The sequence below is a fragment of the Betta splendens genome, chromosome 15, assembly GCF_900634795.4.
Source record: "Betta splendens chromosome 15, fBetSpl5.4, whole genome shotgun sequence".
NCBI classification, from domain to species: Eukaryota; Metazoa; Chordata; class Actinopteri; order Anabantiformes; family Osphronemidae; genus Betta; species Betta splendens.
Window position 1 is genome coordinate 1,472,440 of NC_040895.2, and position 60,948 is coordinate 1,533,387.

At 41.2% G+C, this 60,948-nt stretch overlaps 2 protein-coding genes and 1 long non-coding RNA gene across 8 annotated transcripts; 2 read left to right on the plus strand and 1 right to left on the minus strand.

Annotated features, from left to right (window-relative positions):
* Positions 1-24,894: 24,894 nt before the first annotated feature.
* Positions 24,895-30,987, minus strand: LOC129603081 (uncharacterized). Its single transcript, XR_008692661.1, has 3 exons — positions 29,870-30,987; positions 25,775-25,876; positions 24,895-25,534 (listed from the first exon to the last, which is right to left on the minus strand). It is a non-coding gene; the product is annotated as an uncharacterized LOC129603081 (long non-coding RNA).
* A 440-nt stretch (positions 30,988-31,427) lies between these two features.
* On the plus strand, positions 31,428-37,425 carry wbp1la (WW domain binding protein 1-like a). Its single transcript, XM_029127231.3, has 4 exons — positions 31,428-31,636; positions 33,955-34,054; positions 35,162-35,323; positions 36,087-37,425. The coding sequence occupies exons 1-4, from the start codon at positions 31,574-31,576 to the stop codon at positions 36,464-36,466; spliced, it is 705 nt and encodes a 234-aa protein (XP_028983064.1). The 5' UTR covers positions 31,428-31,573; the 3' UTR covers positions 36,467-37,425.
* A 963-nt stretch (positions 37,426-38,388) lies between these two features.
* Positions 38,389-60,310, plus strand: nt5c2a (5'-nucleotidase, cytosolic IIa). Of its 6 annotated transcripts, none has more exons than XM_029127203.3 (20): positions 38,389-39,024; positions 40,217-40,249; positions 40,323-40,471; positions 42,255-42,293; positions 51,986-52,059; positions 53,895-54,012; positions 54,102-54,197; positions 55,128-55,219; positions 55,863-55,920; positions 56,005-56,098; positions 56,170-56,223; positions 56,419-56,502; positions 56,590-56,631; positions 56,724-56,831; positions 56,910-56,976; positions 57,195-57,365; positions 57,720-57,771; positions 58,244-58,304; positions 58,589-58,765; positions 58,840-60,310. In XM_029127203.3, exons 3-20 carry the CDS (start codon positions 40,371-40,373, stop codon positions 59,068-59,070), a joined length of 1,719 nt encoding a protein of 572 aa, XP_028983036.1. In that variant the 5' UTR covers positions 38,389-39,024; positions 40,217-40,249; positions 40,323-40,370; the 3' UTR covers positions 59,071-60,310. The 6 variants fall into 6 exon arrangements, with proteins under 6 accessions (XP_028983036.1, XP_028983038.1, XP_028983034.1 ...); XM_029127201.3 differs by having other exon boundaries at positions 38,390-39,024; positions 40,338-40,471; XM_029127205.3 differs by lacking the exon at positions 40,217-40,249 and having other exon boundaries at positions 40,338-40,471.
* Positions 60,311-60,948: the final 638 nt, after the last annotated feature.

Genomic DNA, 60,948 nt, shown 5'->3' on the forward strand with positions numbered 1-60,948 from the left:
AACATTTTGATATTCCAACGGTTTCTGTAGCCCAAAGCGTGTAGGCGGAGTTAGGTGCTGATGATTGTAGAAAGGATGTAAAAAGGAGATATCAATGCTAACACTAGATAAAGCATTTCCATAAGAAAATGCACAGTGAATGCTTCCAAGCTGAAAATATTCCTAAAGAGTTGCTGAAAGTAGCTGAAACATTTAAAACAGATGAAAATAGCTCAAGCATGTAAAGCATAGTTAAATGTATCTAAGGAGAAAAAGGAATTGATTAAACAGTGCTGAATATTTGCAGAAGAAGCTGAAGTAGTTGAATTTCATATGGAGGAAACACGACAAAGATTTGGTGAAATTAACAAATTGCTGAAAATCAAGGAAGTGTGTAAAGGTTTGCTTAATTTGTTGAAATATAGCCAAATGTATCAAAATGGCTAAATATTGTAATTAAATAGTTTTGATTTTAAGAGCTGAATGAGTAGCTAAACGTTTTGGAAATATTTAATACAGCCTAAATTTGCTTCAGAACAAGTATTTGAATTTAAATGGAGAAAAGCTGAAGCTTTGAAGGAAGTGTGTGAAGATAATTGCTGAACAGTAAAATAGTTTCATTAACTAGTTTTAACTACTGAAAGTAATTCAAGGAAGTGTGTATCCTAAATTGCTAAACTGGAAAAAGCGCTGATTAAGTAGTCCTAAATAACAAAAAAGCAGTCAAAAGCAGAAATCAAAAAGGTTTAGAGCTTAGTTAGTCGCACTTAAAGTTTAGTACTCTTATTTTGAAATGATTTACAGAAGGCTTGTGTGAGTAACTGTTAAATTGTTTCATTAACTAGTAATATAAACCAGTAATTACTTATAGACTCATTGCCGATTCACAATTGATCATTCAAAAGCAAAAATTATTCTATTAAAGCTAAAAAATTTGGTTTAATGCTTTTATTTTAAAATGATTTAGAGATGTGTGTTTATAGTTAAACTTTAAAATAGTCTCTGTCACACGCTCTAGGTAGCGGACCCACATGCACAGCGGAGACAAAGCTCAGTGAATAACAAGGGTTTATTTGTACTCGTGGTCAGGCAGGCAAGGGTCGGTACACAAAGGCGGCGGTTACAGTACAGACAGGGATAAGACAGTCGGTGGTCAGAAGGCAGGCTTAGGTCGGACTTACGGCAAGGCGGTATCACAGGTGAGGCGGATGGCAAGGTCAGGAAAAACAGGATCGGTAACAAAACAAGACATGAGGTAACGCTGGATTGCTGGCAATGACACACAAAGACAATCTGGCAAGGTGCTGGGGTGAGGGGTGGTGCTTAAGTACTGAGTGATGATGACTAAATGACATACAGGTGGGGATAACTAGGACAGGAAGTAAGGCTGGCTGAAACTAACAATGACTGAGACAGGAAGTGGTGACAAAATAAAACCGGAAATGACTGAGTGCAGTGGCTAAATGACATGAGCTGTGACAGAACCCCCCCTTCTAGGGCGAGACGGCACATCTTGTGCCCGAGGGCAAGGCTGAAGTCCTAGGAGGCCGGCGTCGGAACAAGACGCCTCCAGTGGCCAAACACATGCGCCGGTGCTCTCCAGACCGGGGGTGCTCTAGGGGGCTGAGAAGACGCGGCGGTCGGCAATGGCAGAGGCCGTGCCATCGTCGGGGCAGGAGCTGGACCGACAGAGCTGGGAGGTCAGGGAGGTCGACAGGGAATGGAGCGACCTCGGCAGGGAGGTCGACAGGAACTGGAGCGACCTCGGCAGGGAGGTCGACAGGAACTGGAACGACCTCGGCAGGGAGGTCGTCAGGAACTGGAACGACCTCGGCAGGGAGGTCAACAGGAACTGAGGCCTGGTTAGGCTGGCCAGGGGTGTCCACTAGCTGGCGTAAAGCTGGAGCCTGAGCTTGGCGTGGCTGAGCTGAGGCTAAGGCGGGAGTTGCTGCAGCCAGAAACGCAGGAGTTGCTGCAGCCAGAGACGCAGGAGTTGCTGCAGCCAGAGATGCAGGAGTTGCTGCAGCCAGAGACGCAGGAGTTGCTGCAGCCAGAGATGCAGGAGTTGCTGCAGCCAGAGACGCAGGAGTTGCTGCAGCCAGAGACGCTGGGGCCAGTGATGCAGGCTTAGACGCTGGGGCCAGTGATGCAGGCTTAGACGCTGGGACGGGTGCAGGTTCTGACGGTGGTTCAGTGAAACCCAGGGCCTCGCGCAGTGCAGGCTTTCGAGCGATGAGCGTGGCGGCTTCACGGAAGCGATGCTCCTTGGTAACCGGGTCGGTAGCTGCCTCAGCGGAGTTCAGATAATGTGCAAACAGGAACAGGACTGGAGGGGCGCATTGAGCACGGATCCGCTGGAAGATGCTGTCCGGGATGCCTGCGATGGAGGTGGGCGTGTCGTCTGATGGAGCGAGGGTGCCCTCTGCTGGCGGAGAGGACCACTTGATTTCAGTGGCAGAGTCCTCTGGAGCCTGGACAGGGGGAACCGGTCTTCGTCGACGCCGTCTGGGCCGCTGACGACCCGATGTGGATTTCATCTCCTCAACCGCCGTGACTGACGCAGAGGATGGGGCTAAGGCATGAACGGGGTCTAACTGGACAGCGTCTGGAACGAGAGCGTAACCCGACTGAGCAGCAACAGGCACTTCCGCATGAACTGCCGGAGCGGCGACAGGAACGTGAACAGAATCTGACACGGCGGCAACAGGATCAGGACCAGACTGAGCGGCAACAGGAACGTGAGCTTGATCTGGCAAAGCAGCGACAGGAATGTTTTCCGGCGAAGCGGGAGCGGCTGACCCCGTTCATGCCTTAGCCCTATCCTCTGCGTCAGTCACGGCGGTTGAGGAGATGGAATCCACATCTGGTCGTCGGCGGCCCAGACGGCGTCGACAAAGACCTTGCGGGTGCCACACGCAGAGCGCGCGCCAATTCCCTCCGCACTGCCTGGAGCCTCTCAAAGAGCGTCTGTACTCCCGGGTAGTCTAGCCACCAGAATTCCTCCTCCAGGATAGCAATAGCCTGCTTTATGACGCGGAGCCGGACCTTCAGACTGGGGGCTTCCGCATAATTCTTCGCAAGCTCCTCGAAGCACCAGCTGAGGTCCTCCGGCAGACTCGAGCAGGTAAAAACCATCGCGACTGTGCGTTGTCCAAACACAAAAAAAAACGAAATCCCCTACTGACCTTAAACAGATGCAGGACGCCGGCTGGGTCCGAGTCTGGCCAGATTGTATTGTCACGGCGCTCTAGGTAGCGGACCCACATGCACAGGGGAGACAAAGCTCAGTGAATAACAAGGGTTTATTTGTACTCGTGGTCAGGCAGGCAAGGGTCGGTACACAAAGGCGGCAGTTACAGTACAGACAGGGATAAGACAGTTGGTGGTCAGAAGGCAGGCTTAGGTCGGACTTACGGCAAGGCGGTATCACAGGTGAGGCGGATGGCAAGGTCAGGAAAAACAGGATCGGTAACAAAACAAGACATGAGGTAACGCTGGATTGCTGGCAATGACACACAAAGACAATCTGGCAAGGTGCTGGGGTAAGGGGTGGTGCTTGAGTACTGAGTGATGATGACTAAATGACATACAGGTGGAGATAACTAGGACAGGAAGTAAGGCTGACTGAAACTAACAATGACTGAGACAGGAAGTGGTGACAAAATAAAACCGGAAATGACTGAGTGCAGTGGCTAAATGACATGAGCTGTGACAGTCTCATTACTTGTCACATTTAACGATTCAAAAACAGAATTTATGCTATTAAAGCTAAAAATTTGGATTGGTACTTTTATTTTGAAAGGATATTGATACCTACTGTGCAGGTAATTTCTAAACATCAAGATTGTCTTATCATCTAGTCACAATACACCAGCTGAACGCAGAAATATTGCCACTTTTAGCTAAAGATCTGGAATGGGGCTTTTATTTTGAAAAGATGTGGAGAAGCTGTGTGTGCTTAATAGCTAAACTGTAAAACAGTCACATTAACCAGTCTTAATTACCCATTCAAAAGCATAAATAGTCCTGTTAAAGCTAAAAATTTGGATGGGTGCTTTTATTTTGAAAGAATATGGAAAAGGCCTGTGCAGGTATTTGCTAAACAGTATATTAGTCTAAATAACTAGTCATAATAAACCTGTTAAAAGCAGAACTATTACTATCTTTAGCTAAAGATCAGGATTGGGGCTTTTATTTTGAAAGGAGGTAAAGGGGCTGTGTGTGCTTAATAGCTAAACTGTAAAACAGTCACACTAACCAGTCATGATTACCCATTCAAAAGCACAAATAGTGCTATTAAAACTAAAAATCTGAATTGGTGCTTTTATTTTGAAAGGATATGGAAAATGCCTGTGCAGGTATTTGTTAAACAGTATATTTAACACTCTAGCTCACGTAATGGAAAAGCTGAGAAACAAACCAATTGAAAGCAGAAATATTGCTATATTATATCTAAAAAACTACTTGTAATTAATCAGTTGAAACATTACTTAAACGAGCTAATGAGTTGAATGTATAGCTGATTGGATCTGCAAAACAAAAGGTGCAAGCCAAGGACTGAAGCCATTGAACCACAGTATATACTGTAGTTGAAAGAGGACTCACTGTAGCTGAAGAGCTGTCTCCACATGGAGAGAGACGTGTCTCCACATGGAGTCAGTGTGTGTGTGTGTGTGTGTGTGTGTGTGTGTGTGTGTGTGTGTGTGTGTGTGTGTGTGTGTGTGTGTGTGTAACACATTTATTGGTTCAGTAAACGACTTGAGAGTTGCAACAGTCCCAAAACGGTGGACCTAAAGCAAATGAGAATATTTTATTACAAACTCATGCATCAATCATTGCAATTTCAAGTTTGCCATATTGTAGTGGCTCACAGCTGTAAGTCCCGCCCTCAATCATTTCAATTTTAACATATTGTACTGGCTCACAGCAGTTAGTCCCGCCCTGAGCCGCTAAGGCTTATGGGTAAAACAACCATTTTTTGTGTATAAAGTCTTATAGTTAAAGTTAGGATTCAAACATTTTTATAACTTTGGTCAAATTAAATTAGCATTTTGTTAATTTATGGTTGTAATGTGTTCTTTTTGTTTTTGTTTGTTTTTGTCTGGTACACCGCGTGTCAGGGGATTGTGTGTGGGAGTCTAATCCGAGCACCTGAGACATGAACATTTCCCCCTGTAGAATAAGTGTAGGAATTAACTGTACAGCCAGTTAATTGGTCATGCTTCTTGTATGAAAAGAGGGACTCATACATTAATTTGTTAAGTATTGCTGTAGTCTGGAAAGTGTAAACAAAGTGTATTGTGCATAGTTTATTACAATACGACGCATCAGTGATTTTTCTGCTGTATGAGCAAAAGGTCAAAGCCGAAGAGCATTGTGTGACTAAAAACCAGGTTAATTATAATTTTTATAATATTGAAATGCCTAAAATATTGTAATTAAACATAAAAATTGGTCTTTTGCATCAATATGAAGAGTCTAATGCAACAAGTGTTTATTAATCATTGCAATGGCCACTCTTAGTACCATCTGTTCCTGTCATGGTGCATTACCCACCATGCATTGTGCTATGAATTAGCATATATTGATAAATCCTGTAATTTTGAAATAATTCCTTAAAAACACCTCCTCAACTATATGAAAGACCAGGTAGTTTAAAAAAGCTTAATGTCTACAACTGCTCTTATGGGGAATCAACAGTGCAATGAACTCATCAGTTCACTGAGCATAGAGAGTGTGACTTGTAAGTCAAAGTGCTAATGAGCTCAATCCCTTATCTGCTGCAGCTGCGCCGTTGCCATGGAACAGGCAGGAACATCCACTGATCAGCACAAAGAGCTGGAGTGAGGCTGATTTCCACCCCAGCTTAACAGGCTTGTTACACCAAAACCATAAAGATTATCACAAAAATAACTTCACTTTATGAATCCCAAGGCTTCAATGAGCACCTGCTGTGCGTTTTATGCTTGAGGATTGAAAATTGTGGCCACAGTCACGATTTAAAAATGCCTGTCCCTCTGTGATTTTACCCAGAAGTAAGAAAGTTTTTTCCATTGGAGTGAATGGGAGGATTTCTGGAACTCTCTGTGCTTTGAGGCAGATACAGACTAAAGTGTAGTTTTGATGGCTTAGCCAGGCACATCGATGGAAAGAAGACAAGTATGACTACAAACGAGTGAAGAAAATACGTTGATAGAGTGAAAACTGTGGCTGTAGTGACGAGTTAAAGAGAAAATTTCTGGCTTAAGAAAGCGTCTCTCTACACTCTAGCTGTGAAATCTCCCACTCAATTAGACGCAATACACACTAATGGAAAAGCCGAGAATTCCTAAAAAAACACCCTATGCTTAAACTGCTATAACTCAGAATCTGTTAAAGATATCAAAATGCTAAACAAGACATTAATAGTTGTATAGTTGAAAATTGTTTTGTAGTTTAAATGGTGTCTGTAGCTTAAAGTGTGATGAAGTAGTTAAAGCTGAAAGCAGACAAAGCTGAAGAGGATTTGAAATTCTTCTTCCATTCATTTCAATGGGGAAAAAAAGTTGAAAAAAGCTTAATAACTTGAAAAATATGAAACTTATGAATGAGAAAACTAATAGCACACTTCTCCTTAAAAAGCTGAACATTTTGATATTGGAATGGTTTCTGTAGCTCAAAAGATGCGGGAGTAGTTAGATGCGGTAAAACGTACGGAAGAACAAATATAATAATAACTAGAAAAAGCATTTCCATAAGAAAATGCACAGTGAATTCTTCCAAGCTGAAAATATTCCTGAAGAGTTGCTGAAAGTAACTGAAACGGATGAAATAGCTCAATCATGTAAAGCATAGTTGAATGTATTTAAGGAGAAATATGAATTGATTAAACAGTGCTGAATATTTGCAGAAGAAGCTGAAGTAGTTGAATTTCATATGGAGGAAACACGAAAAAGATTTGCTGAAATTAACAAACTGCTGAAAATCAATTAATCAATTTGTTGAATTATAGCCAAATGTATCAAAACGGCTAAATATTGTAATTAAATAGTTTTGATTTTAAGAGCTTAATGAGTAGCTAAACGTTTTGGAAATATTTAATACGGCTTAAATTTGCTTCAGAACAAGTATTTGGATTTAAATTGATAAAAGTTGAAGCTTTGAAGGAAGTGTGTGGAGATAATTGCTGAACAGTAGAATAGTTTCATTAACTGGTTATAATTAACTAGTCAAATTCACAAAAGCGATATTTAGGCTATATAATTAGATTGGTGCTTTTATTTTGAAAGTAATTTGAGGAAGTGTGTGTCCTAAATTGGTAAACTGGAAAAAGCGCTCATTAAGTTGTCCTAAATAACATAAAAGCAGTCAAAAGCATAAATTAAAAAGGTTTAGAGCTTAGTTAGTTGCACTAAAAGTTTAGTATATTTGTTTTGAAATGACTTACAGGAAGCTTGTGTGAGTAATTGTTAAATTGTTTCATTAACTAGTAATAATAAACCAGTAATAACTGGTATAGACTTATTGCTGATTTACAATTGACCATTCAAAAGCAGAATTTATTCTATTAAAGCAAAAAAATTGGTTTAATGCTTTTATTTTAAAATGATTTAGAGATGTGTGTGTTTATAGCTAAACTTTAAAATAGTCTCATTACTTGTCACAATTACCCATTCAAAAACAGAGTTTATGCTATTAAAACTAAAAATTTGGATTGGTACTTTTATTTTGAGAGGATATTGAGGACACCTGTGCAGGCAATTTCTAAACATTAAGATTGTCTTATCATCTAGTAACAATACACCAGCTGAACGCAGAAATATTGCCCTTTTTAGCTAAAGATCTGGAATGGGGCTTTTATTTTGAAAGGATTTGGAGAAACTGTGTGTGCAGTATTTTAGTCTAAATAAATAGTCATAATAAACCTGTTGAAAGCAGAAATATTGCTATCTTTAGCTAAAAATCAGGATTTGGGCTTTTTTTTGAAATGATGTGGAGAAGCTGTGTGTGCTTAATAGCTAAACTGTAAAACAGTCACAATAACCAGTCACGATTACCCATTAAAAAGTATAAATAGTCCTATTAAAGCTAAAAATTTGGATTGGTGCTTTTCTTTTGAAAGAATATGGAAAATGCCTGTGCAGGTATTTGCTAAACAGTATATTAGTCTAAATAACTAGTCATAATACACCTGTTGAAAGCAGAACTATTTTTATCTTTAGCTAAAGAGCAGGATTGGGGCTTTTATTTTGAAAGGATGTAGAGGGGCTGTGTGTGCTTAATAGCTAAACTGTAAAACAGTCACACTAACCAGTTATGATTACCCATTCAAAAGCACAAATAGAGCTATTAAAGCTAAAAATCTGGATTGCTGCTTTTATTTTGAAAGGATTTAGAGGTCGTGTGTGAGTAATTACTAAACTATAAAATAGTCATTAGACAGTCATAATATGTCATTCAATAGCAAGAATTGCCCTATTAAAGGAAAAAATTTAGGTTAAGCCCTTTCAGAATAAAATCACCCTAATAAGTGTGAGTGGTTATTTGCTGAACTCTAAAGTGTCTCATTAACGATTGGTAAGTATTCAGAACCAGAAATGTTCTAATCAATCTTGACATTAAAGGTAATAAATTGTAATTGGTGCTTTTATTTTGAAAGAATTTAGAGGAAACGTGTGGGGGTAATAGCATAACTGTCAATTAGTCTTTAAGTAATCATAATTAACCATTCAAAGGCAAAAACGGTGCAGTTAAAGCTAGAAAATTTGCATTGGTGCTTTTATTTTGAAAGGACGTAGAGGTAGCATGTGTGGATAATTACTAAACTGTTAATCTATCTTTAAATAATCATAATTACCCATCTAAAAGCAGAAATATTGCTTTTAAAGCTAATTATTTCGCTTGGTGCTTTTATTTTGAAAGGATTAAGAGGAAGTGTGTGCTTAATTACTACACAATCCAATAGTGTAGTTGAGTAATCAGTAATAAGCATGGAACTGCTGTCTACACTGAGCATCAGCAGTTTGACCTGTCAGTGAAATCTGCAGCTGCGCCGTCGCCATGGAGACGAAAGGCGGGAAAATCAGGCTCACTCTGCTCTGTAAAAGCAGAGTTTCACCCTGTATAAACAGGATTGTTCTAGCTAAACCATAATAGTTATCACAAAAATTATTTCATTTTACGAGTCCCAAGTTTTCAATGAGCAAATGGTGTGATTTTTATGTTTGAGGACAAATGTTTGTAGCTGCAGTGGCAATTTCAAAATACTTCTCCTCTTGTTTTTCTCCCCAGACGTCTGCCGAAAATTATATGATTATACAATACACACTAATGGAAAAGATGAAAATTGACCAAAAACCACCCAATATTTAAACTGCTATAAATCAGAAACTATTAAAGACATTTTAACATTTCTGGAAGATTAATAGTTGAATAGTTGAAGATTATTTTGTAGTTTAAATGGTGTCTGTAGCTTAAAGTATGCGGAAGTAGTTAAAGCTGAAAGTAGACAAAGCTGAAGAGAATTTTAAAAGTTGTTCCCATTCATTTCAATGGGAAAAAAAGTTAAAAAAAAAAGCTTAATAACTTGAAAAATATGAAACATATGAATGAGAAAAATAATAGCACACTTCTCCTTAAAAAGCTGAACATTTTGATATTGGAATCATTTCTGTAGCTGAAAGTATGCGGGACTAGTTAGATGCAGAAAAACGGGGGGAAGAAAAATAATAATAATAATGATAATAAAGCTTAGAAAAACAATACAGTGAATGCTTTGCAGCATTCACTGTGATAATAAAGATTACAACAACATAACAGTGAAGGCTGGAAGCATTCAAAGTTTGATGACGCATGTGCAGGGAATTGCTAAAATTTATAACTCAATATATCTGAAAGAAATCAATATAGTTATATTAAGAAGTGAACACGTAAACAAGCCTAATTATACTGTAAAATATTCTGATTACCTCTTTGTAATTAATCAGTTGAAATATTACTGAAACTAGCCGATGAGTCGAATGTATAGCTGATCAGATTTGCTAAGACGTTGCAGAGCTGAATGTGAATAAATAAAATAAAAGGAGTTTGATTTCACTATAAAGTGTTTTACAAATGACAACAGTGTTGTAAATCATTTTTCTGAAGAAGCTTAAAGACTTGCTCCAGCGGGGTTTTGAACCATGAATTCCTGGATTAGGGTCCTGCTGTCTTGCCACTGGGCCAAAACAACTGATCATATTACTGCTTATAGTGGCTGTATAGATCTAAAAACTGAACTTTTTAAAAATTCTTCATTTATGATATAGATTACTAACATAGTGATACATTATGGATATAACTCACGTTATCTGGGAAATAGACATCTTTATACAATAAAGTGATTGCATATACATGCCTCAGACAGAACAAAACATAATTAAAAGCAGTAAAAATACATAAGGTCAATATATAATTTGATCCAATGCTTTTTGTTCCCAGGTAGGTCATGCGGTGATTGCTAAAAATATTAATGCACATTTTTTAAATAAAATTATGTCAGAGCAGCAGCACAAGTAAGACAAAAACAGTGAAATGTGTAAATGTAAAATGTATTTATATTATTTCAGCTATGCTCTCAAACTTATTTATTTGTATAATGTAAGCTAAAGTAGTGTTTTCTATAAACGAGAGTTTTCCAGGTAAGTCGTGTTGTGAATATTCAAGCTGCACAGGCCATTTAGCATACGCATTAGCTACCGCTAGTCGCTTTGCAAATAACATAAATCAAATAAATTGAAGTAAATGCGACATTCCCAATGACACACATCTTGCATCAGCTAAAATGTGGTGACTTCAACAGCCTCCTCTTCAGCTTCAGGGTCAGATTCGGGATCGTAGACGTATGGTTCTACTACGCTACAAACCAGCTGGCTAATGTAGTGCAGTCCTGTAGTGGGTCTTCTTCTTCTGTGGAGGATTGCGGTGGATTGCATTCTCAATGTCGCACTACTGCCACCTATTGTATCCTAACCGTGCGGTGGCTCGTATCCATGGAGCCAATTTAAAAAAAAAAAACAACAAAAAAGGTATGCGCTTCCGCACAGAGGTGTGGTGAGCAGCTTCGCTTGCGACACACCCAGAAAACACAGCGTTTGCTGATGGGAAGTGAGAACCACATATTGACAGGGGCAGTGTGGACGATCTAAAGGGTGTTATGGAATGAAAATTTACAGAGACTTTACAGAGACATTGAAGTCCAATATTTTTTAGAGTGAAAAGCTCAAAGTTGTTTAAGTTCAACTACCATTTTGTAAAAGCTGGGTGCCAACATGGACCAGAACTCCTTATAAAATTCAGTTTGGAATCCATCTGGCCCTGGACCTTTTTTATTGGGCATCTCCGGCAGAACTTCATGTAGTTCTGCCAAAGATAACAATGAGTCTAGCAATTTTTGAAGGTATCATTTATTTAATGGGGATCATGAGTAATGTTCCCTTTCTTATTAGTTATTGAATGGATTATTTGTTTCTCTTTATTATCTTTTAATTGGTTAGCTAAAAATTTACCACATTTGTTAGGTGGCTTTTTACGCAAAATACAGTGCAGTACAGTACAGTATATTTTAAAGTCAAAGACGCGAAAAAATAAAAGTCCTTCAGAAAAAACACAAATAACAGACATCTAACTTAATTTATACACGTATATATGGAAAACCAAACACATTATTTTCAAGCATGGATGGATTTCAGGTAAACATACATGTTTATAACACACCTGTTACAAGTGCATGGATTCACATTGTAGCATCTGAGGATGTTGGTTTATTGTGTTGCCACAGGAAACGGTTTTGTACATGCAAATTATGGAGTTGTTGCAGGGTCAGTGAATGTGCCACAAAGGTAACTGTTTTCAACGGTCTTTGAACGCACCACAAGTACGAGGTGCGCTCGAAGGCGAAAAAGGTGGACACGGCGTAGAACGGAAAATAGTACACGGGGAGAGACGTTAAGGAAGGAAGAGGCAAATTACGGCGACAGTATTTCTTGTTTTGGTTTGTTTAGCTCTGGTCAAAGTGGCAACGAGGTGAAGTTTATCATTTAAATTAAGTTTAATAAGATTTTGTGTCTGCTAAGCTAGCTTATGGTTGTCGTGTTTCATTTTTTGTATTGTGTTTTTGCCTAGCTCATACGGGGTGACCTCCACAACAAAGAAAGGCTTCAGACCACCAGTAAAGCTTGATTTTTTTTTTGACTGGACGCTACAGTAAGAGCTCGAACCTTCTGCTGCGCTGTAAAGAAAGTAGGATCTCGGAACTTCTGCAGTGCCGTCGTCAATGGCGGAGACCACGTGTAGAAGCTATCCAGTGAACAGCAGGCAACAGAAGTTGGTCTGATACCTCAAGCAACTAAGAATAAGGGACAGTGACCTGAAAATGGAGGATGCACCATGCTCATCTGCAGGTAATAAGGATTCTAACGAACAAATGGCGAAGTTGCAAGGAAAGAGTCAGGAAAGTGAGGACTTAGCTGAAAGATTGAACGATGATGAAACTATAGAGAGTAATGAAAAGTTGCTAACTGCAATGATTGTGCAGCATCGAAACAAAGCCACCAAGGAAACTCTCTATAACAACACCTCGGCGCACAGAGCGTGCTAGAGTCCCAACAGAAAAGATGGCTGCTTATCAAAGAGAACAAATGAACAATAAGGAAAAGAAGCTAATCAGCCTATATGAACACTGGAAGATTGAAACACGTAAGGCAAGAGAGGATCTAGAAATACCCAAACCACACATGGCATCAATGGCAGACAGTTTAGAAAAAGGAAAGGATGATGTTATGAAACTCTACATAGAAATCAGAGACCACGTGACTCTAACAACTGATTTGAGAAGAAAGGTTGTGCATGTGAAGCAGTGACCAGGGATATAATTAAAATTATATATAAAAAAGACTATCAGGCATAGGTGGTCGAATTTAAGCAGAAAGGGAAGGATGTCGACTGCGTGAACTATTGAATCACGACTACGCCTGTTCGATCTACTGTTCTACTAACCATGATTGGAGAGAATACTTTAGTAGGTAGTGAGAGAGTGTCTGGACTCCGTGTGAGGGGTTACAGCTCAGCAACATACATCCACCTTCCTCCTGCTTACACAAAGGATTCCATACCTGCAAGTCGTGACTATATACCTACCTGTGAAACAGCCAAGATCTGGAAACATCTATTAAGGATCATTGATGAAATCCCACCTCTGCTTAGTTGTGAAGTAGGTCTTCTTATAGGATATACCTGCTCCAGAGCCCTAGCACCCAGACAGGTAATAATAGGAAAAGGAGATGAACCGTATGCTATTCAAACAGACCAAGGTTGGAGCATCGTTGGAAGTACAACACCCTACCACAACACTAAAATGGGAAACAGTCTCTGCCATTGTATCTCAGTAAGAGAGGCAAGAGAGGCCCCCCCACTAACGCCTATGGATGCAATCCGTGCCCTAAAGAATGATTTCAATGATGTTGGCGGAAAGGACAAAATGGTCTCCCGTGAAGATCTCATCTTCCTTAGCAAATTTAGAAGGAAGCATAAGAAATAACAGAGAAGGGTATAATGAAATGCCTCTCCCATTCAAGTAAAGACCAAAAATAACTGACAACAAGGTGGTTGCACAGCAAAGACTGAACCACCTCAGGAGGAAACTATGTAAAGATGAGCAATACAGAGAAGACTACAGAAGGTTTGTGGCCAACATTATTGAAAGCGGCGATGCAGAAGAAGCATTGGATGAAGGACCACCTGGAGATAAATGGTATGTACCTCATCATGGCATTTATCATCCTAAACGGCCAGGAAAACTCAGAGTTGTCTTTGATTGTTCTGCTAGGCATAGAGGCACCAGCATCAATGAGCATCTAATGCCCAGACCAAACATGATAAACAATTTAACAGGAATCCTCATACGGTTTTTAAACATCCCATTGCTGTGACATGTGATATAGAAAAAATGTTCCACTAGTTCCGAGTTGAGGAAAAAGACCCCAATTACCTCAGTTTCTTATGGTGGGAAAAAGGGGATTCAAATGCACAACCAAAGGACTACAGGATGAAGGTTCACCTTTTTTGCACATCCTGGGGAGGATCCCAGGATGCGCAAACTATGGGTTAAAGCACCTATGTGGTGGAAATTTTCCATAAAGAAGTAGATGAGAGAGAGTTGTCCTTTTGTGCGATTTATTGAAATAATAAAGAAAATAAAAAAAATAATGGGGAAAGCAAATAAAAAGCATGGATGTTGATCGTGCACATCAACAAACCAAAAACCAGCTGGGGAGATCAGTGCACACACCACGAAGGTGTGATGCAAAGAGCCCACGATCCTCCAGTTGCTTCTGCCTTTTAGCTTCTCTGTCCGACTAGGGTGGAATGTCTTTCCAACCCAATCAAATTACATGCACCATCTCCTCCCTGTCGCAGTGTGTGTGAAGATTTTTACTTTCTCACACCTGCATCGCTGACGTCCAACTATCTGTGAGAAAGGAGCACCTAGTCTCAACAGACAGAGACACAACTCCCCGACCTTGGGTTTGGGAGCTAGAGTTGAGAGTCTTTCTGGCAGAGACAACCATTGAACAATCTAGGTGAAATGTCAAATGCATACAGTAAGACAAAACACAAGATATTAATTGCAGAACATAAGTCATAACTCGTATAATAACTGCATAGAAATAAGGAAGAGACATAGAAATAAGGAAGAGACAATTTTTGCCATAACAACCTACCAAAGGAAAACCATCTCTTATTCCCATCAGGAGCCCAGTTCATTGCAAGAGACTTTTATGTAGATGATGGAGTCACAAGTGTAGAATCCGTTGAATGTGCCATAAAGCTGGCAAGAGAAGCATGTGAAATATGTGCAAAGGGTGGCCCACGTCTGCACAAGTTTATGTCCAATAACACTGCTGTTATGCAAAGTATACCTGCATCAGAACATGTAATCGAAACGAAGACAAAGGACCTTGCCTTCAGTGGCATCCAAACAGAGAGAACGCTAGGGATGCACTGGAATATTGAAACAGACTGCTTCACATTCATCAGCAGTGTCAAAAACCAGCCTCCCACACATCGTGGCATAAGATCCAATGTTGCCTCCATATATGACCCTCTTGGATTCATAGCCCCTTACCTACTCAGCATGAAAAGAATACTTCAAGAAATGTGCCGCCAAGGTACTGGATGGGATGACCCACTACCAGAGCACCTTAAAGAAAATACAAATAGCTCGCTGCTATGTCCCTGCCAACTTTGGAAGGGTGGTAAAACGAGAATTACATCACTTCTCAGATGCAAGCACAACTGGATATGGGCAGTGCTCCTACCTAAGGCTTAAGAATGAGCATGGAAATGTTCACTGTGTTCTTGTTATGGGGAAATCACGTCTAGAGCTAACGGCAGCAGTAGTCTCAGTCACAGTAAGTGATATGCTCAGAGAGGAACTAGCCTACACCGATGTGGAAGAATTCTTTTGGACAGACTCTAAAGTTGTTTTGGGCTACAGGCACAGAATTCCTGTGGAATAGTAAACTTCAGCCCATAATGAAGGAAAAAGTGGAGCTATCTATTGGAGACCCAGAGGTGAGAAAGGCACAAACTTTGCAAACTAAGGCTACCGAACATTTGAGTCTCACAGACAGGCTTGCAAGGTTCTCGTCATGGTCCAAAGCCATCAGTGCTGTTGCCTGCCTTAAACCTAGAGTTTCAAAGGATAAATCAGATGGACATTCAACAGTGTTAGAACGACAAGAAGAAGAGCTTGTCATTATTAAAGACCTACAGAAACAGGTTGATTCGGAAGAGATAAAAATACTGAGCAAGGGAAAGCAGTTGCCAAGCAACAACAAGTTGTCTCTAGTTGATGCCTTTCTTGACAGTGATGGTGTACTCCAGGTGGGAGGGAGATTAAGTCGTTCAACCCTTCCAAACTCATTCAAGCACCCAACAGTTATTCCTAAGGGACATCATATAGCAAAACTTATCATCATGCACTATCATGAGAAAGTTGCTCATCAGGGAAAAGGCTTCACTATCAACAAAATAAGATCAAATGGTTATTGGATCCAGACCATGAGCAGAGCTGTCATGTCATGCATCCATCAGTGTGTGGTTTGCCGAAGATTAAGAAGAAGTCCTGAAGGACAGAGGATGCTTGATCTCCCCATGGAACGGATAGAGCATTCTGCACCATTCACATACTGTGGCATGGACTGTTGTTTTGGACCGTTCATTACAAAGAAAGGTAGGAAGGAACACAAATGATATGGCCTGCTGTTTACCTGTTTCTGCTCTCGAGCCATTCACATAGAGATGCTAGTGGATGCATCAAGTGATGCATTCATCAATGGCCTCTATGGACGCAAAAGATGGCAACAGGTGCAATATCTCAAAGTTTTGGAGCCGCTGGAGAAAAGAGTATCTCCACAGCATTGCTTTCAGACAGAGGTGGCACAAGCCTGAAAGAAACATTGAGGTTGGTGACATAGTTATGGACACAGATGAAACTTCACCAAGAAATGAATGGCGACTTGGACGAGTCACAGAGACTGTAATAGATAAGGATGGACTAGTAAAAAGAGTTAAGATTGTTCTAGGGAACAAAATCTGAACAAAGAAGGTGCACAGACAGGCAAAATGTCTGTGGTTGAATGCCCAGTTCACAAGTTAGTTTTGTTATTAGAGTCTGAACTGAATAAGGTAAAGTAAATAGTAAAATGCAGTGTAGGTTAAAGCACTTTATGTTCAGATGAAGTTAATGCTGAAGTTAATTTGTATTCTGAAATCATTTGTATTTTAATACTTGTGTTATTGAGTAAAACACACATGATTTGGTGGTAGTGTAGCATCTGAGGATGTTGATTTATTGTGTTGCCACAGGAAACAGTTTTGTACATGCAAATTACGGAGTTGTTGCAGGGTCAGTGAATGTGCCACAAAGGTAACTGTTTTCAACGGTCTTTGAATGCACCACCAGAACGAGATGCGCTCGAAAGCGAAAAAGGTGGACACGGCGGCGGAGAACGGAAAATAGTACACGGGGAGAGACGTTAAGGAAGGAAGAGGCAAATTACGGTGACTGTATTTTTGTTTTGGTTTGTTTAGCTCCGGTCAAAGTGGCAACGAAGTTTATTATTTAAATTATAAGTTTAAAAAGATTTTGTGTCTGCTAAGCTAGCTTAATGGTTGTCGTGTTGCATTTATTGTATTGTGTTTTTGCCTAGCTCTTAGGTCCGTGCATGAAGTGCAGTTCATTATTCATGTGTAAAATGAAAATTGAATAACGTTTTTTTATGCTGTGTTTCGTTTTCGTAAATCGATAAAACACATTTGCGATTTCCTGATTTACTCATTCTCCTTTTCTCCACTTTCAAAATGAAATAAGAAAAAGGGAAACCGGGGGGCGGGGCCAGTCGTCGAACTTTCACAATAAAACACCCAAGAGCATTTGAAGCGCAACATCTGCAAATATTTGTAACTCTTGAAGGATTGCGGTTGTGTTTTGACACACAATGAGACCCACGTTGTTAACATTAATTGATCATTGAACTTTGCGTCTCAGAGCCTGCTTTACCTGCGGGAGAATAACAGACACTCAACCTGCCTCACAATAACTGAACTCATTGTGAGCCATTACTGCCCTAATGTGCATCGCATCATCTTTGTGAGGCAGATTCTGTGTTAAAGTGTGTGTGATCAGATGATCCGTCACACAACATCAAGGTGTTACTGTATGTACAGAGCAGATGAGTACCTGCAGAGGATCTTTTTATTTTCCACCACCTACCTTCGGTATTGGTTTAGTAGTCATCATACCTTGCATTGAACATCTTACGTGCAGATGATAGATGAATCAGAAACAACAGTGTATCCTGGAACACTGTGGGTTCACTGTTCACTGTTGTTTCTGATTCATCTGTCATCCTGATCTGAGGAAAACAGTCCGAAGCTCTTTTAGCAACTTGTTTTCATATAATTAAGCCATTGTTTTATATGTTTCTATGCTGATAGATAATATTACATTTTACATGTCTATAAAGTTCAGCCATGAAGATGTTGAAGATTTTGTGAGTTGGCAGATAATAAAATAACTACCTTATTTTACGGAAAATAATCAACCACCCTACCATTCTGGATAACACCGAAGAAAGTTTTGAGTACATCGACGAGTGCTTCAAGCGTCTGGTAATGGGAAAAAGGAGACGGCTCCAAACAAGCGTTCCCGTCCGTCTGACTCACCTGAGTCACCTGGAGCTAGCTCGGCGGATAAAAACATCACGGACATCCTGGAGTCAATCGAGAAAAAAATATCAAGTTTCGACGCACGTCTGGCGCTAGTGGAACTCCTCCACAAAGAGTTTATGGCCCTCCGTGACTCCCTGGAATTCAGCCAGCAGCAGGTGATTTCTCTCGCCACCGAGAACGAGGCCCTGAAAGGAACGGTGCAGTCCCTGACGGAGGATGTGGCTCAGCTAGCGGCCGAAAATAAAAACATAAAAGAAGGCATTATCGATCTGCAGGCCCGCAGCATGAGGGACAACCTGGTGTTCTCGGGGATTCCAGAACAGGTGGAGGAAAACACGGAAACCACAATAAAAAACTTCCTTAAACAACAGATGAAGATTCCAGCGGACGCAGTGGACAAGATGGCGTTCCACCGTTCGCATAGACTTGGAGGAAGACGACCGGATGGCCGGATATTTAATCATTTGAAAGCCCTACAAGCAGACATTGTTTTACTACAGGAAACTCATATTCCCAAAATTATAAATTACACTCTGGCATCAGCAGAGTTCCCACATGCTTACTTAGCCAGTTACAGTTCTAAACAAAGAGGGGTCGCCATCCTGATAAATAAAAAAATTAACTTTACTCATAACGATACCATTGTGGATCCAGAAAGGAGATATATAATCATTAATATCTTGATAGGAAACATTGAATATTGCATAGCTAATGTGTATGGCCCTAATGTTGACGACCCCTCTTTCTTTCACAGCTTCTTCACATCACGTCTTCTCACTCTGGTTCCAAATTTATAGTAGGAGGGGACTTTAATTTAGTATTTAACCCAGAGTTGGACAGGCTAAGCAAAGCTGTGAGCAACAGGAACTGGCAATCAGTACAGACCTTAAAACAGTACATGGATGACTTCGGTCTCTGTGACACATTGCGTTCTCTTCATCCTACATCCAGGGAATATACCTTTTTCTCGCCAGTCCACCACTCTCACTCCCGTATAGATTATATTTTAGTAAATACCTCAGTCTTACAAGATGTCTCTGACACCAATATTCACTCTATCACAATCAGTGATCATGCACCAATGTCCATTTCGTCGATTAAGACAGCCACACCATCAACCAGGATTTGGAGGTTTAATACATCATTACTCAATGATCAAGACTTCATCAGTTATGTCAGGAGAGAATGGAAAACCTTTATAGAAATCAACGATACACCGGAAATCTCACCCTGTGTTCTTTGGGAGACTGGGAAGGCAGTTATGCGCGGTAGAATTATTTCTTATTCATCGCACAAGAAAAAAAAGGACATGCTACTTGAATTAGAATTAGAGCAAAAAATAAAATCTCTAGAGATTAAATATGCTGCCTCTCAAACCAATGATAGAATCCTAGAAGACCTAAAAAATCTAAGTCCGCTGTCAGAACAAACAACCAGATCTCACCAAGGTTTAATCTGCACAGATGGACAAGACAGGGCTGCCCACTTTCCCCATCACTATTTGCAATATTTATTGAACCTCTAGCCGCAGCTATAAGACAGCATGAAGGAATTACTGGAATATCGACCAAATCAGTAAATCATAAAACAAGTTTATATGCTGACGATGTGTTACTGTTTCTCCTGGAGCCACAGACGTCTCTTCCTACAACTATCAGCCTCATAGATGAATTCTCAGGACTTTCAGAGTACTCTATTAACTGGACCAAATCTATAGTGCTACCACTTAACCTTAAGGTGACTAACATCTCCTCTACCACACTCCATTCAGGGAACATTAAATACTTGGGCATTGAATTGTCGTCTAGGCTATCAGAGCTTATTGATCTAAACTACAATCCATTATTAAAACAAAAAGAAGCCAACCTCAAAAGATGGCAGTCCTTACCCATTTCACTTATGGGAAGAATTGCCACCATAAAAATGATGATCCTGCCAAAAATTAATTACATATTCTCAATGATTCCAACTCAGCCAGCCCAGGCGTGGTTTAAGACATTAGACTCCTACATATCACAGTTTTTGTGGAAAACCAAGCCACCACGAATTAGTTTAAAAACTCTTTAAAGATCCAGACGCTGCGGCGGCCTAGAACTACCTAACTTCCACCACTATTTTCTTGCCAATAGACTGAACCATGTCCACAAATGGATAAAACCCATGCCAGCAGACTCCTGCTGGATAGACATTGAACAAACATTTTGTGGAAATATTAAAGTTGCAGATCTGCCCTTTATCAGCACCAAAATCAAACATCAGAGTTGTTACCAGAGCATTAGCATAAAAGCATCTCTGACAGCCTAGCGAGATTTTCTTAAAATGAATGGGTCTTCACTTACTCTTTGCCAAAACACACCTCTCTGGAACAACCCAGACATCATACAAAACAAAAAGGCAATACACTTTCCAACTTGGCATATCAAAGGGATAACACATCTGAAACATGTTTTCACAAGAGACAAGTTTACCTCTTTTGAAGAACTAGTGTCCCACTATAAAATCACTAGTGCCAATTTCTTAGAATACCAACAACTAAAGTCAATACTTAATGCAAAAAGTAAGAATACTTCCATCCACATGCAACCACCACCAGTAATAGAGCTATTTATTGATATATCAGGGAAAAGGACAGTATCCAAAATCTATATCTTAATTTCCAATGTAGATCAGACAGTGAGCCTTCCGATCTCTAAATGGGAAGCTGATCTCAACATCACCACTAATTACACGTTCTGGAAAAATATATGTTCTAATTTATTTAGAATGACAATAAATACAAATTTACAACTAATACAATACAAAATTCTTCATAGAACTCACTATACAGGACAAAGGATGTTCCAAATGGGTCTCACAAACTCAAATATTTGCCCTCACTGTACAGAGAACACAGCAGATAGATTCCTACATGCATTTTGGTCATGTTCACCTGTGCAGCATTTTTGGCAAAGAGTATGTGAACACCTGTCAACCCAGTTAAGCTGTCCAATCCCAGCGGCCCCTGCACTTTGTCTTCTAGGAGATCTAAGTGGGCTTGATCTAGAGACAAACTCATTACACACACTTCTTTCTGCCCTCTGTGTCGCAAAGAAAATCATCCTTATGAACTGGAAAACTAAAAAAAAAATTAAGCATTACTCAGTACCTGAACAGCTTGTTAGATTATACCACCTTAGACACATTGTCTGCTTCATCAAATCAATGACCAAAACTATACTCCTGAATGATTCCATTTCCAGGTAAGGATGCGTGGGGCTCGGGTGCTGCGTCATGTCTGGCACAGTGGTGGGGGGGTGACTGGTGGTTGGGGGTGCCTGCCTGCCTAAGGAACCAGGACAACGGGACTGGTGGATTCTGGGCTGGCCGCATGGGTCCCCTGCGGCGGGGGTGTGGTGGCTGCTGAGACCAGCGGTCCTGTGCCGGAGTAGGGCCTTTCTGAGGGTTGGCGTGTGCCTGTCCCCTGCTCGGGTGGGGTGCTGCCTGCCCCAGGGGTCCGAAGCCTTCTGGTAACTGCTCGGGCCTGTTGCAGGGGGGGTTGGCGGACTACTCAGGCTACAACCTTCATTGGGCCCTGGGCGGAGGTTTGTCCTCAATGCACAACCGCAGAGTATGTGTGTGGGTTTAAGTGTAGCACTACACGGGGCGAGCATGGGCATACTTGAGCGAGAGAATGGGTAAGTGTGAAAGAAGGGTGAGGATGGCTTTGGCTGTGCTGCATGTGGCGCCTGGGCAGTGGTACTGCAGTCCCTGAGTCTCAGCTGTCTCTTCCTGGCTGGGGATTGTGGGGGGCGGTGGGATGGGTAGCAGAGCCAGTCGGGAACCTGGCTCTGCGGACCCTGGTGCTCTGCTACCCAACTACATTTCTCCACATTCATCCACTTAGGTCTGCAAGGGGCGTCCTGCTGATGGAGGGACCGGTGCTACCGGGAAGTGGTTCCGTCCCTCCCAAGTGGGATGCTCTGCAGTTTTAATTGCGTTAGCCATACACACTCGTCCAGGAATTTGGGGGCTCCTTCCGGGGGGGCCAGCAGACGGAGCCTTTCCATTGATAGCTCTGCCTGCTGGACCCCTTGGAGAATTGGCTATCTCCCAAAGTTCCTCATACTTAGCCACATACACATACATTTAGGGCCGGGGGTGGGCTCTTTCACTGGGGCCTGGGGCTGAGGACAGTTGTGGCCTCGCCCACTGGCCCTGGTGGAGAGATCACCACCCAGTTTTAACTGCAAAAAGACATTTAGAGTGAGGGGGTGGACTGTCCGGGGGACACACCGTTAGCCAGCGGTCGTGCTCCTGGAGGTGTCACCCACCTTCAGTGCACTTTAGTTCCACACACTCACGTCCAAGCTGGGTTGCAGGGTTCTGGGGTGCCTTTTCCGCTGCCCTCTGCCTCCCCCCGGTTGGGGGAGTTGGGCGGGGCTCGGTAGGAGCTGCGGTCCCTGCCTGGGGCCACGTGGACGGCAGGCCTGAGACCTACCCTCCCCACGAATGTGATCGAGCGAATGGTGTGGGAGCGAGAATGTATCTGAGAGTGCATTGGTTCACGTATGATTGACTAGTTTGTTGTGAGAGAGTTTATGGTGTGTGTGTGTGTTGATGTGATGATGTGTGTTGTACGTGTGGGTGGGTGAATGCGTCTGTGTTTGTGTGAGTTTGTAGGCGTGTGGTGCGGTTGAAGTGTGGGGGGTCCGGTTTTTCCGCCCGGGGTACGATGATCGTCTGCCTGGGGGGGTCTCTTTTCTGCTGACCCCCACCAATTGCTGGCCTTGTGCTGCAGGCCGGTGTGGTGCCAGGGGATGAGGTCGGGCCGATGGGGTCGGCCCCGCTCCGCTCGTGTGGGGGTGGTGGACTGGGGGCGGGCCCCACTCTGGGCGCGGGGGCATCTTCTGGCGGGCTCCCTACGGACCGTGGGTCCTCGGGCTCTACTCTTTCAGGCCGACCCTCCCACCGGGGGGAGTGTTTGCCCCTGGTTCTCATGGGGCGGACAGCGTTGACCCCCGGTGGCCCACTCTGACCTTGGGTGCTGTCTCTGTGGCTGCTGCAGCTCTGCCTGGGGGGCTCTGTGTGGGCGGCTTGGGTCGCAACACCTGCCCTCCTGGAACTGAACTTGTTGGATGGGCATAGCGGCCGAGCTCCTCACATCACCCTGGCTTCCACAAGTGGCATTGTTCACGCACCAACGTCTGCCTCACCCTTTGAGTGAACAATGTTAAGCTACAGCTTTACTAACCTTGTAGTGGGACACTCAATACCTGAGCCGATAAACAGGCTTCCTAAACCCAACTGTAAGAATTACTGATACTTATCCCTACCAATATCAATAAGATGTGATTATGGTAGTTGTGATGTTGTATGTCACGGCTATTATTAAGTATTATATGATTATGTATAATAATGCATATTCATATGTGTATGTATCTGTGTATGTTTATGTACATACTTTTAACACTATTATTACTATTAATATTATTTTACAGTTAACCACGGTACAGCAGGTATTTGGTTATGAATGTGTCTGCCAAAGGTACATCCTTATTTATTTAATTTGTGCCTTTTGTTTTGCTTCATTGATTTGTTTGGTTTCAGCAGGTGCCCCCCCCCCCAACAAAGCAGAGCTTAGTGTATTTAAAATAGGGCAGAATTGAGCTTCTGATCAAACGCTTTTGGCTTTAAAGGAGACCAATCATACTTTTCATTCTAAAGAATATTGGACTTCAATGTCTCATTAAGGTCTCTGTAAATTTTCATTCCATAACACCCTTTAGATCGTCCACACTGCCCCTGTCAGTATGTGGTTCTCACTCTCCATCAGCAAACACTGTGTTTTCTGGGCGTGTCGCAAGCGAAGCTGCTCACCACACCTCTGTGCGGAAGCGCATACCTTTTTTGTTGTTGTTTTTGTTTTTTAAATACGAGCCACCGCACAGTTAGGATACAATAGGTTGCATTAGTGCGACATTGAGAATGCAATCCACCGCAATCCTCCACAGAAGACCCACTACAGGACTGCACGACAAGATACCGAATCTGACCCTGAAGCTGAAGAGGAGGTGTTGAAGTCACCACATTTCGGCTGATGCAAGATGTGTCTCATTGGTAATGTCGCATTTACTTTTACATTTACATTTAATTTAATTGATTTATGTAATTTGCAAAGCAACAAGCGGTTGCTAATGCGTATGCTAAATGGCGTGTGCAGCTTGAATATTCACAACACGACTTACCTGGAAAACTCTCGTTAATAGAAAACACTACTTTAGCTTACATTATACAAATAAATAAGTTTGAGAGCATAGCTGAAATAATATAAATACATTTTACATTTACACATTTCAATGTTTTTGTCTTACTTGTGCTGCTGCTCTGACATAATTTTATTTAAAGAAATTAGCATTAATATTTAGAACAATCACTGCATGACCTACCTGAGAACAAAAAGCATTGGTTCAAATTATGTATTGACCTGATGTATTTTTACTGCTTTTAATTGTGTTTTTTGATCAATCTTGATAAATCTGAAGTTCTTACAGGTATCTAGTCTACAGAGGCTAGTGAGTTGGTGCTGGGGATTCCTGGGGTGAAGAATCTGAGTTGCCATCACTTCATGCTTGGGTTGTAGATGAAGGCAGTTTCCTGATGGATAAAACACTAAAACACTCATTGTATGATGGATGTAGACCACCTGTGGAATAACTCCTTTAACATTTGAGTAGAAATGTGTTTGTGTGTGCAATACTCATTAACAATCTTTTTAAACAATTGAATTTTTAATTTATATTTACACATGCTTTTTATTTATGGCTGGTTCACCTTTATTGCTTACCATATTAGAAAGAGAAAACATGTAATTTCAATACTATGATTTCCTGAATAAAAGTGTTTTCCCCTCAGAAAAACAGGGTTCAGTGAAATACATAATACTTAAAGCCAACTTTTTGTCAACCAAAAAATGCACCACTACTCGAAAGCTAGGACAAACTGTTATCTTCATACTCCAATGTGCAATGTATAGGTTACTGAGTTAATTAAGAAGTCTGGGGGTTTGAGGACAGAAGCTTTTGCAGGGCCTTGCAGATGAAATGCTTGATGGAAGTAGGGTAAACAGTCCATGTCCTGGGTAGGGGGTACACTTGGTTATGTTGGAGATTTGTTTCTGCAGCAGGACAGGTATAGTTGTAGACAGATAACCAGGGAGATGTGGTGATCCTTGTTCTCATCACTATTTGGAAGACTGAGCGGAAGCAGTCCTCTACCAGATGGAAGCTGTGGCTGTCCTCACCATCACCTCATCAAAACAAAGGTACTGCAATCAGAATTGTAGATTAGTGAAATGTTCAGTATTATGTAAGTCAAAACCTTCTCTAATATAAGAATACACAATACCAGACAAAAATTAAACCAAACAAGAGGACAGGCCTGCTTGTGCTAAAACAACAGATACACAGTTGTTACAATTCAAATATAAAATCTAAACAGTATATACCAATTAAAATTAAAATATTCTATTGCCTATCTTACTGTTGGTACATACAAACTTACACACCTTCACTCCTGAGCTGGGCAGCAGATGTCTGTGTACCAACAGTCTGCAGTGATTTCTCTGTTTGACAGCCTCCTTGCATGTGGGTAACTGGGATGTGTCCCCCTACAGTATTGAAAAGACAATGTTAAATTTACTGTAAATTGTATTGGTCCTACAAATATAATGGCTATGGTACAAGCTATAGGTAACTGACCAGATAAGCAGCAGTTATTGTAGAGATGTGACTAATTAGCAACTAAGCTTGCAACATAGTAATCATTCCAACTAATCATGTTAGATATTTGATAGAAGAATGACATAACCCCAAATCACAAGTTGATTTAGGCTGTGAAACAGGACGAGGTAATAACAAACATAACCGCGTTCATCTGCAGTTTATTATTGTAGCGATAGACCAGCTGTAGCTCTAAAGTGCAAAGGCCTAAAGGCATGCTAACGGCTAACGCAACACACAAACAAGAGCGGCAGCACGTCAACAGGACAAAAGCTCGATCCACCACTCACTACCTGTCGCCGATCGAAGGCCCATCGCTATTAGCTGTTCTCCCTACATTAGCTGTGTGATTGCGCCACTCGCTGTAGCCGTTAGCAAAGCTGATTAGCTTGTCTCACATGTGGGTTACCACATTTTAAAAAGACAAACTAACATATTGTAGCGGCCCAGGGTTTTCCCGACCTGAGCCGCTAAGGATTGTGGGTAAAGCAGCGTTTTTGTGTTTATTGTGAAAAAGTTAACATTAGCAGTTAGGTAATGTAAAGGTAAAGTTTGATTAATGTGGTTTGGCCTTTTGTTCATGTGGTTGCGGGGTGTTCCTTGTCGTGGTATAGTGTTGCACCCTGGGCGAGAAGAGTGTGCGTGTGGGTGACCCTCAGGGTGCAGCGGTGCATTGGGTGTGAAAAAATAAATGGGGTTGGCACTCTGCCAAGAGAGCACTCACAAAGAAGACATTGGCTTCCTGTCTCTTTGCGTGCACAGAAATATCTGGGGTCGTGCTGTGTATGGGACACAGATACTCCCCCTTATAGCTTGGCACTAGGATTGACAGTTAGCAGTTAGCCACCTTGGCTCATCTTAGTTCTCGCTCCTTAGCCAGGTGCAATACGATTAGCAGGGCCGTTACAATAATTAGACATCACAAGTAACAGGAGCCCACATAAGCACATTTGAAGGGGACAAAGGCTCGGTCGACTGGCTGTAGCCATTAGCATAGCTAGCTACTAACTTGCCTCACACATAGGTTACTACATTTTAAACGGACAAACTAACATTTTAACACTAGAACTACTGGGTTTTCTAAATATACCCATTCCCACTAGAAGGTGGTCAAATGATCTGCTCGGCTAGCTGAGACCCTGAATCATCTGTGAACAGCTGCCTTTGTTAGGTAAAGAGGGCCATCACTGACGCACTCTAGGTGGTGGGTTGCGTGGGCTTGCTGACCCTGCTCCTGTCTGCAAGGCTGCACAGTTCCTATGAGTCTATGAGTGACATCCACTGTTACAATGTTCAACCGCTATGTGCTTGGATTTACAACGTGAAAGGACGAGTGTCATTGTTGCGGTCTCACTGAAGGAAGCAATAAGATATCATCATCAATAATACAATAAGACAGTTTTAGATCCTTCTCAAATGTGGCGAAGCTTTGTTTTTTTACAAAACTAGTTCAAATATTGTTTGCACTGTAACTTCATCAAAAATTACAGAAAAGATGACAGTACACTCATCAAGTTTTAACAAATGTGGAATAAAAAATATAAACAGAAAACGCTTGAAAACGTTTTTTATATTCCGTTTATTTCGTTATTACTGCTTTCACCTGTAACACATAAAGTCATTGTAGAGCTACAACCATGTTCCTACAAAGTTAACCAGCTTTATTTCGTTATTCCCTCTTTCATGTCCGTCTGTTGAATGAAAGTGGGCGTGGCCATCCACGTCCCAGAGCGGTGACACTGGGGGAAGGGGAAACGCTCATCAACACGCAGGACAAAGATCTGCGTTTCTCTGCTGCTACAGCCTCGGCTGCGTTGGGTTGTTAGTGTCCCTTTCACCTCTACCACATGAAATGTGTTCCTGCTAAGTTGATCTTGAGCTGCTATCAGAATCGTCTTTATTCCCCAGGTTTGAACAGGGCAAACATTATTTTTATTTACAAAAAAATTAAAACGTTCACATGTGATTTGCCCGCTTTGATGTAGACAAAATTCTTGAAAGCGTTTTACATTACATCCCGTTTATTTCGTTATCCCCACTTTCATATCTGTCTGATAAATAAAAGTGGGCGGGGTTATCAGTCCCGTAGCAAAGGTAAGCGCTGACTGTGGGGGCTGGGCGCATCGACATACAGGACAAAGACCTGTGTTCCTCTGCCACAGCCTCCTCTTTCAGCCTGTTGCTTTGGGCCGTTATTCCCCCACTTACTGGAGCCACATGTTGACAAAGTTGACCAGCCGCTTTTATGTAGACACCAAACTCTATAAAGCATTTTACTTTACATTCCGTTTATTTCGTTATTAATATACATGTAATTGCAAATGCTGCTCTGAGCTCTTTTACTTTGATGAGTTTTGTGTCTACATGAAAGCGGGCAGAACAACGTCCATGCGTGTGTCACGCTGAAAGCGGCTGGTGAACCTCTTGGGAACATGGCTGTAGCTCTGCAATGACTTTATGTGGTACAGGTGAAAGGGAAAATAACGAAATAAACGGAAATATAAAATAGAAACGCTTTCAAGCGTTTTCTGTTTAAATTTTTTATTGCACATTTGTTAAAACTAGATGGGTGTACTGTCTTTTTTCCTAATTCTTAGTGACGTTACAGTGCAAAGCGTATGGGATTTTTTTGTAAATAAAAATAATTAAATAAACGGAAACGTTTCAAGCGTTTTCTGTTTATATTTTGTAAATAAAAATAAACCCGGTGAATAAAAACGATTCTGAAAGCAGCTGATCAACTTCGTAGGAACACATTTCATATGGTACAGGTGAAAGGGACACTAACAACCCAACGCAGCCGAGGCTGTAGCAGCAGAGAAACGCAGATCTTTGTCCTGCGTGTTGATGCGCGTTCCCCTTCCCCCAGTGTCACCGCTCTGGGACGTGGATGGCCACGCCCACTTTCATTCACCAGACGGACATGAAAGAGGAAATAACGAAATAAACAGCTGGTTAACTTTGTAGGAACACGGCTGTAGCTCTGCAATGACTTTATGTGGTACAGGTGAAAGGAGTAATAACCAAATAAACAGAATATAAAGCGGAAACGCTTTCAAGCGTTTTCTGTTCACCCAAACTAGATGGGTGTACTGTCATCTTTTCAGTAATTTTTAGCATTTGCATGTTGTTGTAAATGAATAACGAAATTAACAAAATCTACGTTTAAAAAAACTGTGAAGAGTTCTGTGTCTACATGAAAGCGGGCAGAACAACGTCCGTCTATGACTCACTGCCGAAAGCGGCTGGTGAAACATGGCTGTAGCTCTGCAATGACTTATTATGTGGTACTGGTGAAAGGGGAAATAACGAAATAAATGGAATATAAAACCGAAACGCTTTCAAGCGTTTTTTGGTTTATATTATATTTTTAATTGCACATTTGTTAAAACTAGATGGGTGAGCGGTGTACTGTCGTCTTTTCTGCAATTTTTAGTAACGTTACAGTGAAATAATGTGTGAACTTTATTTAGTTTTTTTGTAAATAAGCAAAGAAGCAAAACTGTCTTATTGTATTGTTGATGTTTTTCATTGCTTCCTTCGGTGAGACCGCAACAATGACACTCGTCCTTTCACGTTGTAAATCCAAGCACATAGCGGTGGAACATTGTAACAGTGGATGTCACTCATAGACTCATAGGAACCTGAGTAGGAACCCTGCTCTGCCTTGCAGGCAGCAGCAGGGTCAGCGAGCCCATGCGTCCAACCCCACAGAGTGCGTCGGTGATGGCCCTCTTTACGTAACAAAAGCGGCTCTTGGCAGGGTGCCAGCTGGAGCGTGGCGGACAAGTGATCACCCAGCCGTAGTTAGGGGTATATGTAAAGGTGTACGTCCCTTAGTAGTTCTAGTGTTAAAACATAAATATCAAGCATGTACTTACTTCAGTGAGTGAATGACGGACTATAGGAATAGATCCTTTTTTTCCAACAGGAGCCGTAAAACAAATCCAGCATTGTACGCACCCTTGTTTGAAATGCACATACGTATAAACGCTGAGGCAGTGTTTCTGGCACCGGTCCGTTAAAAATAAAAGTGACCCACAAAGTCCTCACTTGTTGATCCCTTGGTAAAGTGAATAGACTTTGGTGTTGGTTAGAACACCCAAGAACCGAACTATTTCTATGGGAGGACTTGGGCGCTGCCGTGCTCGTCTGTTCACGGTGAGTGAGAGGGGGGGAAATGGCGGAAGTCCAGTTTTGGTTCGGTGTCATTGTGGGGGTGGTGGTTCAGGATTTGCAGGGAGGACTTCCTACATCTGTGACGACAAGGGGGTCAAGGTTTCAGAGTAGGAAGAGGTCTGTCTCCATTGGATAATGTCTCAAAATGTGAAAAAAGGAGGAAATGCATTTCTACCGTGCTCAGTGTGTGTAAATGTGACCCATAGTCATAGGAACGCTCTAGAATGTCTAAAAAGTGGATGCATTGCATGTGACCCCTTTAATAATCACGCTTTGGCAGCATGAAAGTATCTTACTGGTTTAACTGATCTCATACGGATATTAAAAGTGGTAAAATAACTCGGTGGTCACGTGTGCAGTTTCAATCACAAAATGTGAAAAAAGACACAAAATGTGGAAGAACAAACATGTTGCTGTTATAATTAGTCGTAGATCTGAGTCCTAGCGTCATGTCATACTTAAACAGCCACCATCGACCATCGTTGTATAGAAAAATACGATCGTTATTACGGTCGTTTACACAAAATCTAAAATACGTGGCGCCACTACGGCCACTAGAAAATGTGTAGCGGATCATATTTAGTTAAGTTATGGCAGATTAAGACCTAAATGAGTAGCTGTTGTCCTACACAAACCGAGACAAACGCGTTAACGTGGCAGTGCGCGCAATGGATTTGTGGCAGTCACTTTGTGGTGCGATACCTGTCCTGGGTGGCGGTAATGCACCATTTAGTTGGTTTCCCCTCGGCATTTAAAAGACAAGAAGAAGAAGAAACCTCGTCACTTGCAAGAAGACTGGGACAAAAAGAGTGAGAGAACATGGTGTTATAACATACAAAGGACGGTGGGGTGATGATAACATGTGGTGGGAATAGGAACAGGGATGATGTGATCAGTAGGATGAGATTCGGGCATACTGGGTAAAACAGTACTAAAAGAATATTAGGAACGCATGAGACAGGAAGCAATGAGTGTGGAGCGTGTTCTCATACACTGTCCATCATACACAGCAAAGAGGCAGGATGACAGAGGAGGGACAGGCTTAAAGATGTTGTTAGATTACAGGGGTTTAGGAAACAGAGCGGTGCTTAGGATTGTAGTGAAGACGGGGTCAGTGGGTAGGATATAGTTGTTTTTTTACTTTAACACAGGAGGTAGCGGTAATGCACTACACAGTTTGCCAACCGCCATTGAAACAAGAAGAAGAAGAAGAAGAAGAATCTCGTCACTTGCTGCACGTTGGGCGTGTTTTCCTAAAATAGTTTCCTGTTTCTTTACAGAGATCTCGCAACACTGACTTTAGCAAGTGTTGTTTTGTTTCGGTAGTGAGGACCACGTTTCTGTAATAATGTGACGCGTAATTAACAAGTTAGTGGTTACGTAACAATATTTTACTACAGTTGACAATGGAGTCACTGAAGTTTAATGTTGGACAAAACAATTCAGCAGCGTCGGCCACGGAGACAAAGGTAACTGACGTTTCTCAGCAGTTTAGCTAGCTAGCAAGTCACCTACATAGACACAAGTTAGCAGTTTTGGTTACTGGTGTTTAAGATTAACGCGTTTCCAGTTTAACTGGTGACCGACTTCCGAATGCTGCACTGGTTGCTCTTAGTTACGGCAGCTGTTTGAAGCGGGGTCATTGTTTTTTAATGTCTTGTCTATATACAATCTAAACATTTTTTTACAGTTTTACAAAGCGTAATCTGACGCAGTTTGATCGTTGCTCGTGTTGTAGATACGGGAGTAGCTAAAAGGAAATAAGGACTGAATAAGTCTGCTGTTAATTGCTACGATCTTTAGTCAGTAAAATATAAAATGTTAAACCTCTGCATTCAGCCTTTGGAGTCTTGTTTTGCTTTAACGAGCTTTGCTGATTAAAAAAAATCTCATTCTGTGACATTCGCAAAAGCATAACTTTTACCAGGATTCGTTCCCGCTGTCACTTCAATTTTCTGGTATTATCATCCACTATAATACCGGTATAAATTTCTTTTAGTTTTTCATAAAGGTTCTACTTTCACTTGTACCTTGCTAAACGCTTGTCTACTTCAGCGAAAGGCAAGCTGGCAATAGACTGACACAAGTAGAATTAAGATATCCAGCATAAGTGAGACATCTTGATTTATTCTATTGTACCTTTGACAAGCCAGGATTAGCAGAAACAGCTAAGTCAAAACGAAGAGGTCAACACATACTTTGTTAATAGATAATTCAGTTAATTATATTTATTAAACGTATTCTAACAAAAAATTATTCTAGATTTAGAGCAACTTGTAGAACCTTTCTTCTATAGAATATAAGTAGTATTAAAAATAATGAATAAAGCAGTGCTTCAGAGAAATTATCATTATTCACATAGCACATTTTGTCCATCTAATTTGTTTACCTTTCGTCAGTGTATTAATCAGCATACATACATCAGGTTATGATTTTATTACAATGTTCTACTAAAAAAACAGGCAAACGTAAAGTAAACAAATATTTCAACAAGGCCATTTAGTTATGTAATTGTTTAGAAAAATGTACAAATAATGCAAATAGAAAATTAAAAACATATATAGAATAATTCCAAATGTATGCAGTCAATTTAAGGTCACACTAAATTTGTGCATAACCAGATCTGTGCCTGCGTAAACTGATCCGTGCGTGCTTTGTACATGTAGACTTAAGTGGGGCTATACCATGCTTACACATACAAATTAGGTAAAATAATAATAAATAATAAAATTAATTTACAAGTACAATAACATGACTCGAATTTGACTCCACTATTCGATTGGCTAATGAACAAGGATGTTGTCGCAGTTCTTTGATATAGCACAATAGGTTCTGAAAGCTCTACAAGCAGCAACAAGTTAGTCAGCTGAGTGATGACTTTATTATATTCATATTCCTGTGTATAAAGTGTGACTTTACTGTCCTGATATGAGAAACGGGTGTTTCTATCGGTGGTTAAGGTAGCATGTTAGCCCGTATGCTATTAGTAATGCCGTGCTCGTACGCTGCAGTGTGTAGTCGAGGTGCGTACAGTTCAGTAAAGCTGCTATTGTGACTCCGTCTAATCACTCATCAGACCACAATAAACATGTTTGCTTTAGGTGAGCATGTTCAGTTTAACAATGCAATTAAACTTATTAAAATTAGAGAGTATTTTGTGTAATTTATTGTAATAAAATAGAAAACAAAAGATGATGAGGAAAGCAAATCAAAAATATTGATTTGCACAAACACTACCCCAAAGAAAAACCCAAACCCAACCAAAGCTGAACTAAACCAGCGCTGGAGAGACCAGAATATACAGCACGAGGGTGTGATGCAAAGAGTAAATGCCTTCATGAACTTCTGATTCAGGACTCTTTTGGTTGCTTTGGAGGAGAAGATGGAACAGGTGGGATTTCCCAACACCCTACCAGGGTATAATAGGCTGAATTCTCTGGAACAAGAATAGTAGTAGTAATAGTAACGTTTGTTTACAACAGTCTGAAAAGCCTGTGGTATGTTAGTAAAGAAAGATTGATGTGCTCTTGAGTAGAAAGCAAACAGTTGTTGGAGTAGCCCTAGTGAGAATTGAGTCTGAGACATTTTCATGTGTTGATGTAATTATTGAAGTTAATTTCGCTATATTACTGACCTTGAAATTGATTTAGATAAAGTTGTTGAACGTGCACATTAATTTACACCATTTACAGGATTCTATATTAACTGGTATGTGCTGGTGATGCCAGAGGCCATACCAATGTAAGTAAAAAATGCTTAGCTCTTAATGTTGTTTGTGTGTTCTCAGGCCAAGCTGGTGTGCGCAGCATACAACCAGAACTACACCTGTGAGTCGGGTCACTGCTGTGGAGAAGCGGCGTGCTGCAGTTACTACTATGAACTGTGGTGTAGGTTACTTGTGTTCTATTCAAAGAGTCAGAATGACCTCTCTTTGTATAAGAAAATCATGAAAAAAAAATCTTGGATTTTGTCAACCCGCTCATAAGCTGTGAATTTGTATTTTTTTTGGTGCTAAAGTCCAGACTGACTGGACTGACTTGTTTTCTTTGCTTCTAGTTAAACCCTCTGGCTTTATTTAAAAAATATACATTACACTTACCTGTACACCAACTTTGCATCAGTCCTGGCCATGCAAACCAAATTGTCTGTTAGAACAAATAGTAAAACAGTACAAAATCACTTGCCTCTGGCTACTATTTGAATTTGGTATATTCTTTTTATTTTTTTGTCATATAAGTTTAAGTTTTTCTCTGTTATTTTTCAAAGCATAATTGACCAATTTTGTTAAATCATATTTCTTACTTAAAAAGAAAACTATTGTTACTTATTCTCCCTTGTCCAAAATCAGACAAATACATAATTGTGTAGAAACAAGTCTTGAGTTTAAAGTGAACCAAAATTGTGATTTAATGATTTAATACTGTAAATACTCCTACTGTACTGTAAATAACAAGGAATGAAAAAAAATACTGGAAAAATACTTTTTCACTTGGCTAAAATGTACCACAATTGGATGTTTACAACATATTACTAATATTTATGAAAATGTGAAATGGAAAACATGGAAAACATCTGACAAAATACCTGAGCCTTGGCGAATATCATCCCATGTGAATTAACACAACTAAAAGTTAAATGGTCACAAATGTCCAGCAGAGTAGAAGCAGAGTGTCACAGAGCTGGAAACAAAGTGAAGGCAGTGTTTAGAGTGATTTAATGCAGTTGTCCAGACAAAAAGGTTACAGCCGTCAGTGATCTACTGACTTCATCTAGAAGCCTATCTCTGCTCCTCTGGAAGCACATGGATGCTCTAATGAAGGAGAAGCCTGAAGGCCTTTGTCCACTTGTTTTACATTTAGTCCTAATGCTGCAGCTGGGTCCTGAATCTAATCTTTCACTTACTAACTTTGTGCCTATACAGACAAACCAGTCTTTAGAGCATTGCTCAGAATATGTACCAACTGTTTTGACATGTGTACTGTGGTTCCTTCCAGGGTTCTGGTTGGTGTGGGCTCTAATCGTTATACTGTCACTCTGCTGTGTGTGTCAGCACTGGCGCTCCAAACAGCGCTTTCAGCAGATGCGCCGGCAGAATGAGATTAACCTCATTGCCTACAGAGAAGCTCACAGCAACTCAGAGCTGCCACTCTTCCTCAGTAAGTATCTGTGAGTGGAGCTGCTGCATCTGAACTCACTGGCCACTTTATTAAAGAGGTACAGTTTTAAGGGTTTTACTAAGAGCCCCTGTATTTTTTCAAAATCAGGAGATTCTGAGAGCTTTAGCCTCTGAGGGATCTCTGCCTGCACCGGTTTTACTCCTGGTCACCAACCCCTCAGCAGCACAGAAAGCATCCCTAAAACTTCCACTTGAACATATACAGATGACAGCATCATAGAAACATACTGACCACTGTATCCTATATTAGAAAGAAGAATATTTTGTTATGTGACAAACTTGTAACACAAGTATGATGTGTAATAGTGAGAAGTGTCCAAATGTTTTACTGTCCATAGTAAATGTTACATACATATGTTTACTTTTGCAAAACTGTTTAAAATCATTATACATCAGTACTTTTAAATTTGATGTATGATCATTTTATAGCAGTTTATATAAGTGTGGCAAAAATGGCCACAGGGGTCTCCAGTGTATACAAAATGTGTATTTTCTGTATTAATGAAAATAGAAGTGAACGGACAATAGATTTCAAAAATTCAACTAAATAGAAACATTTTTGACAAAAGTCATGCCGGCAGTTGTAATGTGGCCAAAATGACTAGCAAGTGAAAAAGAAAATGCCAAAAAATGCCTGAGGGAGGCATGAGGGTTAAAATATGGATTTATTTTTTTATAGCCTGTAGAAAACAGTATAGAAGTGAGGGTGTCACATTTAATTCTTAACTTCCTATGTCTTCCAGGGTTCTTACCCACCTACTTGCTGCCAGCTTATGAAGAGGTCGGTGACCGCCCGGCCACACCACCTCCTCCCTACTCCCCTCTTGAGTCAGCACCTCAACCAGCAGACCTGCCTGAAGAATTTACTTGCCCCTACTCAGCTATTTCCATCCCCAGTGATACTGATGCTTCTACTCCAGAGATCACGCAGATCCACCTTCGGAGTGCCTTTACTCCCACCAAGGACTCCATGCAAGGCAGGTACCGACACATCACTGGGGATTCTGGGATTGTAGTGTGTGATGACCAGCAGCTCTGGGATCAGCATGGCTTTTTAGAAAGCGAAGAGGAGGGAGAGGAAGAAGCAGCAGGGCGCTTGGTGGCGGACCTGCACCATCTCTAAAATTAGGAACTTTGAAAACAAAAATGGAGCTGTCCAACCAGATCTGCCTTTAAGCTAGCTTGCAGTGATGTCATAATTTTAGCTTCAGTTCTCAGGGATATGGTCTGTTAGTTGAACACAGACCTGGAGATGATACAAGTCACACAACTTATAAGTTTCTTTCTTCAGCTTGTGGTTTGAAATAAAGCCTACACAAAGCTCTCCTGCAAATATTGAAGTTTATGGGATGCAGCACTGATATTTGTGTCTATCAATGTTTAAATTGCTCTATTAATGTCAGCTGTGATTTCTAATGCACATTTGGGTTCTTTTTAAATAGGTAAACTACAGCGATATCAGAGTCTCTTTCAAGAAAAGGTATCGAATAAAGACTGTTGTCATTATGTTGTCAGTATTCTGCTAAGATTGCTTTTATCTGTCATTTTAAAAATTCACAAGCAAATGATGCCGTGTCTTACCAAACATTTTTGAATCATCATTTTTGAGTCAGGACAGGTGGTAATAGAGGTTTACCGGTTTTATACTGTATGTTAGTCATGCTCTTGATTCGTACTTGAAACTTTTGTTAATGATTGATCATCTTAAATCACAATACAGTATAGCGTGTATCCTTTAATGCGCCAGTCCTTACAGTGTTTGCACCCATGTCAGAACTGACAGATAATAAAACATTAGTTTAGCTGTTGACACCACCTTTATGCCCCACTCCTACCGCCTCACTTCTCTGATTGTGATCATGTTCAGTCCTCCCATCCCTTCTAAATTTGTGCTGTATGTCAAGCTTAAAGAAGATGTTCTGGTTCCACTCATTACAACAACCAACATCACAATGGCAGCAGCTTTTAAAATGGAATAACTAAGACACGTTCTGTGAATGATGTATGTTTTGTATTTTGTATAAACTATACAGTAAGTGACTATCTTGTGAAACACAACAAGTAAAATGACTTAATACAGTTTGTCAGGTTTTTTCTTTACACCCTCAAATTCTAAAATCCCCTTGTTCTACTAGAAGTGCACTATCACCATAAAGAGCTGTGTACTTTTACAGTGTAGTTTAGGATTTATCAGTATTTCAAAGTACCATGTCATACTGTAATACAGTCAATTTTGATGGTGAATAACTTGACTTCGGTGCATAATGCCAGGTCTAGACCGCTTTCTTCTTGTGTGCTATCACCACACAAAGCCCTGTGTACCTTTACTGTATAGCCTAAGATTATTATTCGAAAGTACCATGTCAGCAGGTCTTTGTGGGCTAATAGCACACGTCCTATAGAACAAGGAGAAAGTGGTCTGGTCTGGCATTATGCACAAAGTCAAGTTATTAATCATTAAAGTTGACTTTAATGATTAATAGCAGCTGGAAAGAAATCTTACTAAAGCAGATGTTTATCTAACAACACTGTTGCCAAATTCAAGCAGATGATTCCATCATCTTTTGCCTCATTATCTTGTAGCTACGCAAAGGAGAACAGTCATCTTAATCTTATGAACAGGTTGACTGTCTTGTACTGTAGATGATTTTACAGCTTCTCTACGTACAATGTTAGACACAGTGGCTCCTCTGAAGAAGGCAGTGAATAAGATTGGTTGTGCCCTAATGAAGAGATGTAGACACACATTTTGGAGCAGGGTTTAAACCAGTAGGCCAGATTGTTTGGACGGTATTAAAATATTACATTAATACTAAGACTGAAACACAGAAGAAATATGACTATATCCTCAAAAGAATTGTTGTGCCTTGGGAAGGACATGTAGACACACATGTTGGAACAGGTTTTGAACGAGTAGGTCCTATGGTTTGGACGCTATTAAATTATTAATTTCTTGAAAAGCCGAATAATTTATCGACGGTCCCTAAGTCAACGACTTCATTTACGGAGCGTCTCGTTCTGTGTTCGCGTAGCGAACGGACGGCTTGTTTAAACACGGACCGCTTGTCTGGAGGTACTTTCGGTCCAATGTCTAACGTCAAATCAACTTCACCTCGATAATACTTGTGATTTCAAAGCGAAGCTTAGCAAACCACACTCCAAAGACTGGACGCAGACGTTCAACATTCTACACGTTATTGACTAAAGATCCTAACAGACTTATTTAGCTACTTCTGCATCTCCTACACGAGCACGGGTGCGTCAGCGCGTCAGATTACGCCTTGTAAAACTGAAGACTTTAGGTCGCGTGCAGACGACGCGCTGGCGTTGCAGAGGTTCCTCGTGATTCGGAAGGTGCCCTGGTGAACATCTAACCATCTCTCTATTGACGAGGCTTCCTCCCTTAAATGCTGACTGTGTAACTGTCTTTTCCCCAATTAACACTTTTTATTTGTAGCAGTTACTTTTCCAGCCTTTTGAGGTTAATCAACAGCATGTTCTTTGCTTTTGTTTTTGGTTAATCGGTTTTTGTTGTGGTTTCTGAGATGAAGACTCGTGAAGGAGGTCCGGCAGAAGGCGATAAAGTAACACAGTGCAAAAATTAAATAGAGAACGAGAAGCCACAGCAGGGTGCGCATGCGCTGTATGTGAACTCTGGCACTAGTGAACGGGGACCTAATGGTGAGTAGTGTGCTGTATGTCTGTTGACGGTATGTGTGTGTATATACAGTATATATATATGTATACATATATATCATGGGTTGCGTCTCAGCAGAGAGCCGCCCACAGCCGCCATGTTCACTAATGTGACGTTGAGCAGTGGGAGCACGTGCTGTGCAGCTGCAGGCGGCTGCTGCAGCCTGGCAGGTGCGGCTTTGACGTTCTGTATGGGCAACATTTGCATCTGTGTGGAGCCGTTTCCACCTCTGACAGGAAAATGTTTACGACAAAGTGTGAAGTCATGTTTTCTTCACAGGAAGTGGATCACCGCTACCTTTAGTCTAGTCTAGTTTTGCAGCATAAAGCTAGTCTTCTTGTTTCCCTTGGGCCGTTTTTTTCTCAGTATGTTTTGATCACTGTCTATTTTATGGTTCACTGTGGATTTCATGGTTAGAGTTTAGTGTCTCAAAGGCAGTAGATGAAGGTTTGTTCACTAGCTGCGTTTTGAGGAAGTGTGTTATGATGCAGGCTGCAGCATGTAGGAAGTCTTAGAACCAGTGGTGTGTAACAGTAAGATGTGTCCAAACGTATTTTGTGTGTTTATGTATGTATGTAAATATGTATCATATTGTAAAGCAGAATATCTGACTATAAAATATTTGCAGTAAAATAAATAGACGGGACTGTTGACATCTAGAATGAGTTTCGTCCTACGTTTATATCTGGAGGTAACTTAATATCACACCTGAAACCTGACTTGGCCATCTTGGTCTTATTTCACCAAGTTCATTACAGACATTGAGAATTTATATAGATTAGATGATCATTTCAATTCAGTTTACTAGTAAAGCAACTCACAACATTTGTCGTCTCAAGGTACTTGATAGTGTTACAATGTGTAATTATATAATGTATATGGAAACAAATCCCACTTAAGCAGCATAAGGTAGCAGTGGAGAGGAAGAAACCTCCTCTTGAACAGAACCAGGATCAAAATGAGACACCAGCTTCCTTGATGTGTTGAAGTTACAGTGAACACAAAAATGAACAGGTGATAGAACTCAGGCAGCAGAGCAAGGTTGGAAGGTCGGCGGATCAGTAACTGCACGATGGAACATTCAGTTCTGGGACTGAGGACACCAGAGCAAACAAATTCACTTTTTTGCTGGTAAAACCTTTCTGACTGATAAAATCTCTTTCTGTAAAATTTTAGCACAGCACTGTGTGTTCATCTGGACTTTATCTGGTAATTGTATACCATATTAATAAACATCATGCCTTATTGTAATATATACCTCTACAGTAGCATACCCTGATAGCCTCTGTGTGTTCAGCTCTAGCCTCCCACGCAGTGCAAGTTGTTTAAGATGACAACTTCATGGAGTGACCGTCTGCAGAACTATGCCGAGCTTCCAACCAACATGGACGGCGTGACCATGAAGAAGTATCGACGTGAAGCGCACCACAGGTACATGTACATGCAAAGTTGTTTCAAATTAGCAAGTTGCTAACTTTTAGTTTCATGTTTCCTTAAAATTGTACTTAATCTTAAAGAGGAAAAATTATGAAAAAAACACTTCCTTCCAAGTCCTTCTAAATCAAGTGCCAATAAAAGTTGTTTTAATTTATCTGGATTGTTAGATCCATGGCGTAAGAAGACATTTCATCTGTAGCAAAATCTAAAAGTCATTTCAGTCATTTCAGATTATCAATAGATGAGTCCCTTGCATGGTCACTGTGGTACAGTAGCTGTGTTTGAACATCACTCTAACTCTTTCCGACCCAAACTGGAAATCTCAGAGGCAAATTTTGCTTTCTATCCTGTCCTCCTGTCACATTTTAGTTTTCTGTTTTAGCCTGATTAGTCTGATTAAAGGGTTCACCATTGTTCTGGGTTCCATGGGTTCACATTCTCTCCCTTTGTGGGAGTGGCTAATACAGATTCCCTTTCCTAGACCAAAGGCACCGGGTCTTGATTCGTTTGACCAAAGCAAATTAAATCCCATCCATGTACAATAAACAGATTTTGCCCTTTGTTCCTCTAGCTTTGTTCTTTCATTATTAATTAACAAAGTTAAATTAATTAATCTAATCAACTTTAACAGTCAATGATCAACAAAACCAATGCACACAAACTTAAAGGGATACTTCACAGCTGAAAAGCAAGGTTAGTGCATTTGAGGGTATCTCCTTCACCTGCATATGAAGAAATTTGTAGAAAGAAACTACACAGTAAATGTCTGCAGATCTTGTGAGAAGTATTCATTACTTGTGATATGCATAATGTAAAACTTATTCCCTGGCTTGTAATGTTTATGGCAATCACCAATCTGAAAGCATGAGGCCCCAAAGAAAAAAAAACTACAGAAATAGCAGTTTTAACATGTTGACGTTACAACATTATCTTTTTTAACAATAATTGCACAGTAACTGCTGCAGTCTTGCAGCAGTCACACAGTTGCCGTGGCTGCAGTGAACTGGACACAATGCTTTTTTGCCCATTGTAGGAATTAAAATACTGCTCATGTCATGGCCTCATAGGACTTAGTCACAGTATCTGTTGGAAAAATACTGCATTTAATCATTGAAACATATTTTGCTGAAGCCTCGTTAGCTGTGCTATAGCCTTGAAGTTTTCTCCCTTCTGCTCTGCAAAAAATAGGGAGTACCGGTGTGTAGCATCCTTATCTGATGTGCCCAATGCTTGCTTTGTGCAGGAAATATTTCCCACGTACTGTGTGACTATGCACCTCCCAGAATGCAATACATATTATGAGCTGAATCCCTGTCTTCTCTTCAGTGAGAGGAAGTTGCCTTTGCTGTAAACTGCTCACTCCTTGCAAGTAAAATCCTGATGAAGGTCTCAACTGATTGTGTCTGCTTTGTTTAAGATTTACAAAGGGAACTAACAATTTCCCTAACAGTATCACTCTCAGCAGTTGCTCCTTCCAAGTTGCTACAGTCTGTGGACTGCTGGAGGCTGCCTTCACGCGCTGAGCTCCTCTGTTTTCAGCTCTACGTCATACACTGTCTTCTTCACTCTGTATTTGTGCTGCTCCATCTCTCGTGGTGGGACATAGTTATACGTCTCCAGTTCTGTCCCAATCAGTCTGCCGGGGGTTTGTTTGCTGCCTAATGTTGCTATTACTTTCTGTTCTTTTCCATCTTTGAGGGCTGCAGAACTACAGTGGTAGGAATAGCAGCATTATTTCAGTGGTACAGTATATTAATGTGTATTCTCCATTACAAAGCTTTCCAAGGGATTCGTCTCAAAACCACCCTGCAATGAGGTATGCCATGCTTCCCATTAGTTTTGATGTCCACAGTTTGCATGGATGCGCCATCCATGCAGACTGTGGTTGTGAGTTGGCAGCCTCGCTGTTGAGGCATCCTATTTGTCGTGACAAATTTGGTGTGAAATCCTTCTCGTGCATTTTTTTAACTTTCCTTTATTACCCATCTGTTACTGGGAATCCACATTTCAACTCAAGTGTGCAGTCAGAGACAGATTATGTTCACACTGAATCTCAGCCATGTTAAAGGTGCAGTGTGGTGTTGTAAATGTGTATTTATCTGTTCTCTGTGTGAGTCGCTGGTTGGCAGTGATTCTGTGGAGATGAACAGTGCCTATGAAGGTATTCAGCTCAACAACTCCAGAACAATGAGCATTTTAAATGGTTGGGTTCATAACACATAAATAAATGGAGAGACGACTTTCCATGACATAAAATTTTGACAGCTCTAGGTCAAAGGTCACCTGCACCCGCCAATGTCGAGTCTCAGCAATGTCAAGGGTCACCTGCACTCTAACCCTAAATGTCAAAGTTCTGCAGCGTCAAAGGTGCAGGTGGTACATTAAAGGTGAACTGCCCCTTCACCCTCTCAAGTTATAGACTGCACGTCCATGGCAAAGGGTGGTGTGATCATCAGATTACACCAATTATGTGATACACCCGTTACCCTCCGCCTCCTCGCATGTATGGCTTTATAAAGACGTGGCTATGAGGGTTTTTGGGTGATCGGAGACCATCGTATATGGGAGAAAAAAAAATGGCTGGTTCTCCTACAGTAGAGGACTCTGACAGTATCATCAGCAGTGTGAACGTGGGGGTTGCGGTGGAGACTCAGCATCAGCGTAGGGCTCCTAAGACAAAGCTGCCATTGTGCCGCATGCAGAGAGCAATATCTTTCCAGAACGAGTTTAAGCATAAATCTGCCTCTTGCGTTTATGTATTTCACTATACCACGGGGAAGCTGTATCTTTATCAGCTCAAAGAACGCAAAGTGTTTTCCCCCACACCATAACGATGCCTGTCATAACGAATGATTGGAGCGTTCTAAGCGGCATCATAGCTGGATATGAGAGAGCTCTTTGAAAGAACGGACGAGGAGAAATCAGATGAGGAAGATGAGCCGGTTGACAAGAAGAGGAAAGATGGCCAGAATGAGGAGGAGCAGGGATAGAGCGATTATGGGTATATTCGACATGGAGGAACCTAAGCCTTAAATACTCAAGTTTGTCTGGAGAAATAGAGACTCCTCCACCAACCACTAGAGTAAGCATACATGAGCCTGGAGGCATAAACAGATGGCGTCAACACAGCAGAATCCAGCAGGTCATCAGCATGTCATGCTGAGAGTGGTTGGAATTATTCGATAAATGGGGGGGCTTAGATTGCTTTTCTGTTTTGAATGAGCACCTCGCCCCTCTCTTCTCCGGGGGATAAATAGAGGACTATGACTCAGGCTCTCATCAAGCAAGCAAGCAGACATGGCTTCTCCGCACTAACTCATGCCTCTGCCCTCCCCAACACAATCTGTGGATAGTGCCTGCTACAACGGCAATGATGACGATGACGACGCTGCCTTGACATTGACATGGATCAGCGAGAGGCCCTCGCTGGATCTGGGGTCTGACAGACACAGCGTGTTCGACAACAAGGAGTAGGAGAAAGCGGCAGCCCCCTGATCAATCATCTCGCTACTGAAGGAAGGCCTCCAATCCATCACAGAGGAGGAAGCGGCATGCAGGGACGAGCTGGACGGGCCCATGTAATGGTTGTTTCTGGACATTTTGAAGGCCTTTGTCGGTCCTGTACATTGTAATTTACGATTACCATAAGGTTCTCTGCAATGGCTGCCAGACTTCGCATCCCAGCCAGTTGCAGCACACCTATTTGGGATCCCCACGTACTTTCTGGGGAGACATTATGAGGCTCTGAAGAAGCGGGTTTTGACCAGCAGCTTCACCGTTGCTGCGATAAGGTTGCTTGAGTTTGTTGCTGAGCCCAAAAGATTTAAAGAATGTTGGAAAGGTTTCGGGGGATATACAAGATGAAGTGGTGGGAGGCTCTATTGCAACAACGACAAGACCTTCAGGGGGTGTGATTTTTGGGAGGGGCACTTTAGTGATAATAGTTTGTAGATCATTCTACTTTCATTTATTTGTTTTGTGTACTCATTCTAGTTGAATTAATCATTGTATGTATCCATTCTAGATGCATTAATAATTTTGTGTACTCAACCCCCATCACATGTATTGTAATCACATTTGTATGCATTTATTCGTTTTGTATATTTTTTATAATGTAACTACACCATTTATTATTAAAAAAAATGTGAACTTGCTGAAGTGAATGAATGAAAATATATAATATTTAATAAAGTAAAAAGGTTTTGTATTCAGAGAAGGGTTTTTTGGTCAGGAGAGATGCCTCCTAAACTGGAAAACTTGATGAAGCAGGTTATTATAACCCATCTCATCCGGGCAGTTACGGCGGAGTGACTTCTTTACACAGGGTCATAGAGCAGGACTCTGGCAAGAAAATAAGTGTGTATCGCATCACTGCTTTCAGTAAAACAAGACGCGTACACGCGCATAAACCTGTAAGGATCTGTTTTCTTAGAAACTGGGTGTTTGTGTCCAGTGTGTCTGAATCAATTTCAAGCCAATCTCTTTGACATGCAGGCCCTAGCGTCATACGAGGGTTATAAATTTCTGCTGATGGTTATTGATGTATTCTTTAAAAAAAGGGGCACAAAAGAGGTGACAGACGCTTTGAGTCCGTTCTTGGCAAGCACTGAACTCCTAAATCGATTAAGACAGACCAGGGAAAAGAATTTTGCAACAAGCTATTTAAGACGCTGATGAAAAAACACGAACATCTGTGTGACGTCTGAAAATGCTTTAGAGGTATTTCAGAATGTGTACGGCTCCTACAACTAGAATGAATGCTTCCATGCTGAATGTATTACTGATGAATTGCTGAAAGTAGCTGAAACATTTAAAACATAGCTGAAAATAGCATGTAAAGTATAGATGAATGTACCTAAAGAGAATTTTAAGTTGTTTAAACAGAGCTGAATATTTGCAAAAGAAGCTGGAGTAGTTGAATTTCAAATTGAGAAAACTTGAAAAACATTTGCTGAAGATAAAACACTACTGAAAATGAAAAAAGTGTGTAAAGGTTTTCTTGATTTGATTCAATTCAATTTTATTTATATAGCGGCAAATCACAACAAAGTTATCTCAAGGCACTTTACAAGGTAAGGTTTAAGACCTTACACAACTAAACCCAACAAATCCCACATACAGCAAGCCTTTAATTAATTGACAGCCACAGTGGAAAGAAAAAACTCCCTCTCTAACGAGGAAGAAACCTCCAGCAGAACCAGGCTGAATGTGGGCGGCCATCTGCCTCGACCGGTTGGGGTGAGGGGGGAGAGAGAGAGAGAAAAGCACAGCAACAACAACACGCAAAACAGAGCACAGGCAGGATGGTTGGACCAGGGACTGGACACAGGCAGGATGGTTGGACCAGGGACTGGACACAGGCAGGACGGTTGGACCAGAGACTGGACACAGGCAGGATGGTTGGACAAGAGACTGGACACAGGCAGGATGGTTGGATCCGCAGCTGCCCATCAACGACACAAAGCTCGGAGTCCAATGATACCTGTAGGTGAGGACAGAGTGGGGTAGGGGGTGGGGTTAGTTAAGTTAAGACAAGGGTAGTTATACTGACTATACTATACCTTAATCTCTCAAAACAGCTAACTTTAATATTAAATAGTTTTCAGTTCATCTAAAAGTTGTGGACATATTCAATATAGATGAAAGTAGCGACAGAGGAAGTAGTAGAATTTTGAATTAACTTAAGTTAGCACTTTGGAGAAAGCATCTGCAAGTATTTGCTAAACAGTAAAACAGTCTCAATAATTATTTAGAATTAACCAGTCAGAAGCAAAGAATAGTGCTATTGAAGGTAAAGATTTGGATTGGTGCTTTTCTTTTGAAAGGATATGAAGGAAGTGTGTGCCTAATTACTAAACTGCAAAAAAGGCATATAATAAAGTCATAATAAACCCTTTGAAAGCAGAAATATTGCTATATAAAGCTGAGGATCTAAATTTGTGAAAGATGTGTGTGTTTAATTGCTAAAGTGTAAAACAGCGTGAATGACTATTCACAGATGACCCCCTTTTTAATATACCTGAAGGTTGCCGATGTGTTAAATATATAACTCAATTTATGTGATGGAAATCAATGTAGTTATTATAAGAACTGAATGCATAAACATGCCTCCAATAGGTATTAAAACCAGATCTCCTACTCCCGAGTCAAGTACTTATACCATTGAGCCACGGGGTATAAGTGGTGGATGAAGAAAAAGCTGAAGCAGTTGAAAGATTTTCTACAAAAGCTAATGATTTTGACTTATGCTTTGAAAGATGTGTGTGCTTAACTGGTAAAGTTAAAACAGTGTCACTAATTAATTATCCATTCAAAATCATAAAACTTGCTAATAAGCAATTAGATTGCTTTTATTGTGAAAATATTTTGAGAGAGGGAGTGTGGGTTTTTATTATACTGTAAAATATTCTAATTAATTATTAATCAGTTGAAAGATTACTAAAACTACCTGATGAGTTGAATGTATAGTTGATCAGATCTGCAAAGAAAAAGTTGCAAAGCTGAATGTGTACAAATAAAACAATAGCAGTTTGATTTCAATATAAATTATAATATCTTTATAATTACGGTCTTGCAAATCCTTCTTCTGAACCTTGTTGACTAGACTAGTTCAAGTCAGGTTTTGAACCAGAAATTTCTACATCAGAGTCATGTTCTTTTGCCACTCAGCCACTCAAGAGTATTGGCTTTATCTTTAATTCTATTGTATGTTTCACTGTGGGAAAAAAGTGACATAAAAGCAAAAAAGTCCCTGGTTTATCAGATTGACAAGCAGCACAAAAATCAACTGCTTTGGCAACAACCTCCAATAAGAGCTGAGACAGGGGGATGGACCCGCAGACCTTTGCTTGCTGAGACCATCACTCTACCAACTAAGCTAGCTGACCACAGCACAGCATGTGACAGAAAACACAGGGTCAACGCCCCCTCGCCGTGGGGGTGGCAGGCCTGTTTACGGAACGATAGAAGCCGTTCATTTTGGCTAAAGTGTGTCAGTCTCTTGACCTACCTTTGGGAAGTCCTTCGAGGAAACAAAAACATTGGGACTCCTAGTCATAAGGGCTCACCAGGCTGCTGCTTTGCCATGTGAAACGTGTTCAGCTGCGCCAAATCTGTTCTATAAAAGATTACAATATTATGCCGAAAGAGGTCTTCAAATTTCTCCACATCTGTGAAACACACTGGGGTCTGGTCTTTTAAGGCAGCCTGTCTCTGAAGCTCTCGCCCTCTCCTGTTGGCCTTGCCATCTGTGATTTCTGGATAGAGCAGATGAGCTAGATTGATTGCAAAACATCATGATGTCATGATGTAAATGAACCTCCGCTTTTTTTGAACAATTTCACAGGCTAGGTTTTTCTCCACCAGTCTTTTACCCACAGTGGGCTCATTGTCTCTGTGCGCAGGGCCCACCTCTGAAAGGGGTTCATTGTCTCTGTGTGGGTACGAGCTTGCACCCGGGCTAGGGTTTTGCAACCTCTCAATTAAACTGTTTACATTGTGTTTTAATTGATCGAAATCAGAAACATACTCATCACCCTCACGTGAAAAATCATTGTTACAACCCAGGGAGTAGACCAGAGACATGCTTCCGTCTCCCACCACCAAATCTGATCTGCAATAATTCTAATTCAGCCTTGAGTGCTTGTAAATCATTGAGATGAGAGTTTTCATCAGACATCTTGTTATTTAATAATCAGTGGAACAACATTCGAGCATATCATTCATATTACAACAGCGCTTTGAGCTGTTCACACAATGTAACGACCCTGCTGAATTACGCCCCAGACGATGCGGGCGACTGTTTGCTCAATTTGGTGTAGCTGGAACGCCACATTGATGCAAAAGTCTCCGCTTTCTCTGTCCCTTCACCTTCTCCTCCGTTTACGACGCTCAGAATCGGAATGAATATAGGGACCAGTTAGTTACATTCCAAAGAGCGCCAAAGTTTAAAAAAATAAATAAGCGCATAGCCGTGATCCGCCAAGGGGATCAAAAGTCACGGTCACTGAATCCACCGTAACAGCGAAACTGGCTAGCTCGTCCTCGTAGTGGAGTTCAACCATATGTTTGATCCAGAATCTGACTCTGAAGTCAAATGGGAGGAAGTGGTCAATCTTTTACTGATGTAAGGTATGTCTCAATGGCAATTTAAAATTTCTTTCAATTTATTGATTTTTATAATATGCAACTTGATTAGCGCCTGCTAACGCTAATACTAATAGTTGCCAATAAGCAGCCTGAATTAATACAACAGCATATTCATAACACAACTATAGCTTATTTGGGAGCATAGCTTGATAAACTAATATAAAGTCATTTTTACACTTTGAATTCTTCTTAGTCGTGCTGCGTCAAAATATTTTCTCCATAATGGGGTCTTTAGCTGCAGCTTATATTTTGCCATATTTGTCTGTAATTAGGTGCGTGTGTGTCAATTTGGAGACAGTGAATGCCTACCGATGCATGGTCTGACAGCAGCTGTTGCTGTCAAGATATTGCACATGTTTAATACTTTTAATATCTTTACATGTTATTTGATATTACAATTTTGATAAACCTTACCTCAAGACGCCTGAACCAGTTGCCAAACCTACTGTCATGTATGGTTGATGATCCAGGACTGGAGCCAGTATGATTGAATGTGTATTCATTACAGAACACATTTAATATACAGTATATCAGACAATTACACATGCATGGAATAAATCAGTATCTCAGAAATTCATAAATAATTTTAGAACCTTTTACAATTTACAGATTAATCACAGCATAACTTACCTGGGAACTCTGGTTTACAAACCTAGGTTTGGTTCTAAATACATATTGAAATATTTGTATTGATTTGAGTAATGTGTATGATATATTAAGTGCTAATATATAACTAATAGAAATGTAGTTATTTTGTTTGTTTCTTCCTACATTTCACAGTAATATGTCTGTGTGTATCTCAAGTTGTTGCAGGTAACTAGCCCATTAAAAGATTAAATATCAAAATAAGTTGACCAACTGCATACAAAGTAAATATGTAGACAATAATATAGATCAGATTATGAATACTTCTACTACTGAAATGTGAAATCCAAAATCTCTGTCACATTAAACTGCCTATTGGCCAACAAATTATCATACTGCTGTTAAATGTACATACCTTTGCTTCTGTGGTCATTCACCTGAGGTCCCATTTTAGCTGCTAGCGCCATGTTAGGATTAGCTAATGATAGCCACTAACACTGTGCTGACAACGCACTAGCGCATGTACTTACGTTTGGGTATGGCTGGCACCGGTCCATTTACAAGAAAGAGCTGCTTCTGTGAGTGGTCTAAAACTGTAGACGTAGACTATTGGGTAAATTTGAAACCGATCGTCTTAGATCGGAGTGGATAAAGTAGCAAAATGTCAAATAAGTAGAGAGTGTACTTTTAACACTCCAGAAGTGTGTTAACATGAACCAGGGAGTCATTTAAATGTGCCAAAATGTCCAAAAATTGGATTTTGCATGTGCAGGGACCTTTAAAAAGAAACTTACCAGAGGATAGGGACAAGGACTCCAACGAGGAAGACCCTCGGCGAAGGGTCTACGCGAGTCTTCTGATGACGCTTTGGAGGTCCGGTCCTCTTCTTCTGGGACTCTCTGCTCTACTTCCGGCACCACTCTCTGGCGTCAATGGTTCCACGTACGTCTGCTGATAAAGCTTCTGCCCCAGCTCCGGCATGGCTCTCGCTGGCCTGCAAGCCTCTTTGGGGTTTGATGATTGCTCCCAAATGCTCTCCAGGAGCACAGCGTCAGATACTGTGGAAGGATTCACATATTACAATAGGCATGCAAAATAAAAGACGAGATATTAATGTTTTATAATAGTCATGCTCACTGTCGAGGTTGTGATTGGTCAATGGTGCTAATGAATCTCGGCGTCTTTTTAGAAAAGAAAAAGTATTTTTTCTATCGTCAAAACATCGCAGACTTGAATGTTATTCAACCTATATTATCTAATAACTGACCAACCGGATCTAAGAATGCGATTTGTTCAGGAAGGCGTTGTAGCCAATTTGCACTTGTGTTTGCTGGGCCTGGGTCGGCTGCTGCTGTCGGGGTCCTTGCTCTTGAGGAAAATGCCTGCACTGACAGCGATGTACAGACTAAAAAGCAGCACTATGACTGAACAGGGTGAGAGGAGTGCGCAAGCAGCATCGCTTTTACACAGAGGAGTAATCTCTAACCTGAGAAGGGGCAGGCCCCAGTGAAGGAGCAGGTACCCTTTGACACAGAGCGGCTGTCTCTAATTTTGAATGGTGAAAGGAGACAGGTGAAGGGGTAGGTGATCTTTTACACGGCGGGCCTTTGACATTGCTGACACTTGAAATTGGAGGGCAAGCTGTGACATTAGAGGTCAGGGTGAAGGTGCAGGTGACCTTTGACATAGAATGGTAAAAGGTGACGGGTGAAGGTGCAATCGACATTTGACCTAGAGCTGTCAAAATTTAATTTGATGCAAAGTTGTCTCTCTATTGTGTGTTTCATACAAACATATTTTTCTTATAGATTGTGTCAGGCTTTTCTTCAGCAACATACTCTTACTTACCTCTCAGGTCCGGTGATAGAAAACATCCACAACTTAGCTTTACAGTACGGGTGGTGTTTGTTATGACAAGGCGGGAGTGGTGTATGCCAAACATAGCATTTCGCTTGATGGCCACAAAGGTTGGCTTTAGTTTGTCAGACTAAACAATCATCTTGTCTTAGTAAGTATTAGAAGAGGAAACAACTTCTACTACATGAGTTGATCTTTTAATATTTTGACCTTTTTTTTTGTCACTTTGATGAGATCTGTTTTCCTATTGACATCATGATAAAACACCTAAGCAGTAATGGATACTTTAGTAGGCCGCTGTGGAATGTGAATCTTGGATCACTAGAGTAGTCTTATATAATACTATATAAATGTATAATACTAATAGTCATAATAACATATAAAATTATAGTCCCCCGTTAATTTTTTCCTCGCATGGACTTTATCTTTAATGACTACAGAGACATAGTGTGTCAGCTGTGAGTTGATGAAAACATTTGTCAGTGAACAGAAATGATTGGAGAACTGATGAGTTGCTAACTTAACACTGGTGCATCCAGCTTTACCAGTATAAGAAGTTTAACTTCAACTTCAGCATTTATCCGTGACAAAACGTTTGCGGTAGCAGCAGTTTGGTGTTTGCTGCCATTCTTGTTCAATATCAAAAAAAGAGATAATTATTTCAGCTTTTATGTAAAGATGTCTACAGTGCAGGTTGGGCAGCCTGTTTCAGAAGCAACCGTAAACCGTCTTGCCTCCACTTTACTGGCATATTTTGGATGATGGGCAAACCTTCTTTTTGTCTCATGTATCTTTTTGGTTTCACACTGATATTGTTTGTGTATGTTTTTATCAGTGTTGTACTGTGAGCTCAGTTGTAAACCGAGCCGATTGCTCTTTCTGAGCATCAGAAAACTCACCACTGTTCTTGCTCTCCAGAGTGTTTGTCAACCGAAGCTTGGCAATGGAGAAGATCAAGTGTTTTGGTTTTGATATGGATTACACTCTGGCAGGTTAGTGATAACGGCCGTGGTGTTTATTTGGTGCTCCTATGCCGTGACTCACTGTGACCCATTCTTGACCCACTCTTTGTATGCTGTGACCCAGCATAGGTGCTGGTCGTATAATTAGAATCATCAATATGTTGATTTATTTCACAAATTGCATTCAAAAAGGGAAAGTTGTATCATATTCATTTATTACTCGCAGACTGATATATTTCAAATGTTTATTTTTTTAATTGTGGTGATTATAACTGACAACTAATGAAAACTCCAAATTCAGTATCTCAGAAAGTTAGAATATTACCAATACCAATACAAAAAAAAGGTTTTTAGAAGTCTTGGTCAACTGAAAAGTATGAACATGAAAAGTATGAGCATGTACAGCACTCAATAAAGTGTGTGTGTGTGTGTGGGGGGGGTATTTAGCCAACCACCAATTGTGCATGTCCCACTTAAAAAGATGAGAGAAGCCTGTAAGCCTTTACCTATTATGAAGCTTTTATAATAGGTACACCTGAGCTATGAGAGACGTTAAAAAAAGAAAATACCCAGAACATCCATCCATCCATCCATCCATTTTCATCCGCTTATCCGGGGCCAGGTCGCGGGGGCAGCAGCTTGAGTAGAGAGTTCCAGACTTCCTTCTCCCTGGACACTTCCTCCAGCTCTTCCGTTGAGACCCCAAGACGTTCCCAGGCCAGCCGAGAGACGTAGTCTCCATAATATCCAGAACATTATGATGGAAAATAAGTATTTGGTCAATAGGTTCATCGCAATACTTTGTTATATACCCATTGTTATAAAAGACAAAGGTCAAACGTTTTCTGTAGTCTTCAAGTTTTCACACACTGTAGCTGGTATTTTGGCCCATTCCTCCATGCAGATCTCCTCTAGAGCCCTGATCTTTTGGGGCTGTCGCTGGGTAACACAAACTTTCCACTCTCGTCAAAGGTTCTCTATGACGTTGAGGTCTGGAGACTGGAGGTCCAAGCATTAGGGTTGCTGCTAGCCAAGCTAATACACAGGCTAACGTTAGCAGCATAAGCTAGCGCTACTTCCAACAGTACAAAACACGAGAAGCTGCCGCTCGTAACTGTGCTCAAACTTCACAGTGCAAGCTAAAACAATAAATGGTCGAAGATATTTCTTACTCAGTGCTCAACCCCGCTGTTTTCTAAGTAATCTACAGCAGGACATTTGGCCACTGAATATTAGTGCTGTACACGTATGTGAGGAAAAACAATGGTGGACAGAGCAGTTGCGCTCCAGCTGCCTGGCTCCACCCCCTCTCAGCCTGACCGTTGCTGGAAACCAGGAAGCACTAGAAGTAGTTCTTGAGCCCACGGCAAACCATTTCGATGGCAAACGGCAAACCATTTTCAATGAGGGCGTCTTACCGTCCCCGGTAAGACGCCCTCATTGAAAATCGAAGTGGAGAAGTAAAAGTTTTCCTTTGAATAGCTGACTGGAGCGTGTCATCAGGTTTTTTTCAATACTAAGCCTTTTCACACAATTCCAATTATCTGAGATACTAAATTTGGGGTTTTCATTAGTTGTGAGTTATAATCATCACAATTAAAGAAATAAACATTTAAAATATATATTGGTCTGTGTGTAACAAATAAATACAATATACAAGCTTCACCTTTTAATGGAACTAGTGAAATAAATTAACTGTTTTGATGCTTTTCTTATGACTACCACCTGTATGTTCAAAAATCCCTGCAATCAAACAAACCAGTTGCACTGATATATTTATTACCTGTAATGTCTCTACATGGAGCTTTTCTTTATGGCACTTCTTTTATTTGGGTGATTTGGATTTTGTGAATCTGTCTGTGCAGTGTATAAATCTCCCGAGTACGAGTCACTGGGATTTGATCTGACAGTGGAGCGCCTGGTGTCCATTGGATATCCAGAAGAGCTGCTCAACTTTGTCTACGACCCCACCTTCCCCACCAGGCTGGTTCACCGAAGTCCTCCTCTTTGACAGAATCAAACACTGACAAACACTTCTTCTTCTTTAATTTTGTTTTTTTGTCTTCTACTAGAGGTCTAGTGTTTGACACAATGTATGGCAACCTGCTCAAGGTGGATGCCTATGGGAACATTCTGGTGTGTGCACATGGCTTCAACTTCCTGAGAGGGTGAGGCTGAGCTGTCTTCATAGTTCACTAGGTGACATCCCATTTGTACATGCCCTTGGCTTTGCAGGTGTTATTCAAAATATGCAATTCAAAATATGCAACTACATAATGTCAGGATTTGGCAGAGATCGGACCCACATGCACAACGATGAGGCAGCAGACAGATGGTACGGTTAAGTGGGTTTTTAATACAGGAATCGAGATCACAGACAGTCCAGGTCATACACGGGTAAGCATGGGTTTACAGCACAGAGGGAACAGGCGTAATCGGGTCCGGTAACAGGCGTAGGTCAATACCAAACGGCTCAGATTTCCGAGTTAGAATCGACAGGCTTAGACAGGTCCAGTAACAGGCAGGGTTCAGCAACAGAGTCAGGGATTTACAATATCGGGATCAGACGAGAAGCGGTGGTCAGAGATACGGAACTGGGTCGGCAACGGGATAATCTGAACAAGAAAACTGCTGGAACGTGAAGTCATGGATTCAACGATCTGGCGGATAACTGTGGTAACAGGTGGTGGTTAATGTGCTGGTAAGTAATGGTAGATGCAAGACAGGTGCGTGTAATGACAACCGGAAGTAAAGTTAGCGTGAACAGGATGGGACTGGAAAGCGGAACTATGATGATAAAACAGGAAGTGGACACAGAACACTGACACATAAAAGAGGGAAAGGGTAAAAACCTCATTTTGCAAATATTTGTTTTACTTCACATGCCTGAGAAGAAAGAAGAAACAACTGTGCTATTGACATGAGGGTATGAAACTGTGAGTCCAGTGAATCGTTTCTCCCCTATGTTCAGCAGAGGTTCAGATAGGCAATACAACTCAAAATTACAAAAGTCAAACTCATAATAGCAAAAAAGAAAAGTGAAAGGAGAAAGAAAGGCATACAAGCTGCTTTGTTTATGTCTGTGCTACTCCTTACAGACCTGATATCAGAGAGATGTATCCCAACAAGTTCATTCAGCGTGGAGACACAGACCGGTTCTACATCCTCAACACACTCTTCAACCTTCCTGGTAATACAAAACCTTCATCTAACTGTGCAACAGGCAAAGAGTCCTAAATGTAAGGTAGTATCTGTGTTTCTGGCAAGTCAGAACACAGTGAACACAGTTAAAGTTGTCAGGACAATTCAAACACAAAGCACATAAAAAACACTGCATCTGATTCAGTAGTCAGAGTAGGTCCAGGCTGTGAAGGCTTGTGTTATTCAGTCCTCTCTCGTTGGTGTGAAGTCACTCCCTGTTTTTTTTTCAATCTCGTTCATCAACATATGCAGTGTTTAAGTCTTGCTTCTTTATCACACTCGTGTGGGTTAATGCTCTGTTACTCTGTCAGTCAGTTGTGTCGTCACTGCCTTTGTTATGCTGCTTCTGTTGTTATAGTTCCCTCTGTCAGTTTGTCGTGTTTTTGTCAGTCTATCTGTCGGTCCCTGTTCATCTGCAACCGTTGTTTTGTGTTGTCTGTATTTCTGGTCTTTTGTATAAATTACTGTAAGTCTGTGCGTTCAGGTCCCTCTTGTGTTATCTGGCCTCATCCTCCATTGTGAGCAGGCCTTAAATGTGAGGGGTTTAGTTTGTTTTTGGGCCTCAGCAGTGTCTCCCAGTGTGGATTTCATGCGATTGCTCTCTTCCACTGTCTCACTGTGGTTTTTCCCAGAAACCTACCTGTTCGCATGCCTTGTTGATTTCTTCAGTAACTGTTCCAGATACTCAAGGTAACGCACCCTCACTGTTACTCACTGTAGGCGCTTCTGGATGAGGGGCTTGTTAATGATTGGTAATGTGGATTCTCTTTGTAGTTATGAAACGGGCTTCAAGGACGGGGACCTGTTTATGTCCTACAAAAGCATGTTTCAGGACGTCCGTGACGCTGTGGACTGGGTTCATTTCAAGGTACAATGGCTTGTCTTCTTACAAACAGCTCCTGTTCATGCGTTGTTAACCTCCCTCCACCCTTTTCACAGGGATCCTTAAAAGAGAAAACAGTTGAAAACCTTGAGAAGTATGTGGTGAAGGATGTAAGTACCTGAACTGAGAAGACCCAGGAATAAACTTGGCCTGTTTTACAGTGTAAACCCTACAGGTGCTTTAAAAAAATGTAAATTCACACGTGAACACTGAACAAATGGGCAGAGCTGTTTACTCCATGATAATAAAAAGGCATTTTAGTTCAGGTTTGCTGTTTGTTGATGTTTGTTGTGTTCTGCCTTCAGCCGAAGCTTCCTCTCCTCCTCAGTCGCATGAATGAAGTAGTTAAAGTGTTTCTGGCCACCAACAGTGACTATAAGTACACAGAGGTGAGTTGACAGTGTGTATGTGTTGTGTTGTTCCTGTGACCACATTCAGCACATGTGACTGCTATCTTCAACTCCTCTTTCCCGCAGAAAATTATGACCTACCTGTTTGACTTTCCTCACGGGCCGAAGGTGACACTAATTGCTTAATAATGATGAGTGAGCTGATCGCTCAGAGAGGGAACGCGCTGTCGGTTGATGCGCTTTCATTGTGTGCATTTCAGCCGGGCTCACCGCACCGGCCCTGGCAGTCCTACTTTGACCTGATCCTGGTGGATGCGCGGAAGCCTGTCTTCTTTGGAGAGGGAACAGTGCTGCGGCAGGTCGACACTGTGAGTCCAGTCCAGTGTCAGTGAGCCACACTGTTGCTTTCCCCGGGCACATTTATTTCTAGTTTTGCCTTCTTTCAGACCACAGGTCGTCTGAAGATCGGGACCTATACTGGACCTCTCCAATACGGTATTGTTTATTCCGGAGGTAAATGACTATTGATTTGCTCTAAGAATTGTTCTATTATTCTATAGTGTTGTTCCAGATTACTCTGGAATAAACATGTTGCTCACTTGTGACAGATTGTGCTTTTCATACACTTACACACATCTTGCAATACAATAAATACAAACCGCTTAATTTTAAAGGTTCACATAAGTACTACTGTATATGTGTTACAAGCTCTCAATATGTCAATTGCTCAGGTTCTTCAGACATTGTGTGTGACTTGCTGGGAGCTAAAGGAAAAGATATCATCTACATTGGGGACCACATTTTTGGTGACATTCTGAAATCGAAGAAGCGCCAAGGCTGGAGGACATTTCTGGTGATTCCTGAACTGGCCCAGGAGCTGCATGTGTGGACCGATAAAAGCTGTGAGTCTGGACAAAGGGACGTTAGAGGTGGAATGTTTCTCATCTGGAAACTGAACCAGCAAAGCAACACATTTCAAGTCTGGAGCATTTCACATATTAATACTCTGACGCAGCAAATGTCAGTAGTGTCCCAGACATGATGATACATATTGTTTGTGTTTTTGTGTACGGCTGGACACGAACACTATCAACCACTGTCCACATTCAGGCACATTAGTGTATGAGAAGTATGAGCGAGTCATAAATTTCAGTCACACCTGTAATTCTTATACACAGTTCTCACTGTATGTGGTTCTAAACTCCTCAGAACTGTGATGTAATATTCTAATGTGATGACCCACTTCTGTTTTTCAGCCATATTTGAGGAACTCCAGTCTCTGGACTGCTTTTTGGCAGAACTTTACAAGTCAGTTACTTTTTCTTGAGGATGGTTGAGTATTTATCATGTATTTTTCAAAGGACTGAGGTGTGGGACAAGAAAGCAACAAGTCAAGTCAAGAGTTTTATTTACCCAAAAGGACAAATATAATTTGTAAGGATACTGAACAACTGCTTGGCCGATAAAAAAGGACTGGAAAGGTAAAAGGACTGGACTCAAAGAACTGACCTGCTGAACTATACAGAGGAGCTAAGATATTGACCAGGTCGATGAAGACAAAAAAGTCAATCACTAATTACACATCTAAATTGAACAAACAAAACCAATAACGTGTCAGTTTACAGTAAACAATGATTCAGCATATAAGCGGGTTCCACCCTCCTTCACCAGGAAGGTAACAAAGGAACAGAGAACTAATACCACGAAGACCTAACAACTAAATGTGTTCAGTTAAAGTGGTGTGAAGATCAGCAACCTCTAGCATGTGTTGTATCCTCAGGCATCTGGACAGCAGCAGCAATGAGAGGCCAGACATCAGCTCCCTGCAGAGAAGGATAAAGGTACCTGCTCCTGTGACACTCAGCATTCGCAGTTATGTGAAAGTCAGCTTGGCGCTTAGTCAGATAAACTGACGATGGTCAAAGGTCAAGATGACTGTACTTCACTCTATTCTTATGATAGAAACATTTGGAGTCAAGCATTGGTGGTCACTGGTCAAGTTCAGTATATAAGACCAATAATATACAGTAAAGGTGACCCATTCTTGGATTTATGATATTACTAGCAAAAGGGCCTTTCCCATAGGGCCACCACCTTATCAGACTCTTATCTCTGTCCTCTGCAGAAGGTGACCCATGACATGGACATGTGCTATGGCATGATGGGAAGTCTGTTCCGTAGTGGCTCCCGTCAGACTCTCTTCGCCTCCCAAGTGATGCGCTACGCTGACCTGTACGCGGCCTCCTTCATCAACCTGCTCTATTACCCCTTCAGCTACCTGTTCAGAGCTGCACACGTGCTGGTGAGACTCATTCAGCTCCAACAGCGTCCATGTGTAGGACATGGAGACAATTAGCCCCACATTCTTTGTTCCAGATGCCTCACGAGTCGACGGTGGAGCACACTCACATGAGCCTCATTGACACAGAGTCTCCGCTAGCTACGAGGAATCGCCACGATGTCGACTTCAGGGAGATGGAGTGCAAGAGGCACCAGCTGACTCGTTCTATCAGTGAGATCCAGCCCCCACATTTCTTCCCCCAGACGCCACAGGAGATCACGCATTGCCATGATGCGGACGATGATGAAGAGGAGGACGAGGAGTAGATACTCCATTTCAAGTAATCACGCAGACTGCCTGACAACCCTGCTCCAGTAACTACACCTGTTCACACATGAATTGTCATCAAGTAAGTGATTACAGATTCACGTCTTTTAGCAGTGAGACATTGAGCGCTACACACAATTAGAACAATGTGCTGCCTGCTTTGACCTACTCACTTGTCCTGTAAAGTGTCTCGTGCCTGGTGCTTATCGCTGCTGCACAGGCCAAGAAGGGATCATTAGTGTCTGTCACTTTACTTCCCCCTAAAACATCATTTTTGGGCTGTACATTCTTGTGTTATCAGTCGACCACTTTCATAGACTACTGGTAGCATGCAGCGTTGGTCCAAACATGTGTTGAGGTATTTTAGCTCCTCGTCACTTCTCTTAAAACAAAACCCAATAGAATAAAATGAAACAGTTGGATTTTCTTAGTTGTTTTAAATTAAAACTGATGAATAGTCAGTTATTCAGGTGTAACTGGCGCATATGCGAATGTCTTGAATGCACCTAGAACCGTGATTCAACTGTGAAGACGATACCACTAATGCACATGAAGTCCTGTCATGGCTCGCACCTCTCAACTGGCCTTACTAAAACCAGCAGGTAACAATAAAGAGGACATATGGAGTCTCGTTTATGAGCAGGATTTTCTTTGTAATCAGCATACTGTCACAATCTGGAGTTTAATCAAAATAACACCTTTTTTTACATTATCATTGAAAATGTAACTACTCGTGATTTGAGCTTAAAATATTTAATATCAGTAAGGAGAGTGATCTTAATGTTGAGTGTCTTAGTTGACTCGTGTGTATGTGGATGTGATGCTCCTCCACAGGTGTGGCCTGTCACTGTATAAACGTCATCACAGATACTGCAATACTTCAGTGCTGATGGGTTGTTTTTTATTGTATATATGTTGCTTTATATTGACCCCTGATGCGTAGACATTCAGTCATTATCTCTATCTATATCTGCACTCGTGAGAATGGTTTTGGGTTGTTTTTTTCCTGCTGTATGTAACCTGGTTGTGTTTTATTTTAGCATGAGAGCAATACAAGATCAAGTTACTGTACTGCTGATGTCGGAGGTCTTACCAGGTCCAATAGACTCCACGTCTGCTTTGATGACAGTCACTACTGTCAGCTACTTTTAAAGCTACTATACAGTGTAATATTAATCCAACAACAAAGTTCAGTGTAGTCTCTGACCTGTGCAATAAATGTTCTGATGCAAAACTGTAGCTGAGTTCTGATTTGTCGAATGCTTTGAAAGCAGTGAAACAATGTGTGGTTAAAATCGATCTTCATACAACTGATAATATCAATTTCTTGCACAATCTCTTACTGTTTACTGTGTATATATTATTGTGTATACAAGTATTACTTAGTATATGTATTTACAGTTATTACTGTTGTCATTTACTTTTCTTTTTGTCCTGTCAATTGCTACTGATAACCCAAATATTCTCCATTGAGGGATTAATAAAGTTGCATTCTATCCTATCCTATCAAGGACAAAATGTTGCCCTCTCCATATAACTGGCACAACTGGTGCAAGGCCGACAGCACAGCCCTAAACTGTGGGACACCCACAGCACAACAGCAAAGACTCGTCAGAGGGGGTCTAAGGTGTTCAGGAATCTGTAATACCTAGAGCCATATTCTGTCTTCCCTTTGTTCAGATGTATATTATTGTTGTCTCGTTGATTGCTTTGGACAGTGTAGCATGAAGAGTAGAGGGATATTTCTCCTGGCATATCTCTACAAAAAGCTGAAGACCCTGAATCTTTGTCCTTGGAGATCTGCAGACTTTGATACGAATCACGTGCAGTTGAAGAGGAAGAGCATTTTCACTTGAGGTTTAATCAAACTGCTGACA

Coding starts and splice junctions, on each gene's coding strand:
- wbp1la (XM_029127231.3), top strand. CDS start 31,574: ATGGAGTCACTGAAGTTTAATGTTGGACAAAACAATTCAGCAGCGTCG. Junction 31,637..33,954: donor CGTCGGCCACGGAGACAAAG/GTAACTGACGTT, acceptor GTGTGTTCTCAG/GCCAAGCTGGTGTGCGCAGC. Junction 34,055..35,161: donor TTACTACTATGAACTGTGGT/GTAGGTTACTTG, acceptor GGTTCCTTCCAG/GGTTCTGGTTGGTGTGGGCT.
- nt5c2a (XM_029127203.3), top strand. CDS start 40,371: ATGACAACTTCATGGAGTGACCGTCTGCAGAACTATGCCGAGCTTCCA. Junction 55,220..55,862: donor CACACTCTTCAACCTTCCTG/GTAATACAAAAC, acceptor GGTTTTTCCCAG/AAACCTACCTGTTCGCATGC. Junction 56,099..56,169: donor TGGACTGGGTTCATTTCAAG/GTACAATGGCTT, acceptor CCCTTTTCACAG/GGATCCTTAAAAGAGAAAAC.